Consider the following 72,089-nt stretch of genomic DNA (forward strand, 5'->3'; position numbering starts at 1 on the left):
TTTGTTTAGGTTTTTTGTCTTTAAGCTAAATTTACTTACTTTTTTTTCTTGAAATGAGACTAAAATAAAATAAAATAAAATAAAAAGAATTGGTCTTTGACTCTTTGTTTAGGTTTATTGTCTTTAAATAAAATGTACTTTAATTTCTTTCTTGAAATGAGACCATAATAAAATAAAATTAAATAAAAATAATTTGTCTTTAACTTTTTGTTTAGTTTTTTGTCTTCAAGCAAAATTTACCTAAATTTCTTTCTTGAAATGAGACCATAATAAAATAAAATAAAATAAAATAAAATAAAATAAAATAAAATAAAATAAAATAAAATAAAATAAAATAAAATAAAATAAAATAAAATAAAATAAAATAAAATAAAATAAAATAAAAAGAATTGGTCTTTGACTCTTTGTTTAGGTTTATTGTCTTTAAATAAAATGTACTTTAATTTCTTTCTTGAAATGAGACCATAATAAAATAAAATTAAATAAAAAGAATTTGTCTTTAACTTTTTGTTTAGTTTTTCTGTATTTAAGCAAAATTTACTTAAATTTCTTTCTTGAAAGAGACCATAATAAAAATAAATAAATAAATGAATAAATAAATAAATAAATAAATAAATAAATAAATAAATAAATAAATAAATAAATAAATAAATAAATAAATAAATAAATAAATAAATAAATAAATAAATAAATAAATAAAATAAAATAAAAAGAATATGTCTTTAACTTTTTGTTTAGGTTTTTTGTCTTTAAGCAAAATTTACTTCAATTTCTTTCTTGAAATGAGACCATTATAAAATAAAATTTAATTACATTTCTTTCTTGAAATGAGACCATAATAAAATAAAATTTAATTAAATTTCTTTCTTGAAATGAGACCATAATAAAATAAAATAAAATAAAATAAAATAAAATAAAATAAAATAAAATAAAATAAAATAAAATAAAATAAAATAAAATAAAATAAAATAAAATAAAAAGAATATGTCTTTAACTTTTTGTTTAGGTTTTTTGTCTTCAAGCTAAATTTACTTCAAATTCGTTCTTGAAATGAGACCATAATAAAATAAAATAAAATACATTTCTTTCTTGAAATGAGACCAAGACATATTCTTGACAGATTTTAGATAGATTCGCCCACAAAGGTGCCACGTTAATAATAAAAACGTTACTTGAAAGCATTGTGTGCTATCATTATAAAAGAGAAGATTCCTGAGCCCATCCAGAAGAAAGAAGCCAAGACTAAAGACAGGATTACTTAGTCTTTCCTCTGTTCTCACGTTCTCTCTTCTTCTGCGTTTCTCTCTTTCCTCCTTCCATTGTGTGGCAGACAATGAAACAGTAAAGAGAAAGCGGTCAGAGGTCACTTATTTAGGAAACTCGCATCTTCAAAGCATGCCTTCCTATTTAAAGGAAGAAACGGGGATTTGGAGAGCCCACCACAGACTTTGGCCTCTCCGAAGCAGACTGCCTGATGTCATAGGTCACATTCCTGTGAAGTAGGCCAGTCCTGTGTTTGATAGCAGGTTGCTGACTCATTATTGAAAGCAGGATTGGTTGGGGGGGGAGGGAAGTGAAGTGTTTAAATGGCCGGGAGGAGACACTATATAACATTACTTCATTATTTTCCTTGGTGCACTTTGTGTTTCTTTCCCTGAGCCAAAAGACTTTCAATCTATTATTGAATCTCTTCTTTTGATTTGGAGTGGCACAGAGCTGTCTTTGTTGGGCACAATATCCATTGGCATGCTTGGCAAGAGGTAAAACTGGCAAGGGTTGTGCAATAACGGCGTGAGTGTATTGTGACCTCTTAACAGGGTTAATGGAGCTCTAATTGTTGGGGGGTCGGGGGGCGAAATTACATTTTATTGAAAAATATTTGAAAGAACACTATGTGTTAGTTCACCCAAACTTTTCAATTCGCCTCCAAAAACAACTCGAGCCTTCATAAAATTCAACAAAGAGCTGAAAGTCCTCCCAAGCCATTTTACATCGTTTATGAGGAACAGGCTGAAATTTAAGTCATTAAGTTGATTCCTTTCCTGGAGTCGAATGTGACTTTAAGGAAATTAAGATTCGAGGAATCCACTCGCTAATGTACAATACAGTATAAATTGTATCACGTTGGTGAATCACGTCACATATTCACCAAGCATCTGAAAACACGTAATAAACCTTTATTTTATGCGTGCATTATAGAGTATGATGAATGAATAGTAAACACTTCTACAGCTAATAGAGATGTTTTGGAGTTCAGTGATGGCCCTAACATGTTTCTCTTGGCACCTGTTAGACCAAACAGCTTTACCAATCACTAAAAACACATTATTATTAATAACCAAGAGTACAAAATGCTCCTCATATTTTCTCTGATCCTCTGCGCTTCCCCCAATTGTTTTCCCAAAATTCCCTGTTCGCATTCTTAAACGGTTAAAATCCGCAAGGGATCACCGATGATGTTCCGGATTCCAGATTTCGAAACGGTGCCTGACGCAGAAGTTCAGGACGCACAGGAATGTTGAGCCGAGCGCTTCGAGAAAGTGATGCACAAGCCGCTCTTATCCACGAGCTCTTTGGAAAGGAAAACACGGAAAACTGATAGCACTCCTGAGAATGTGAGTGTATTCGCTGAGTAATATGTTTTTCTTCTTGGCTATCGCTGATTGTTTTCACAGAAGGGCCAACATTGTTTCAACGTGGCTGATATCATTTATTTACTTGGCTAGAGTTGAAATTAAAGGTATTATAAAAATAGTCACACATTGTGGATGGCTTCCATTTGTTCGGAACGTAAGTTCGTAAGTGGGTTCATAAGTTCATTTCGGGATCTAGTATCAACACTTCCCCCCTTAACAGGTTCAACTTTTCATCTGTAGCAGATATCTGCCATTTTCCAAATTCATTTGAAAGCAAACCTATAAAAATGGCCATTGTCTTTGCAGTTGTTCCACTCTTACCCTTTAAACTCTTTACTAATGCGTTTTAAAGGTACAGTACAATTTATAATGACTAAAACAGCATCACTAGCAAACCATGGTCTAGGATTTCACTTTTAAATGTTGACAGGCCCACAATGGAAATATATGACAGGTGCTATTTTATAGGTTATATGTCATTGTGATACCAGTAGAGACCTGTCGTATTACAATTTTTTCCATTGTCAATTATTCCTTACGTATAGTACGTTCTTTAAGCAAAATTTACTTAAATTTCTTTCTTGAAATAAACCAAGACATGTTCTTGACAGATAAATAAATAAAAATAAATAAATAAATAAATAAAATAAAATAAAATATCTTTAAATTTTTGTTTAGGTCTTTTGTCTTTAAGCAAAATTTACTTAAATTTCTTTCTTGATGTGCATTATTTTCAAATTATTCAAAGGACCGGAGTCAATTATTCCGCTTATACCACGGCTACCAAAATTGTTGCAATTATTGCTCTGGTGCCTATTTTTAAGACATTTTAAAGGTTAGGTGTGCGGTTATTGAAAAATAATCAACACCCATGGAAACATTTCTCAGCCAATCAGAATCAAGCATTCAACAGCCCTGTGGTATAACTGCTGATTACCTTGTTATAAAATATGCAAATCTGCCACACAAACATCTTTTTTAAATAAATTGGCACTGACATAACAATATTTATAGGTTTTTAAGATACAATCCAACACAATCTCATGACAATTTGTTATGAGGTGGCTAGTTGATAAGTACAATGATAAGTTGACATAAACAAGTTGAAATTGTTTAACTTAAAGGAACAGTATGTAGGATTGTGAAGCCTTCATGTTGAATGAGTGACTCTGGGCGGGGCTGCCGCAACAGCAGCAAGCAGGCTCCTGATTGGTTAACGCGGCGCAAAAATCTGCCAAAGTTCAAATTTTTTAACTCGGGCGTCTTGCGCAAATTCTTGTAAAACACAAAAAGCACCATTTGCGCGTACCGCGGCAGATGCTCAATTCGCGCCATTAGCGCAAACAAGACACGCGAATGAGGAAACACATCTACCTCATTGCGCTAAACACCTCATTCATGCCACGAGACCTCCAGACGAACTAGACGCGCAAATGAGGAAACGCGTCTACCGCATTGCGCTAAACACCTCATTCGTGCCGCGAGACCTCCAGACGAACTAGACGTGCAAATGAGGAAACGCGTCTACCGCATTGCGCTAAACACCTCATTCGTGCCGCGAGACCTCCAGACGAACTAGACGCGCAAATGAGGAAACGCGTCTACCGCATTGCGCTAAACACCTCATTCGTGCCGCGAGACCTCAAGACGAACTAGACGCGCAAATGAGGAAACGTGTCTACTGCATTGCGCTAAACACCTCATTCGTGCCGCGAGACCTCCAGACGAACTAGACGCGCAAATGAGGAAACGCGTCTACCGCATTGCGCTAAACACCTCATTCGTGCCGCGAGACCTCCAGACGAACTAGACGCGCAAATGAGGAAATGCGTCTACCGCATTGCGCTAAACACCTCATTCGTGCCGCGAGACCTCCAGACGAACTAGACGCGCAAATGAGGAAATGCGTCTACCGCATTGCGCTAAACACCTCATTCGTGCCGCGAGACCTCCAGACGAACTAGACGCGCAAATGAGGAAAGGCGTCTACCGCATTGCGCTAAACACCTCATTCGTGCCGCGAGACCCCCTAGACGAACTAGATGCGCAAATGAGGAAACGCGTCTACCGCATTGCGCTAAACACCTCATTCGTGCCGCGAGACCTCCAGATGAACTAGACGCGCAAATGAGGAAACGCGTCTACCGCATTGCGCTAAACACCTCATTCGTGCCGCGAGACCTCCAGATGAACTAGACGCGCAAATGAGGAAATGCGTCTACCGCATTGCGCTAAACACCTCATTCGTGCCGCGAGACCTCCAGACGAACTAGACGCGCAAATGAGGAAATGCGTCTACCGCATTGCGCTAAACACCTCATTTGTGCCGCGAGCCCTCCAGACGAACTAGACGCGCAAATGAGGAAATGCGTCTACCGCATTGCGCTAAACACCTCATTCGTGCCGCGAGACCTCCAGACGAACTAGACGCGCAAATGAGGAAATGCGTCTACCGCATTGCGCTAAACACCTCATTTGTGCCGCGAGCCCTCCAGACGAACTAGACGCGCAAATGAGGAAACGCGTCTACCGCATTGCGCTAAACACCTCATTTGTGCCGCGAGACCTCCAGACGAGCGTCACACATCTTCACATTGACTTAACATTGAAATTTACTCGCGCTTGACGCCTCTACCGCAGCTGATGTAAACGCAGCATACGAGAAATTTGCCACATATTTACAATACATTCAATACATTCTCGTCAGTTACAGTTACATTTCACTTTTGAGTCACGTGACGTTTATCGACCCGCGCCGTTTATTTTCACCCTGTTGTATTTTGACCAAATCTCGCAAATAGACAACCGCGCAACCCTCCCACAAGAAGCGGATTTTGCCTCTGACGCATGTCAAATGCTTGCTTTTTCCACGCGTCTACTTCGCTCTAGACGCGCGAATGCATTTAAACTGTTCAAGCGGCAAACTAGGCGCGCGGTAGACACGATTTTGATGCCTCAAACGCGGTGGGTGTAAACGCAGCATTAAAATGATTACATTAGGCCAACATAAAAGGAGTTCAGTTGCATCTGACAAACATGATTAATAAAAACTATACGAATGTAATAATTTTCCACATAATTAAAATACATTCAACTGATGAGGCTTTTTTTGAGTGCATTTAAATAACAAATTTAATACTATTTATTATAAATGCTCCATAGTGTTTCAATGTTACCTGTTTGTGCAGATGGCGTTTAAAACCAAGATCGACCTGGTGGTGAATATTAACACCAGATGTAAATATGTGCAGTATGAACAGATGTTATTGCTTCGAGGTTCCTCTTTCTGAATCTGTTTTGAGTCCATGGTCAAGGATTATTGAGAGATCAACTTTGTCTCAGTTATTTCCTAAACTTCATCAGGATATATACATCCACAAATGATCCACAAACTGTTTACACATTGTGTTTACTATAAAATTGTGTGCTACATGTTGCCACATGACCTTAAATGACATCCAGTTATTGTCTTATAGTGCATGGCTATTTAATATGTAAAAAGGTCTGATAAAATGATTTGACTACATGCACTACTTGGTCGAAATGTTTAAAAATAAAAGCAAAATAATAAAACTAAAGTAAGATAATCACATGCATTTTTGTTGTAATACCAAAGGTAGTGTGCAACTTCAATCTTTAACCCTTTGAGGAAAAAAATATGAAAACATCCAATAAAAAAAACATATTTTTTAAATAGAGATTAGATACCAAGAATAACCTAAAAGCTCACACTTGAACATGAAGCAATACAAAACAACGTGCTTTCCAAAAAGTAGGAAACGGTCACTGTGATTCATCCGTCCTTTGTTTCAGATTCGACACATTTCCACTGTCTGGGTTTCATTCACTACCATCTACGACAACACCGGCCGACCTGCTCCGGATAAATAACACAGCGTAGGTTTGGTGGAGACGACTAAACTTCACTTAAGGCTCAAAATTATACGCCACATAAACTGCACACACGTCTGTCTGCAATGCAGGAATAATACCTGTTTACCTGACCTGAAAAGTCAGTGAGGTTTTTTTATCGATTGACTTGCTAACAGCCTTTAGTTTATGCCCAGCCAGGTCTCAAGAAAAGTTTAACAATCAATGACATGAGAATAGTTACATTGCTATTTCTCCATGCGGAGGAGTAAGGGATGGGATAATGTTTAAATCGCATAATAAATCTTGACAGGGTGATCAGGATTTGCTATACTATTTACAGTAACAACCAACTACAGTAGCTGTACAGTATCCTGCTTATTACTCAGCTATTTGCCACATTAATAAATTTATGGACACGATCCTACACTGGTTTTCAACCCAGCATTGGGGCTGATGTAACCTGGTTGTAAAAATTTGATAAAGTCATCAAGACCTGCAGTGTAAATGCTGGCGAAAAATGCTCCCAACCAAAAAACAATGATGTTTTTGTCTGCCCATGGGTGTAACCATGAGAAGGTGGTGTTTTTTGTGTGTGCATGTGTGTATTGGTTGCATCCACATGTGTGTCGTGGAAACTGAATCATTTGACATTTGAGTTTGAACGATCGCAGTGGTCTCAACAAGGCAATTACTGTACTTCCAACGGAATTTAAAAATCCATTATTCCATATGGAATTTCCATTCCATACCATAATACCATAAATCTTGAAATAGTTCATAAAATTTGCTTTATATGTCCTGGAAAGAACCTGGAAGGAAGAAAGCACAGTCCCAGCATTGTTAAAGCAGCGTGTGGGGTCTTTTACAAGTTCATGGTCCCACATTTTAGTCTGACCATTATAAAATACTGTAATAACTGATGTGAAAGTAGAAAATTCAGCCATATTTATTTCCTTTCAGTTTTTTTTAAAGGAATATTCCATTTTCTTAAAAGAAAAATCCAAATAATTTACTCACCACCATGTCATCCAAAATGTTGATGTCTTTCTTTGTTCAGTCGAGAAGAAATTATGTTTTTTGAGGAAAACATTGCAGGATTTTTCTCATTTTAATGGACTTTAATAGACACCAACAATTAACACTTAACTCAACACTTAACAGAGTTTCAAAGGACTATAAACAATCCCAAACGAGGCATAAGGGTCTTATCTAGCAAAACGATTGTCATTTTTGACAATAAAAATAACAAATATACACTTTTAAAGCACAACTTCTCGTCTAGATCCGGTCGTGATGCGCTAGCGTGACCCGACGCAATACGTCATGACGTCAAGAGGTCACAGAGGACGAACGCGAAACTCCGCCCCAGTGTTTACAAGTGTTGAGAAAGAGGACCGTTCCGACGTTGTTGTATGTCAACTGATACTAATTAATGTCTTTGTGTCAGTTTATTGTTTAAAATGGTCTGCAAATGTGCGTTTTATATATGCAACACGTGACCTCCCTACGTCACTACGCATTTACGTTAGGTCGCGCTGGACCGGACCTAGACGAAAAGTTGTTCATTAATTTTTAATCTTTGACAAGCATAGTAAAGATATCAAGATTATATTTTTACAGAAAATTTTACATTATTTATGGTGATTTATGTACAAAAGTAGCTTTAAATTCAGTGTCATAAAAAGTTCACAACCTTTCATCAATAGCTCTCAGACTGCAGGGGTTAAAAAATGGGCGTGTTCTTGGCCATTGTAACAACTGGCCAATCACAGCGTTGCTGATCAGTGTTTCAACTATCGATATGTATTGACTTTTCTTGCAGTGATCTCAAATAATTCAATCCTGCCATACTAATCATCAACAGCAGTGGTGTTCAAAGAACCAAATAAGCTAGATCATAATTAGCCAGATCTAAACATCATTTGATCTCGGATGTATTAAGCGACGTACGAAGAACGGGCCCCTGTACTATGATAACAACAGTTGGACTACCTTGCATTGTTTTGTCAGTTTGTTGCCAACTGATTAAAAGGCATGCGATATTCAATCCATTTTAATCTAGACTCATTTTGCATTTGTGGAATCAAACCCGATGAATAATACTAGCTAGCTGGCAGCCACTTTTAATTTGTGTCGAAGCAAAACCATCTGATAGTTACTGCTAGAGTCTCAACAACAAACACTGCAATAAAACCTGTTGCGTGTTGTTTTCACATTTTTCTTTTCCCCCCAAACCATAAAATCATTCATCCGTGGCCAATATTTAGATTGCGGTCCGGGTTGTATTCCCATAGCATCTGAAATAACTTTCATCAGCGTGTGTTCGTGTTTACGGTCGGATCTTTAGTTACGGCCATGCACGTATCGATTTCTCATCTCTCGTATCAAAACACCTCATGCACATCGCCGCATCATCGCCGATCGTTATAATTGGTAGGCGGCACAGCGTGTTCACCTCAAGGCACATTGAGACTCAAGTGCTTATCACAGGTGCACATTAGTAGCTGTGAAAGTGACAAAGATATTGAAAACTTTTTTCATATATAGAGAGGTCGAACTTCATCCCCCGGCTGCTAATGAATATATGCAGGCGACCTAACCACCGTTGAAGCCAGGGCACCACCACTGATAAGACTTGGCCGAAGTGCACAAGCGTTACTTGTGGTTGGTCGGAGGCACGGGATGCATTGGAGTCCAAGCCAACTATTGAAAGTGAATTGGCAGCCATCGATAGGTTTTGGTCTGACCGGAGAGGCCAACAGCAATTTTCTTGTTTAGAGGCAAAAGGGCCTTGAGACTCTCCAAAACTGTGATGTTTTATTTCATTCCTTTTCGTTTGAAGATTAAAACGAGTTAAATTTCACTTCGCTTTTGTTTTTTATAATGATTTTATAATGAAATCACTTTCACTCCACATCTCAGCCAATGCTGTGTTTGTTATAGCAAAAGCGCCACATAGAGACAAGATTGTATTTCTTCACTGCTCCACAAGTGATCCGATTGTCGGTTCTTTATCAAGCGTTATTGTGAAAAAGGCTTTCTAATTATGTAACCATCGTTTCTGACTTGTGAACAATAGATGCACATTCTGTATTTTTGTTTCAGGGAAGAATTATGTTTGAGCGCTATAGGGGGTGACATATCTCCAGCTGTCCTTATGTTTAGTGGGTCATGGCCTTGTAAAGGATACAATAGATTCATGGTGGTTAATAAAAGCGCCCAGACACAAAACATCCACTTAGAATGCAATTATTTGTGGTGTTTAGGAATCCCTAAATATTAAACTTGCCCACTACAAACATAACTCAGATTGTAGGGCTTATTGAGGAGAAATGTGTAGTTCATAATAAAACATTATTAAAGGGATAGTTACATCATTTACTCACTCTCATGTTATAAACCTGTTTAAGTTTCTTTGTTTTGATGAACACAAAGGAAGATATGCTAGGAATGTTTGTAACCAAACCAATCAGAGGCCCCATTGACTTTCATAGTAGGAGAAAAAGAATAAATGAAAGTCAATGGGGCCTCAGATCTGTTTGTTTACAAACATTCCTCAAAATATCTTCCTTTGTGTTCTTCCAAAAAAGAGAAATTTATAGAGGTCTGTAACATTTTCGTTTAATAGGTGTATTGAGAGTACACTGCAAAAAACTGATTTTCAAGAAAAAAAATCTTAGTATTTTTGTCTTGTTTTCAGTAAAAATATCTAAAAATTCTTAAATTAAGATGCTTTTTCTTGATGAGCAAAACGACCCAAGAAAATAAGTCTAGTTTTAGACCAAAAAATCAAATTTAAGTGATTTTGTGCATAAAACAAGCACAAAAAAAAAATGTGCCAATGGGGTAAGCAACTTTTTCTTAATTTTTTTATTTATTTAATGTTTAAGAAAAATGTTCAAGATTTTTGCTTGTTTTATGCACAAAATCACTGAAATGTGATATTTTTGGTCTAAAAACTAGAACTATTTTCTTGGGTTGTTTTGCTCATCAAGAAAAAGCATCTTAATTTAAGAATTTTTAGATATTTTTACCGAAAACAAGACAAAAATACAAAAACATTTTTTCTTGAAAATCATTTTTTGCAGTGTAAGAAATGTTCAAGATTTTTTTGCTTACCCCATTGCCAGATTTTTTTGCTTGTTACTCGCAATGCATTTCAATGGACATGAAAGCAGAGAATGTCCGAGTGTATTGGGTTAGCTAGAGGACTGTGATTGGCTCATCGCGTTTGGGGGCGTGGCTTAGCGATAGGTCAATTGACTCCGGTCCTTTGAATAAAAAAAAACACTCGTGGTGGGCCGGGTTTCCCGAAAGCATCGTAAGGCTAAGTAGATCGTAAAAACGATCGTACGAATCATCTTAGAATTATGGTCCGTTTCCCAAAAGCTCCGTAACTTAAGAAGCACTTGAAAATCATCGTAGATCTACGAGCACTCCTGCAATGACGATAATGTAATGTTTTGAATGTATATTTATATATTGGGTTCTTCTTTGTTTATTTTATATAAAATATATAATATAATATATTTAAAATTCAAATGAGAAATCAAATTTAAATGACTAAACATAAATTAATAAAGAAGGAAAACGTATTTGGTACAAGTTGGTAAAACATTTCTTTGTATTTTGGTAAAAGTTGGTACTAGCAAATTGATAAATGGTTCCTACGGATTGATGCATCTAAAAAATTTTTGAATTTTTTTGGGAAATGGCATCTAATTAAAGAAACCAAATAATATTTACGGTACAATGCAATAATCCACAATAATAAATTAATAAAGATAATAAAAACAAATAATCTAAACTATAATATTAAATGCAGAGGGCATTTCGCAGTGGGACGACTCCTAACTAAATACAGAAAATAATATTTCATTATGCACAAATTATTAAAACATTTAAAAAGTCTTTGAACAATTATGAATAATAATATTTAAATTATTAGTGCACATCGGCTGAAAATAATTAGCCTAAACAAGCTTCTGCTAAAAATTTGAGTCCTTCTATTGGTGACATTTCAGCACTTAACAAACGGATAGCGACTCGTAAGTAGCACTTAAAACCAACTGCGAGCAATCGTTGTACGTGCATCTTTGGGAAACGCACGTAAATGAACAACGAATGTTCGTTAAGTAGCTCGTAGAAAGCGCTCCTAAGTGCTAAGTTCAATCGTTATCGGGAAACCCGTCCGTGTTAGGTGTGCGTTATTTTCTCATCAATTATTCCTTACATATTAATGTAGAATTGTGCATGCGTTACATAACCGGGAACAGAAACGGAGATGGCAGGCCAGAGCTTGACAATTTTGCGACGAAAATATGCAATTTCTGAATGCAGAACTTCTCTGTCATAAAAAACACCTGCAAAGCCTGAAAGAGATCAAGCCTCAGCCAAGAAAGAAAAACTAATGCAAAAGTAATGCAAAAGTAATGCAAAAGTAACGCAAAAGTAACGTAAGAATTACTTTCCATGAAAAGTAACTAAGTAACACAATTTGTTACTTTTTTAGGGAGTAACTTAATATTTTAATGCATTACTTTCAAAGTAACTTTCCCCAACACTGCTTAAAACGGTGCATATTTTTGTCGTTTTATGTATTGGTTTCTCTTTTTTTTCAATTTTTTTTTACCATTGTTGCTTGGGTTTAAAGGAACAGTATGTAGGATTGTGGCCAAAACTTGTATTGCAATCACAAAACTTGTGGCTAAAACTGGTACTGCAATCACACAGCTGGTGGCCAATACACAAAATGACAACATAAACATCAGTTGAGGGCTGCAACTCCACTTTTTAAATGACAATATCCTGGACCACTGTTGTCAGTGATATAAGTATTTGAAATGAAAATGATTTTTTAAAATCGTGTGTCAAATGTATTTTTGTTCAAATCTTTTAATATTGATTGAATAAGGTCACGTCAAAGATTTAAAATTATAATGAAATGAATGGTTAAAATCAGACTTTGATGCTCATTATCTCAGAATTTGATATTTGAAACTGTAGTATGGTTATTACAGACTGGGTTACATATAAATAAATGTTTTGTCATAATTGTGCTGTTTTTCTCACATATTTAGACATTTTTATCCATTTATAATTGAACTATTGTTAGAAAAGGGCTGGATGAATGAATACAGTGTGGACACCTGTTAGACACAGATATATAAACAATATCCACTTCAAGTATATAGACAAAAGAGTATTGAAATATTTGCCTGCAAACTTAATTTTTAGCAAGTGTTACAACTAACCCCCTGCCTGTTACAATTAACCCCACCTATGTTGTAACGTTTGCACTTCTGTCACGTTTGGTGTAATTGTCCAAGAATGGTCAGTACTAGAAACAAACTTGTGTGTGTTGCTTGTGTAAAAACATAATTAATCAAACTTAAATATTTTTTGAATGATTGAGCCAAAACCAAAAAGTGTTAGGTTGTGCCCCGCTCTCCCCTACTCTTTTACTATAATTAAACCACAGTTAATTTTCATTAAGAACTTGGCGTGAAGCTATGTCATTTATTTTCTCTTAGAAAAATGTCAGCTACGACAGGGCTACTGACAGTTTACGTTATAAAATATTCATCATCCACGTTGTAAAGGAACTGTTCTCCGATTGAAATCTGTTGCAGGGAAATGGAAGAAGTGCTTGTTAATATTTAAACCGTCACAAAGCAGGTCAGCATCTTTGAATATGTAATGCTATTCACATTGATTTTCCAGAGAAGGCATTATGGCATGCTACAGACACATGTGCTCGCTTACACACATAGGTCTGCATGGGGTTGATGGGTTCACGGGCTGATGTCATACGCCAGTGCTGTACTTGTACTGTACATGTGCAGCCTTGCGCTCTGACAGCTAAAAGGAGTTTAAAATGCTTCAGGGAAGGGCTCGTACTTCTTAGTCAGCTGTTCGAGACAGTAAAAGACAACCGCTGAGCAGCTCTTAAACAGACCGCTGAATTACAGGGATAAAAGCTGTTTCATCTGCTGCATAAATAAAATCATTTTACAGCACCTACAACTCTCTAATTTTATTTGATTTATTTTAGACTTTATAAATCAAAATGGTTTTATGCTTTTATTATTAGCCCTAGTGTGTCTATATTTATAGTATACATAAATAGTGTGCTCCAAAAATTAGCATTTTAAGCGTTCAAAGACTTGCAGTCTCTCAATATGGATCAGGGATTTTTATGACATCATATACTGCACTTCAGCTTCTCATCACCTTAAAGGCTGAAAAGTAAACTAATTGCTATTGGCTATTTTCAACATGTCACACCCTAACTTCCTGTTTCGGTGGAAATTACCTTAATGCATCAAATAATTTATATATATACACTGTAAAAAATTATTTTCTGCCTTACATTTTTTTGTTGAATCAACTCAGATTTATAAGTTATTTCAACTTACTATTATTGATCTTGACTATAAATAAGTTGTTATAACTATAGATGAGTTGTTATAACTTAGAAAATATAGGCTAGTTGAAAAAAGTCAACTTAATTTTATAAGTTGCAGCAACTCATCTCTCTGACATGACTTGTAAATCTGAGTTGATTCAACAAAAAAAATTAAGGCAGCAAAGTATTTTTACAGTGTATATATACAATGAAACACAATAAGAACATGATAATATAATAATAAACATGTTTTGAAAAAAAAATGTAAAGACATTTATTACGTTTTGGAACCAAACTCTTTATTTGGTCAGGATACTATTTAAAAAACTATAACCTCGGGGTGCAAAAAATCGAGAAAAATGCCTTTAAAGATGTCCAAATGAAGTCCTCAACAACACTAATGATAAATACATTTTTAATATATTTACGGTAGAAAATTCACAAAAAAATAAATGGAGCATGATCTTTACTTAATATCCTAATGATTTTTGGCATAAATAGTTTTTATAATTTTGACCCACACAATGTATTGTTACGGGCTGTCAAAAGATTAATCGCGATTAATCGCATACAAAATAAAAGTATGTTTGCGCTTAATATATTTGTGTGTGTATTGTGTGTAATTATCATCTAAATAAAAAATATATTTAAGAAAAAAAATGTATGTATTTTTATATATATATATATATATATATATATATATATATATATATATATATATATATATATATATATATATATATATATATATATATATATATATATATATATAATATAAAATATATTAAAATCTAAATAAATATTTATATACATGTAAATGTTTCTTAAATACATATATGCATGTGTGTGTATCTATATATACAAAATAGTTACACACTATATATTATGCAAAAAACCTTTTATTTTGTACACTGAAAAAAATGATTCATTCAATTTACTTAATTTTTTTAAGGTAAGTGGTTGCAATCAATTTATTTATGCTACATTTAAACAAAAAAGATTAGTAAAGTATAATAAAATAAAAAACTTTTGTTTAAATGTAGCTTAAATTAATTGATTGCAAACACTACAAAAAAATTGTAAATTGAATGAATCATTTTTTTCAGTGTATGCGATTAATCGCGATTAATCTTTTGACAGCCCTAATTGCTACAAATATACCCGTGCGTGCGACTTATGACTGGTTTTATGGTCCAGGGTCACATATGTCTTTTAGACATCTGACTAACCAACAAATCTTAATCCTAATCCCACCTTTAACCATAATGTGAATCATGTAAGAATTTCCCAGAATAAAAATGTATATTTAAAATCTAATGACAGAAAGTTAAGCTTAAACTCAAAATATTAAATTGTCAAAAGGCTATTTTAATAACCTACATCCCTTATCAGGAATATTGGATTGGAATTATTATTGTTTTTCATTTGTAAAGTTCAAGCCAGGTTTATCAAATATTAAATTCACTTAAACTGTTATACTAAATTTGTACGGGAAAGAATAAAGTGCACAATGGAAACGTTGGATATTGAATGTGGATGACAATATGAAGCTTGTTACGTCATATATATACTAAATGCATAAAAATCAAAAGACAACTAAAAATGCAATGCCTGACATAACATTTCTGAAGTACATGTCCAACGTAAGGTCCCATTTTTAATTCATCTACTGTAGTCAGAAAATATGCTAAAAGCATCAAGAAAACTCACCTACTAAATCATTTAAAGCGCACAAACCACTCACACGTACACATGACTGAAACGTTTGATAAAATGGTTTTATTGATATTAAAAATGAAGTACATGAATTGTGCATTTCGGACGTTCTAGCGTGCAGCGTTTAAATCAATTTGAACACACAGGCTGCGTGAGCTACTGATATTAAACCATGGTGGAGGAAATAAAACATATCCCTTCATTTTTTTTTTTTGCGCTGAAAGACTTCCTTTGCGCCATTCACACTGAAAGCCCTGCTGGAAAAAACAGCATGGACCAGCATAGGAATTAAGCTGGTTTTTCCAGCAGGGAGTGACCGGATCAAACAAAAGCAACAGACAATGCAGTCCTTACAGGTATACCTTAATAAAAATTGCAATGTTTCCAGAAATACGGGATTAATAAAAAATACTAATAGTGATAATTACAATAATTGCACTGTTTTGTCACAACTGATATGAATAAATATTCGATTATCAAGGCAGAGGGGTCGACCGCGGGCACTGCATTGCAATGCTATGAGTTCATTTTCATGACCTCGTAACGAGAAAAGATCCAGGAATGCTGTCCAAAAATGTTTTACTTGTATTCCCAAATCCACATACGTGAAGCCACTGTTGAACTGCGGTATTAGGGTAACTATTTGAAGTGTGGTTTACTACGCTAGCCCTTCAACAACTGAGATCGAGATGCATTGAGGACTCAAAAAGGAAATATAGGATTTAGGGCATATCGGTGAATGGATATGATAAATAGTCCTCATATTGGATTTGTTTCTCATCCTGCCCTATGGCAGGTAACATTTGACCTTTATCTTCCTCTCTTTACCCCCTGTGTTTCTTCTGTACTATACTTTAAAGAAGCGACAGTTATGATGAAACTGCATTAAAGTGGCTTAGAAAATGTAGTGGCTTATGTATATAAAGACCTGGTGTACTGTATGCAGATACATGATGAAATAAATGCCAATGAGATTCCCATTTGGCACATTATAAAGTAATGCAGGAATGAGGAAAAAGTCTATTTTTATGTGTTACGTCATGCCTAAGCGATCCCGGCTACAAATGCTTTTAAAATATTGATTTCGGTGGCGAACCAAAAAATAAAAAACAAAAAGGAAATATTATTTTTTGGTACAAAGCATCTACAAAAGCATGTACATGTAAAATGGGAATCCGTCAGTGCTATGTATATTTTGTATTTGGACCAATTTTAATATATCATTTTATAATAAAATAAATAATGCCTTTATACAGTGCCAATATTTTTACTTAAACAAACAAAGAGAAGCTTGGCGGCTCATTATGCAAGATACAGCTCAGACTAAAAGAATATTACATGATGTCCCTGGAAACTAATTATAATATATTTATATTTAATATATATATATATATTCAAGTATTTGTTTTCAGGCAAAAGCATGTGAATACTACTGATAAACGTTAAAAATATATGTTAATTAACATTATTGCGTTTTTTCCCTTTGAATCGATATTTGTGCCTTTTTGTAAATAACGTAACAAAAAGCCTATTTCGCAACAATGAGAATGTCACGGTACCAGACACTGAACACCGGCCTTTTTTCCTTATTTGTTTTTTTAAAGTGTGTTCAACAAAAGAAAACATAGAAAATACAAACATCCCACTTTTTCTAAAATCATAATGTCCCTTCTCCCGCAGTGCAACGCAGGGGTTCTGTGCAGCCACGCTTGAGATGCGTGAAGTTCACCACGTCCAGGCGTTTCGACATGTCCCTACACCGTTCCTTGCTTTAATCGCAACAGCAGCGCTAGGACCAAAGGCCAAGCCTCGTTTCAAGGCCAAACCTCATTTCATGTCTCTATAACAACTGACAGCTGCACGCAGTGATATCCCCGCAGCCGAAATGCTCTTGTTTTCTAGTTCAAGAGTCACTTTCCTTAAAACGGAAAGTTGAATACATTTTCAAAGGAAAACAACATGCTTTACAACCCTTTCTCCTTTGAGTCCGTTCCCAAAGCTAGCACCATGACATTTTTGAGCTACACGTTCATAGTCCATATAAAAATAGTGCCTTTTTTTATAGTTACTTTGACGTAATCCGTGGCGATGTGCAATTTGCAGACTCTCCTCTCTTCATCTGTGATTACAAGGTGCTGGAACAGGAATCTAATTTTACACAATTCCTTACAGTGTGGATGTCCCTTTATAGTTAGAGGTGCAAACTATTAGGTTAAAAAAGAGAGATAGTTTTGTCTCGGGAGAATGCAGTGGAATGGGTGCTGTCATGCTAGCTGTTCCTCGAGTCCCGATGTCCTCCGAACCGGCTAAACGTTCAGCGATGTCGCGTCTCATCTCATTTCTTTCATTTCTTCACTTGAATTGTGTGCGGCTTTTCCTTCTCGTTGGTGAATGAAACAGCGAGAATAGAAACTGGAAGAGCGTGTCTGTTTGGGAAGCAAGGTGGGTTGGAGGGTTGCCACAGTGTCTCTGACGTTAGAGACAGAAAGCTTTGATCCCCTAGTCTTTTTTTGATCAACTCTGTGCAAATGATCCTGGTTTCACTTGTGACCGACATAGTCTTCTGTGGGAAGCAGGATGGGCGGAAGCTTGCTGGGAAGGGTGATGAGATGCCTGTGGTGGTGGAGTTGCTCCTGGGCCTTGATCCTCTCCGCCTGCCGTCTGAACTTCTTGGCTCGCAGGATGGCCGGGACGCCCCTTCGTAGCCTCTGGGCGGCCTTTCGTTCCCACGTGTTGTATTTGGAATATTTGCTGGACACGTGCTTTCTTGGGATCTCCTGCGGCTATAACAAACAACAATAGTCATGTTAGAATATGAACGATTGGAAATTCGGAATTATGCATTCAGTCGCCCTCATCAAAGGAAACGGCGCTTGATCATCTCTATTGGCTTTGATGATCTCAAAATGGGGGCAACCCAATTTCAACAAGACTGAGCAACCAAGACTAACAATTTAAAGATTTTGTAGCATTGTTCATGCAGTTTGGATTGTGACATGGTCATGAACCAAGAGGAAAAATAATTTCCTTATTATGTTCCCTAGCATATTCAATAATTCCCTAGCATATTCAATAATTATGGCTACCAGTGTTTTAGTCAAGTCCAAGTCAGGACCAGAGATCGAGTGTCGAGTCCGAGTCAAGACCACAGATCGAGTGTCGAGTCCAAGTCAAGACCAGAGATCGAGTGTCGAGTCTGAGTCAAGACCAGAGATCGAGTGTCGAGTCCGAGTCAAGACCAGAGATCGAGTGTCGAGTGCGAGTCAAGACCACAGATCGAGTGTCGAGTCCAAGTCAAGACCAGAGATTGAGTGTCGAGTCTGAGTCAAGACCAGAGATCGAGTGTCGAGTCCGAGTCAAGACCAGAGATCGAGTGTCGAGTGCGTGTCAAGACCAGAGATCGAGTGTCGAGTGCGAGTCAAGACCACAGATCGAGTGTCGAGTCCAAGTCAAGACCAGAGATCGAATGTCGAGTCCGAGTCAAGACCACAGATCGATTGTCAAGTCCGAGTCAAGACCAGAGATCGAGTGTCGAGTCCGAGTCAAGACCAGAGATTAAGTCCGAGTCAAGACTGAGTCCACATCCAGCTTTATCTGGGCTCGGACTTGCCACCTTATCTCTGGTCTTGGTCTTGACTCGAATACAAGTTGGACTAAACTTCTAAACTGATGGCAACCTGAAGCAAAATACTTGGAAAAAGGGAACGACAGGAAAAATTCATGTGCGTGCCAAAATGTACTGTAAATTTGAAGCCGATAGGTGACCTGTCTCTTGAATTGTGAAATTTTCCACTTGATCAGCAGTTTCTGACTGATAGTTGCTTACTAGTCACCAACGTCCTCTCACTTGTTGCTATTTTGTTAAACCTGCATGCTAGGATGCATGTGTTCAGCAAAAACTGCACGAGATGTTCGGCTTGATAAACTGCCAGTCATTGTTTGTTTCCCACGATCAGCGTACCTGTTTTAATGCTGGCATGTCCTGCGGGGTCGAGGATGAAACATCTCTTTCTGACTTGGTGGGTTTGGCGCAGTACTGTTGTAGCAGAGCTAGGTTACAGCTCCTAAAACAACACTCTTCCACGATCCCACGACGTTGTCCATGCCGATTGTTCGACCTGCTTGGTTGACCTGCGGGCACAAAAGTAAACATCATGAGTCTATGGGCGATGTGAACGACTGTAATTGACTTCAAGATGAGTGGGAAGCTTTACTGGAGTACAAGAAACAAATATTGTTTATGTCACAAACATGCTTGTAATCTCTAAACTTGCCATCGTTCGTTGTTAGATTGCTTGGGGTGGTCTTCATTTGTAAGTCGTAAATAGAAAAGTCCTGTGGATGGTTTTTGGCGGTACAAGGTGGTTTGACCAATAATAACCTAGATGGTCACATAAATGACCAACCTGGATCAACTAATAACTATCTTGGACTAGCTCAAAACCATCAACAGGACCACAGGTACGCTCTGTTAAGCTGTTTATTCCAGCAGTGAGTTGCCAGCAAACAAGCAAACAAGTCAATGTAAATCAAGCTCCACTGTCTTGATTCCATTATGAATGTGGATTTGATTATCAATTCATTGTTTTTGGACTGGGACACATCTACGGTGTATAATAAAGCCAAAATCAGTGACACAAAATGGAGTCTGTTTATTTGCTTTCTCATCTGAACTCATCTTGTTATGCCGTCTAATTGAGCCGCTCGAAAATTAGTTTCCAAGTATTCACCGGGAACACGGGAACACATTCCCAGAAACAGAAGATCAGAGGAGAGCTGAAGGGCAACAGTCTTAGCTTTTGTTTGGATGCGTAAATGATAAAAACGGTGCATATCCATTGACCTTGTCCTTTGCAAGCTCAGCAAAGATAAAGAAAGCATGAATGAGGGAAATGGGGGAGGGTGGAGGAACAGACTTGGCATGAGGGATGGAAGATACAGGACGCATAATGGGGGGCGGAGCTTGAGAAAGGAAGTTTCGATTGATTTTCAGTCAGTTATTAAATGGATGACTTGAGCTTTTCACATTCGCAATAATCTAAAAAAGAGGTCCCTGATTGTAAAATAGGAAACATTGAACCAGAGTACATCTTGTGAATGCAGGGAAAATCTGTGCTGGCCCAAATTGGATAATGATCATTCTGGGCAGTCAGGCCTCAGCAGCCAAAAGAACACAAAGGACCTGTCTGTTTGTCAGTGCTGGCGTGAGGAAGATGACAAATATTGTAAAAGTTGTGATTTTTAAACCCCCTTTCCATGCAGGGGGTGCGCTACAAACATGGTATCCGAATGGGGTACTACAAAATCGAGATCATCAGTAACCTTTGCATATATTGGTTGGTATCTGTTACGCTAAACTGGTAATGAAGCTGTCTCAATCCATCCAGCCGTGTAAACAACTTTTTCTCCCAATTGAGTGTAGCCTGGGAACATTTCTGGGGAGGTGAATGGAATGCCACTTGGGTACTATTAATTTCACTGGAGGAATGTGCAAGTAAACAACCGGGCCATTGTGGTTCGTTTAGCATCCTTTTCAAACGCAATCACAGATATAGCGACAGAATGCGCCAAGTCAGCACAACTTGCCCAGATGCGCGTAACGCGCGTAATGCGCGCACACACACAAACACACGAACGGAGCCATCGCCAACGCAGTGCGCAGCTGGACAGGTGGTGACCCGTACGCAAAGAAAGCACACAGATGTTTAAATGTACGTACTGAAATAGAAGCCTTTATCTTCGCAGACAAACTGTAAGGCGTCCACCAGCTCTCCACCACATAATGTTTCGGCTGAAGCGCCCTCGAAGGTGCACAGGGTTAAAATCAGTATGCATATGGATATCCGTATGGACCAGCACATCTTTACGACCTGGGAAGAGAGAGCATGCGTTTTAGTGCATGATAAATAATTCAAAGTGATCATTTAATGCAAAGTATTATGTTTCAGTAATTCTTACTTTGCTAATATTTGTCATTTACTTAAATGCATTAAAATCACCAATGCAAAACGCAAATATTTTTAATGACAAAAACGTATGATTATACACTGTGGATGAATAGGCTACAGTAGATCTTTAAATATGACGTGCATTTGCGGTAATTATGTATGACATGCATGCACAATTGCGCATCGCCTAGTCATGCATTTTGTTTTTGAAACTACTATTTCAAAAGATCTGTTGATCAGCAATCCTATCTTTCTCATGTGACCATGCATTTCTTAAATGCAATGAATTTACTTGATCTTCCCATGCATCAACTTTTTAATTAATGCCCAAAGACTTGCTTATCCAAGACCAAACGAGCTTTTATCTCCTGCCTCGCAATCTTACACAACGTTCAACAAGTTGCAAGACTTCTCATAGACTCCGTTATCTCGTTTCTCACAACTCAGCATATAATCCTTAAAAACCGACGTCGCCCCCTTGCGCGCGCTCTCTCTTGCGCGCTTACAGTATATCAAGAATAAAGTGTCACAGAACATCTCGCATGATCCAACACTGCATGAAACTGTTATCTATAAATATTAATACTTGTATATTAAATATTTGTGTACATTTTTTTACTAGCTGTATGTATAGCTATTTTGCTAGTCATCAAATGCAGTTTTTAACGCATGCGTTAACAGTTTCACAAACGCTCGTGAAAAGATCCCAAGAAATGTTTTACCTTATTTGTGAAACTCTCCTTTTTCAAGCAGGTGTGGCAAAAAGATTGCTTTAGTTGCACCTCCATGACAGTTACTGTAATGTTAAAAAAAAACTGTGCTGTTGTATTTGGCTGAAAAATAAAGGATGGATTAGTTTCCCCAGTTGGTGTGAGGATGTTGTGTGGAGCTGTCCCAAAATCAGGCGACAGGCAAAAGTTCTCTGAGTAAAGTATTTTATACCAAACCCGCCCCTTAACACCCCCACCTCACCCCCGTCTGATGCCTCTCAAGTGCGCATGCCCGTAAGGGAAAAAAGTGAGGTAAAAGTGGTCAGTGAATCATCAACAGTGACTCGTGCAAGTGCCGGGTGTTTTTGTTAAAGAGCAACATTTATTTAAACAATCCAGATAACAACAGAAATTGTCTTTTTAGCATTCCACCTCAAATTTTGATTATTAAAATTGGTTATGATTTACATTATTCAATTCAAATTTATTCAAAATCGAATAGAAATGTCATTAGTATAAAAATAAAATATATATGCAATATATATGTCTTTAAATGAATATAATTATATAACGACGATGTATAATTCAATTACGCAAGCATAGCCTATATAGTTCAGCGTTCATAAAAGCTGACGTCATCACTATCAAAGTATGTCGCTACTGGGGTGTTTATAGGACAGGCAACGTGTAAAAGTTTACGATGTAAGTTGCCCGGATGAAGAGGAGCGAACATGAAACGCTTGCTGCCGGCATTTCCTCTTCTATCCACCTGCTTTATCGATCCTCGCGCGAATAGTGGCTGTAATGATGCTAATTCACTTTACAGACTGAGACATTCAGGCCACTGAGAGGATATTGAACAATTAGCTGCACTTGAATTGAACTTAAATTGGTTTGATTGAATTACTTGGAAATGTCATCCATCACCTGGCATGCAATAAGGGCCATTATTTGATGCAGATGTTGTTATTATGGGCACCAGTCTCCGCCATATCTGAAAAGCAGGGCCAAAAAGTCTGCTCATTCTAGCAACGCATTTTGCACCTTTGAAATGAATATGAATCATGTCATGTATCGTTATATAATTATACACAGATGCGTGATACTTAATATGAGGATTTTAAGGGTTATTCATAAAAAACGCACTTGTCAGTCAGGATAAAGAATATAAGCCATGAAAAATTATTAAGAATAAAACAAAATTCAAGTGGTGTTTTAAGTTTTAGGTTATTTTATTAGGTCGTTATTAAGATTAGAAAGTGGATAAATATAGATTTTGCTAATAATATATCAAATATAAAGTAGAGAACTGATAAAAGTACAGTATAGCGCCCCTTTTATTATTGCGAAACGGCGCCCCTGCTGGTCTGATAAAGAATTGCGCTAAATGAAGAAAAGGGCCTGCTGGCATGAATTATCAATGCACTCTGTTACTGGAAGCACCATTATAAAGACATTAAACCTCTCTTCCTCTGTCTCCTGTTATCCATCAGATGAGGCAAGCAGGAAACCCAAAAGATCAGTAGGGCCCTGCAATAAATCACTCATCCATGCAGTAAGGAGCATTTTCATCTCAGTCACATAGCCATGCACAATAATGGACAGGACTGCATGTGATATGGGACCGGCCGGGGCAGCACAAATCATTATCCACTTTAGGAGGCACCATGCAGATCAGTCTCTGTCTTTGGCATTGATGCAGGGGTCAGGTAAGTTTAATATGAGTGTAAAGTCGATATATTGTCCAAGTAAAACGGTGTCCGATGATCTACAAATGCAATAAGTGAATGCAAAGATTTTGGTGTTTTTTTTTTTTTAAAGACACCACCTGATTTGTTACGTGCAATTGTTTCTCCACCCGAGGTTTAGTATTTAGATTAAGCATTTCTTTAAATGGACATAAAATTGAATTCCTTATTTTAACCCATAACCTCATGACATCATCTTAGCAAAAGGCCAGCCATTATTCTGTCAATGGACTTTAAACCAGCACACTCAGCGTTTGTGCCTGACTTACATATATGATTATACTGCCATCTGGTGGCGGTCTAGTATTGCAGACTATTTTCAAACTAAAACCAGCTTCTGTTTCTTTTTATTAATTATGAGTCATATTATGGAAGCCCATTTCTGCCACATAAAAAATAAATCATAATTATGATATTAAAAAGTCATAATTATGAGATTCATTTTTTAATAATAATTAAAAAAGACTTATTTTTTTATGACTTTAAAGTCATAATTTCCACTTTTAGTCTCACAATTTTGACCACCTTATTTAAAAAAAATTACATTTTATCTACTTTTAAAGTCATAATTTCGACTTTTATCTAATAATTATGACTTTTTAAATTTTTATCTCATAATTTTTACTTTAGAAGTCATAATTTCAACTTTTAGTCTCATAATTTTGACTTTTATCTCATAATTATGACTTTTAATGTATGACGTTTTTTATCTCATAATTATGACTTTAAAAGTCATAATTTTGACTAATGATCTCATAATTTTGACTTTAAAAGTCATAATTTTGACTTTAAAAGTCATAATTTTGACTTTTTGTCTCATAATTTTGACTTTTAAAGTATGACATTTTTATCTCATAATTATGATTTTAAAAGTCATAATTCAACCTTTTGTCTCATAATTTTGACCAGGTTGTTTTTCAAAAATTACCTTTTATCTCATAATTTTGACTTTTAAAGTCATAATTTCGATTTTTATCTAATAATTATGACTTTTAAAGGCATAAATATGAAATTTTTATCTCATAATTTTGACTTTAAAAGTCATAATTTCCACTTTTAGTCTCATAATTTTGACCACCTTTTTAAAAAACAAACAAACATTTTATCTACTTTTAAAGTCATAATTTCAACTTTTATCTAATAATTATGAATTTTTAAATTTTTATCTCATAATTTTTACTTTAAAAGTCATAATTTCGACTTTTAGTCTCATAATTTTTACTTTAATCTCATAATTATGACTTTTAAAGTATGAAATTTGTATCTCATAATTATGATTTTAAAAGTCATAATTCGACCTTTTGTCTCATAATTTTGACCAGGTTCTTTTTCAAAAATTACCTTTTATCTCATAATTTTGACTTTTAAAGTCATAATTTCCACTTTTAGTCTCATAATTTGGACCACCTTTTTAAAAAAAAAAAAATACATTTTATCTACTTTTAAAGTCATAATTTCGACTTTTATCTAATAATTATGACTTTTTAAATTTTTATCTCATAATTTTTACTTTAAAAGTCATAATTTCGACTTTTAGTCTCATAATTTTGACTTTTAATGTATGACGTTTTTATCTCATAATTATGACTTTAAAAGTCATTATTTTGACTAATGATCTCATAATTTTGACTTTAAAAGTCATAATTTCCACTGTTAGTCTCATAATTTTGACCACCTTTTTAAAAAAAAATACATTTTATCTACTTTTAAAGTCATAATTTCGACTTTTATCTAATAATTATGACTTTTAAAATTTTTATCTCATAATTTTTACTTTAAAAGTCATAATTTCGACTTTTATCTAATAATTATGACTTTTAAAATTTTTATCTCATAATTTTTACTTTAAAAGTCATAATTGCGACTTTTAGTCTCATAATTTTGACTTTTATCTCATAATTATGACTTTTAAAGTATGACTTTTTATCTCATAATTATGACTTTAAAAGTCATAATTTTGACTAATGATCTCATAATTTTGACTTTAAAAGTCATAATTTCGACTTTAATCTCAAAATTATGACTTTTAAAGTATGAAACTTTTATCTCATAATTATGACTTTAAAAGTAATAATTTCGACTTTTTGTCTCATAATTTTGACTTCAAAGTCATAGTTTCGACTTTTTATTTCATAATTATGTCTTTAAAAGTCAAAATTTCGACTTTCACCAGAACAGGCTTTTTTCCACCTTGGCAGAAAAGGGCTTCCATAAATTAAACTAAACAAAATTACAACATTATTTTTCATCATGCATTACCGAATTAAACATGATGCACAGCTTTGATATTAAACAACAGATAATATTCAGTACCTATTCTTGCATTTGGCTTTTTATGGATTATCAAAATTATATTTCAATATTTATGTCCCTGCTTGCTGAAAATTGGTCTGACATTCAGTTTAATAGAAAAACATGAATATAAACAAACAGGCACCAATCAGTAAACCAGTATTATTTTATGAATGATGCAAAGATGTTTAGAAGCAATAAAATGTACCATCTGTAGGAGAATATTACTTATATTTTTATTATATCACTGCACCGACTCTTTGAGGAATACATTCAGAATGTGCATTTATTATACATATTTGTTGATTTTTTATACATATAATTTAAATACTACTTCCGGCATTATTTCATAAATAACTTTTGGCTTTACTATTTGAATTGATTTACACCGCATATGGTCTTAAAAAATAAAAAAGTCATAGATATTAACATAACAATGTCTCTCGACTCAGAGAATGATCTATTAAAGCATTTGCAGTCACAATCCATGAGGTTTTGAGGTTGGTGCTCTGCATTTTTTTTTAAAGCAACGACTTCTGTAGCAGCAGATGTAAACACAGACGCACAGCATTACGATGAGACATATACAGTATGTGGCACAGAGAAACAGGACACATGGCTTGTGAATTAAGCCAACACATTCAGAGCATCTGTGAGAGTCTTCAGGTCTTCTGTGATGGACTGCAGACCCAGCTTGACCTTCAGCGGGTTGTCCAGCACCTCTATGCTGTTTGTGTACGGGTCAAACCGAACATAAAATGGCCTCTTGATGCGGGTCACATACTCTCTGTGTTAAGAAACAAACAATTTTTGTTTAAATTGCAATTACAATCAAGATCTTATGATTTTCTTCATAATTTGGTCCTCCGAGTCATCAATTTAAAATATTTTAAGTTTGTAATGAAAGATAATATTTTTGTCTACAAAGTTCAACATTTAAGCATACACCTTTAAATTAAAATAACATTTCAGTGTTTCTGAACTTTTGAACTGTAATGCATATTGCATGCATAAAATAACAGCAACTAAAATTAAGTTTTTTTATATCTGTTTTTTTTTTTTTATTAGGTTTAATAATTGTTTTTCCTGTTTTTATTTAATCTTTTAGGGGCGGTTTCCTAGACAGGAACTTTCGCGTGCTCACGTGAAACTTTTGCTCGCACGTGAAACTATCACGCGCACAAGTGAAACTATCACGCGTGCACGTGAAAGCGTAAGCAAATTTTTAATTTTTGCTCCATGTCCCCTTAGGGGCTCCATACTGGTCACTGTAAAAAATACTTTGCTGCCTTAAAAAATTTTGCTGAATCAACTCGGATTTACAAGTCATTTCAACTTACTATTATTTATCTTGACTAGAGATGAGTTGTTATAACTACAGGTGAGTTGTTATAACTTATAAATTTAAGTTGACTTTTCTCAACTATATTTTATAAGTTGTGACTAATTTCTGTTGAAATGACTTGTAAATCTGAGTTGATTCAACAAAAATTTTTAAGGCAGCAACGTTTTTTTTACAGTGTGTGCATCTTGAGACTAAACAATGGCAATGTTAGTGAAAGCTGACATCAAGTTAGGACAACTTAAACAAGCATTTTAGTCTAAGACTAGACTTAAGCCTTGTCCAGGAAACTGACCCTTAAACATGAATGATACATGAATTTCTTTTGTTGCTTATACTATTAATTCATAACCAATTATAAGACCTCAAACCTTCTGACCTCAGTTTATCTGTGGCATCGGCGAAGCTCTCAGACACGAAATAGACGGGTTGGTAAGTTTGGTCTTGGTACGGCTGCACAGCTACAGCTTCCGGATCGAACTCTCTTCTCTCTGGCTCATCGGAGAGGGAATGCTAGGAAAGAGTTTAATTGACGGCATAAATGCGGATATCCTAAAATGGTCACTTAAAAAAACAATGGGCACCTACCACCAGCTCTCCGTAAGAAGAGAGCAACCCGGCACCGTACGCTTTGAGCGTTCCTCCCTGCTTACACAGTCCAAACTCCACCGTAAACCAGTATAGCTGGTTTAAGAAAGCAAGACGTTTAGTGTTTTTTGTTGGCTGGAGCGCAGAATTAGCTTGACAAGACGTGAGATGTGCTTTATACTTACTGTTGACAGTTTCTCAATGTCTTCATCAGAGGCTCCAAGTGATGCAAGACCGATACTCTGAGACACAACAGAACTTATGGTATATACAGGATGCATATAAATTAACATTTGGATATTTAAAGAAACATGATATATATGAAAAGCTCAGATGCACCCTCTATGGGGTGCTTTCCGGGACAGGGATTACCTTAAAACCAGGACTAGGCCTTAGTTTAATTAAGAACTTAACAAACATGCTAAAAACATTACTTGTGTGCATATGTCAGTGCAAACTGTTTTCATTTATTTGTTTATTATTTATTTTAGTCTAGGACTAGTCTAATCTCTGTCCGGGAAACCTCCCCTACGTGTGTCTGACATGTTTTCTTGTAAATTAGCTTTTTTATCAGGCTCTTATGTTTAGATTCAGTAATGTCACTTATATGGCAATGAAAAGGTTATTAATCAGTCATTGAAATGCCTTATTTTTATAAATGTCACTTCATTTCAATGGTATTTAACCAATTTGACTGCAAAATCCTCTAAGTAAAATCTCCACTTTTAAAAAAACCTTTCTGAATACAGATAAAAGGCTCAAAAATATCAGTCAATATCCTAATATATTTAGTAAACCTCCAAAAAAAATCTTTTGCATCTTGATGCACATGCACTTAGAAGACTTTGCAGAAAAATCTATCGCATGCTTGCGTGAAACTATCGCGTTTGCGCGTGAAAGCAAAAGTTTTACGTGCGAACGCGATAGATTCACGTGAGAACGCAAAACTAAAAAATTCTGCACAAGGTTTCGCGAGAGCACTTGAAAGTTTCACGCCCATTTTGGGTAGCTAAATTTTTAAAAATATATATTTTAAAGCATTTATATTTATGTCACATTAAAAGAAAAACTGTATGTTACAAACCTGTAAACATAAGGTTTGAAAAGGATAAAATTAAATATATTTTCAACTGCAAATATATATATATATATATATATATATATATATATATATATATATATATATATATATATATATATATATATATAAACTTATAATTTTATATTTTAAACATTCTTATAAATGTTATGCTTACAGTGTATACATTTTATACAAACTTTATATTTTTCCGGTTGTAAAATAAGACATGTATTTGTTGCCCCTGAAATAAAGGTTAAAATTTTTCATTTTCAAAATCAAAAATATATTTAATTAAGCTTTACTTTCTACCCAATTTATTATGGAGCCGCTAAGGGGACATGGACAAAAAATTAAATAAAGTTTAGTTTCGCGTGCGCTTGTGAAACTATCACGTGCGCTCGTGAAACTATCGCGGGCATGCGTGAAACTATCGCGGGCATGCGTGAAACTATCGCGGTTAGTTTCGTGTGCGATAGTTTCACATGTGCATGTGCTCACGCAAAAATGTAACGTGCGCACACGATAGTTTCACATGTGCACGCAAAACTAAACTTTAAAAAAAATTCTGCACATGAAGGTTTTGGCATGAGCACATGAAAGTTTCACGTGAGCACATAAAACTAAACTTTAGATTTTTTTACTCCAATGACACCTTAGGGGCTCGTTAATTTATGTAGCATATATTTAAAACATATTTTGGCCAGAGAATTTATTTTTTTTGCCGTGTGGGTTCTGCCAACAAACCAAATTTGATAAATGCACCGCAAGCAGTCTTTTAATGGCTTTTGCATGAGCTTTTCATATACATACAGACAGTATAGATCTATTACCTGGGAAAACTGTGCGAATGTTCTATCAGCCAATATCGGTACATGACCAAGTAGTTCATGGACACAGTCCCTGTTAAGAGAATACAACAAGTGTTATCATTTAACATTTTACAACTAAACTGTCCTATTTCAGTGTCTTTAAAGGGACATATCACTTTTTTAAAAAAAAATATGCTCATTGTCCAGCTCCCCTAGAGTTAAACATTTGATTCTTACCGTTTTAAAAGCACTTTTAGCATAGCTTAGCATAATCAGTTGAATCTGATTAGACCATTAGCATCGCGCTCAAAAATGACCAAAGAGATTTGAAATTTTTCCTATTTAAAACTTGACTCTTCTGTAGTTACATCGTGTACTTAGATCGATAGAAAATTAAAAGTTGCGATTTTCTAGGCAGATATGGCTAGGAACTATACGTAATAATCAAGGACTTTGCTGCTGTAACATGTCTGCAGCAGGCGTAGTGATATTACGCACTGCCTGAAAATAGTCCCCTTTGTAACTTTCAATGGCAGGCGAATATTTTCGGGCAGTGCGTAATATCACTAGACATGTTACATCAGCAAAGTCCTTGATTATTACGCCAGAATGAGAGTAGAGTTCCTATATCTGCCTCGAAAATCGCAACTTTTAATTTTCCGTCGGTCTTAGTACACGATGTAACTACAAAAGAGTCAAGTTTTAAATGGGAAAAATTTCGAAACTGTTTGGTCATTTTTAGCGCGAAGCTAATGGTCTAATCAGATTCAATGGATTGTGCTAAGCTATGCTAAAAGTGCTAGCGCCAGACCTGGAGATCAGCTGAATGGATTCCAAAACGATAAAAATCAAAAGGGAGCTGGAAAATTAGCATATTTTCAAAAAAAGTGGAATGTCCCTTTAAGGTTCTAAGTAACATTAAAAATATATCTAAGTGATAACTATGAGTAACTATGCTCACATAGTAGAAAAAAGTCAAGAGTTTGGATGTCTTACGGTTCAGGGGAGTGCATGGGCGAGGAGGCGTGTCGTATGTACTGTGTACACTGAAACACACGGAAGGCCAGACTGGCCAGAAAGTCTCGTGCAGACAGGAGACCGGCTACTGGTCTCAACTGAAATCCAGTACGCTCTTTATGAACGAGAGACAGAGAGGAGACATGCTAGAATAAGAACAACGACACACACTTTATTTTAATGATTGGTTATCATTTATGTCCATCCTTCATACTGAAGGTCTGGTAAAGGAACCCCTATAAGGCCATATGACTGACACGTAAAGCAACCAATTAGCTATGTGTGCCGCGCATGCTTAGGGGCGAGGAAATGTCTCCACAATAACAGACAAATCATTCATTCACAAACATTTCTGAACAATGCAATGCATTATACCGATGCAGAAGGTCATGGGTTTGAACCCAGCATGCAGAATGCAGAAAAAATGTAACATCAGTCCTGTCTTAACAGATTTCTAAGATAACTTCTGCATGTCATGTTGATTATATAATCCAGTTATTACCTTTCAGGAAGCGGGACACATCCTCAAGCTGAGGGATGTTATCGGGGCTGTAGCCACAGTGTTTCTCTAGTAAATGAAACGCCTCTAAATGTTCACTACAGGCGTGGGTCGTGTACAGATCTCTAAGGGTGGAGTAAACCTCACGCCTGTATGGACACACATCATGTTAAAGTGAGTGTGTATTTGAGTATTATTTCAGTATAAGAACGGTTCCAGAACTTAACTTACCACGTTCCAATTTCCTCTTCAGTATACTCGACTCTAGGAATGGGCTCTCCTCTGGAAAGAGACAGATGTCAATCAAATCTCCATAGCCTGAATGTTTAAAAAGCAGTGTTGTTGTTATAAACATACTGTTTGTATTTAAAGGCAATGTCTCCAATCATCCTCCGTCGTTTTCTGTAAACAGGGTCAGTAAAACCCTGCAAAAAAATAAAGATTTATATCATATCTATGCCACTTGAAGACAAGTTAAAAAATATACGCATGACTTTATGACTGTAAGCTTTTCTATAGCAAGAAAGTATTTTTGTATTATTAGGAGGAAGCATGTAATTGGCCACTTACCGGATGATCCTGATCCAAATCAGGGTCATATTTGGTGACAAGGTGATGGCATTTATCCAGTTCAGCTATTTTTCTTGGAAACCAATGAACTGCAGAAAGACAAAGATATAGTGCTAAGAAAACGAAATGAGAGATACGAAACATTTGAATGGCTCGGCAGACGTACATTTCACCTCTCTGGTGGTTTTGACGTCCTCTGCACTTCTCTTTAAGGAGCTGACCAGCGTATTGACATCTGACAGATGCACTTCACATTGAACGTAATATTCCAACTCTTCCAAACCGTCTTTAGGTTTTCGACTGGGTCTGGTCTCAAGATGGTGGATCTTGGCTTCAAAGGTCTGTGACATTTAGTTGTACGGCATACATCATTTTAAATGTTATATAAGTTTTATGTTTTTTATGCAATTAACTGTATTAATTCCATTAGACTGAAAAATGTCTTATATGGTAAACACGCAAACATAAAAAATGTATTTAATATTATCATACATAAATTATTTAAATACACTGTAAAGAAAATGCACCATGTAGTTAAAACAACTTGGTTTTGCAAGTTGATTCCGCCTACTGTTTTAAGTTTTGACTTTAAAAGATTGACAGAATTAATAAAAACAAGCTGAAATTTTTTAATTGTTAAGTTAAATTAAATTAACATAAACATATATGTTGATTTGACAAATATTCTACATTTTTTTATTCATTTAGATTAATAAAATATTTATAAATTCATAAATAAAAATAATTTTTAACTCAACCACTTATATTTCAGATTTCAAACTGATTTCAAGTATCATAAATAGTAAAGGTAAATGCTAAAAATTATTATTTGGGGGGGGGGGGATGTAACTATATTCATCCAAATATAATCCTTAATGAATTACTTTTATTTTTACTTTATTCATTTATTTATTTTTAGGTCGTTCATTTACCTTGAAGCTTTTGATCCCACACTGAAAAAAATTATTCATTCAATTTACTTAATTTTTTAATGTAGTGGTCGCAATTAATTTATCTAAAATACATTTAAACAAAACAAAAAAACTGAAAAACAAAACAAAACAAAAAACTTTTGTTTAAATGTAGCTTAAATAAACTGATTGCAACCACTTACCTTAAACAAATTGAGTAAACTAAATGTATCTTTTTTTTCAGTGCATCCTGGGTTTTGATACGATTTTTTCAAACTTTTGCCCAATTTTTAACACACCTGACCATGTTTTTATTTTCTGGTCCTTTGTGGCATTTCTAACAATATTAAGTGTCTGGTCCAATTGATAAGGCATTATTTTTAGTATCTGGTCCATAGATATTTTTTACTGTTTTTAGCACAACATTTTAGACATTCCTTTCCATAAAAATCCCTTTCCATAAAAGTCTTACCTCAAAAACCTTAAGAGTCCGTGAAAGCGCTGGACTGTTTGAACTCCTCAGAGTAAAGAAGAGACTGAGCAAAGCTTTGCCATCGCTCTCCTCAAACACGATCTGCTCGCTCAATCCCGCCGCCTCCGCAGCCGCCGCTGCAGCCTCGCGCTCCTTTCGCGCGTCCTCGATCAAACTCTGCCGCCTTCCCACAAACTTCTGGGACTGCTCAAATCACACAAGGACAAGCACAGTTTAATAATAATGTGCTGGTTTTGACTGTAAGATGCTACGGCTGCTGCAATAATAATAATAAGCATCATGCTAGGCGTAATCATTTATTCCTGCTTACCTTGGAATCGGATGGAGGTGATTTACATCTCCAAAAGCGCATAAGAACTTCAATGCAGTCTATGTAAACCTGTCGTATAGCTTAGACTTAATCATATGCATGTGTTATAGACGCTTTTACTGTAAGTGCTTTCTGTGGCGTTCCAGGTTATCAGTGCGTAATGCTGTGCGTAAAATACTTACGCGCCTCAATGGCACCAATATGCAATGCAATTCAGAATTAATTATATGTTATGATGATTAATACGTTGATGTCGTATCTGGTCATGGTTTTCTATATAATCGAGTGACATTAAAAGGACGATTTACTCTTACAAAAAACAACAAATAACAAATTTAGAATCTATTCAAAGAAAAAATATGCATATTAGTACCTCAAAAGTACATGTAAATGGTACATATTACGCCCTTTAAACGGTACTGTAGTATCTATATTTCTGACTTTGTACCTTAACTATAATAAACTAAAATGGTTCATTTTCATCAGGGTACCATTTGAAGTTGCGTAAAACAGTATTTGGACACGTAATTGCTTCATATGCTGTTATTTTGAATGTATGTTTTTATTTAATCAAGTTGCAGCTTTAAACAAATAATGATATTTTTACAACCATTTAGCAGTTAGTTTTAGTTGCTTCGTGACAATGTGAAACGTTAAAATTATCCTCAATATAGACTATATTAAAATAGTAATACTTTTAGCATCCTATAAATATGCATGCTTACTACCTTAGTTGGCTCGTGCTGTCTTCTTTAAAACAAAAACAGCTCAAATTTAATATAAAATATAGATGCTAGGTTTAAAAATATATAAAAATCCAAGCCACTGTATTTGCGCATATGTATAGACTATGTATGAATTGACGGTATCCAAACTTTCAAACAAAGTTTAATACGCAGACAATAATTCCTACTACCGTAACATATTCACAAACAGACAATGAGTCTGTATGACAATATTTTCTTTCTTGTGCAGTTATGGAAAAATAAATAATGTGTGTTATAAAAGTGAATAAAGTTTGTTACCGTGATGGAGTCGGAGCGCTCGAGTTCAGACGCGGCTCTTCTGATGCTCTTCGTGGATGATGTGGAGCTGCTTGACTTATGCATATTCAGATGGCAATGGCTGTCTTGTGGTCTCTTGGGATCGCGAGCCAAATTCTTCCATCTCTTGTCTTCTTTCTCTCTTATTTATAGAGGTGATTTCTCTTGTGCTGACGTCAGACTGATCCCCTCCTTTTCCTACACACCTTCAAGCCTCTCAAGCAACGCGTAATGTGATTCTCTGCGCGTAACTGTATTTCTAGAAGTGTATTACGCTTCAACCACACACATTTTGCAAGCATTTATCTTTATATTTATTTGTATTTATTTAATATTTAATAATATTTTTAACTTAAAAGTAAGACCTTCATTGTTTACTGCCTTCATCTTTTTTTGCAAGGTTCATATTCGTACATCAGAAGTACATATTGGTTCCAAAGAGTGCACATTAGTACCTCAAAACAGGTACGAAATATATACATATCTGTACCTAAATGGTACATACCACCCTAGTGACAGCTTGGGACTATTTTTGATCATTTGTGGTTCCAAAAAGAACCTTTAAGGAACAAGTAAGAAAGCCATTTTGTTTTTTAAACATTTATAATCTTTGTCCGAATGGAACCGATTCATCCTTTAAAGACCTTGAGTGTTTTGTTGGTCTAGATGTAGATGTACTTGACATCTAGTAGAAGCTTTTTAATACAAAGTGACTTGTAGTATAGTATTTAAAGCAAAAGTGTCTCTCTCTCTCCTACTCTTCGTTCATGAAGAAAGAGCAGGATTGTGAGTCATCCCCAAATGGGATTGAACCTTCACCTTTTGGTTTAGCAGCCCAGACCCTAAACATCACCTGGAGGGTCTTATATTTATTTTATGTGACAGTGACCAGAGGTGACTTAATTTCAACTGCAATCTGCCACCCTGCTGAATACAGTTTATACTGTATTTAAAAATGGACAAATTGAACCTTATCGTACATGAATTATTTAGATAAATATATATATGAATATAAGTATAAATAAATGAAAATAATTCACATATAAAAGGTGTTTTAATGACTTAAGATTTCAATGACTTTCAAACAGATTTCAAAACAGTAAAGTTATAAAAATAAATGGAAGAAATTGGAACTAAATTCATCCAAATAAAATCCTACAATTACTTGAATTTTTTACTTTATTTTGTTCATGTATTTATTTTTCGGATTATTAGTTTACCCTGTAGTATTTGATCCTATCCTGTCTTTTTATTATCCGGTCATTTGTGGCTTTTCTAACCATCTTAAGTGTCTGATCCAATTGCTAATGCCTTCTTTTTAGTATCTAGTCCAAAATTTTAGACATCTAGACAACTGCAATCTGCCACCCTGCTAAATGTAGTTTATTTTGCATTATGTAATAAGTAAATGTTAGCTGTATAATATCAAACTCAGTTCAAGCTTGGCTTTTATTACAGAGCTCATCATCCAAACAAATTCTACATTCACTGTCAGAAAAAAGGGTACGGTTGGGGTCCATTTGTGCCACTTAGGGTACAAATGGCGAAGCTGTACCCTCAGTGGGTCATAGTTGCACCTTAGGGTACTAAAATGTACCATTTAGGAATAAAAAAGGTACAAAAAGGTTTCCAACAGTCAGAGGGTCCATGTTTGGACCATTTAATCTCCAAACAAAGGTACAATCACTTGTGTAAGCCGTTTCTTAATATTATTGTCTCTGGGTCACAAAACTTAGTTTTAACAATATTTCAGGCGATAATTCATATGTATAATCTTTACATCTGCCCTTATTTAGTAAAGATAGCGCCTTTAAAAAAAAATGCTTAGACAAATTCGGAAATACCAGCGGGCGGCAGTGCTCGTTCACCTGTTGAGCACAGCCTGATCTTGGCCACTCCTATTGTTTGTTACTGGCCTTGATTTATCTGTGTCTGGCGGTCAAAAATTAAATTTTATTTGTTTTGGATATCTCTAACCAACAGTCTTGTCTCATGAATCTATTATTTGTTTCATTTATACATATTAAGTCTCGTATAATTGTTGTTATTATTATTTTTTGGGCAGACGTAAAATGTATTATTTATTTATTTATTTATTTTTACTGGAATTTAAAAATAAAAATACGTTACTCAACGTGTTGGGGTTTAAACCGGGTTTACTTTATATATTTTTTAATTTAAATTTGGACAAAAACTTACGTTTCTTTCATTCCAAAAGCAAAATGTGAAACATGGCTTATATTAAATTGGGTACTGTCAGTCAGTCTTCGAATTTGTGTTGTCCAATGGGGTTGAAGTTGAACACCGCGAGGCGCCGTGATTATACACGCAAACAAATTTGGGACGACGGTTACTCGACATAATGGCGGTCTCACTTCAGGCACTGTCCACGGAGGATATTCTTCAAAAATAAGAAGCTGGAAAACAAGTCACCGAAGATGAAGCACAGAAATTCAGAGGTAAGTTTAGTTTTAAGCACTGTGAAAATCCGTTGGTTGGTTCTCTTTCGAGTTCTGTTGATTTCGTGAGTCGACCAACCTGACGCAATAAGGGAAACATTTCTAAATACTGGCCTGACAAAACCAACTTATTGATTTTTATGTTTAGTTTGTTGTTTTTATTATTAAACCATAGCTTAAGATATAACTTTTAGTGTAACTTATATACGCAACGACGTCCGTCATGGAACGCTACAATGTTGTAAGTTACAGTTAAACCTAACATTAATTGACCCATAGACTTAGACATTTAGTTTCCAGCATGTTATTATTCCCGTGCCCTCGTTCACTTGGGACGCGAGTGAGCACCAGCACCTGGTATGTCACGCATGTATTCATGTGTTTGAACTTAAGTTACATAATAAAGCTCTTAACGTAAGTCAGGGGCGTGCCACTGGGCAAAGTGGGTCGGCTCGCTGTTAAACACATAACAAGAAACGTATAACAATACTGTGTTTTTTTATCACTCGCCTCGGCCAAGTTGTTCAAAAGTTTTTGTTAACAGAAGCCGAACACGAATTCACACAATAGGTGTATTCGCGCTGTGGAGACCGTCAAATGTATTAACTGTCTGTTACCTCAAAACTAAAATCGAGTGTAGACTGCTCTGTATGCTTTTTAATTACTCTTGCAGTATTTGATGTCATTCAGAAGCAGTTCAAATGCATTACTTTATAATACACATACTTAGGGGTGGGCAATAAACCGGTAGATATGATAAACCAGTAGAAATTTGTCAACCGGGAGAGATTTTGGACTATCGGAAAATTAAATAAATGTTTAAAGGCATTGATTTTATTGTTGCTGTTATAACATTGCTCATGCCGACCACTCTTTCCTTTTTACAGAGAATGAGGTTGATGGTGAAACAATAGATTGTGGCCTTACAGAGAACATGGTTTCATACTTATATGAAGGCTTCTTTAAAAAAAAGTTTCTACATGAGATGAAGGAGGTGGTGACAATAACTTTAGAACCAGTGCCGGCAGAGAACTATCAAGATACTTCATCTACTGAAATGTAAGTAGTACTGAGTATTGTGTATCTTATTTGCCCCCCGTTTAGTGCTTAACTGATGTATATTTATGTATTTTTAAAAAGTAACATGTCAAAATCTCTTTGTTGTATTCCCTGTGGCCATTTGCATAAACATAGCCGTAAAGTTAAGACTGTGTTTTAAGAACTAGTCTGATCAACTAGCAAGTAGTAAGGGCTAAGCAGTCTTACTATTTGGATTTAAATTAGACCAGTCTACCTTTTTATGTAACATTCTTAAAACAGTTATGTTCAGTCTTGAAGAAAAATACATGACTAACTTTTAAGACAAGTCTGTTATGCAGCTCACCACTGATCTATATAATTTCCCCCCTCATGTGTTAGCACACTTGGCACCAATCCCTCAAACGGAAATTTAAAGCTGAACGTGCACCTCTGGTCCATGATGAGGTGAGAAAAAGTAAGGACAAGTTTGGGTGCAAAAGACTGAGGCCCACTGAACAATCTTCACCAGCGTGTCACAGATCTACTTATGGCGTAAGTGAATTCATTTGTAGTTCAAGTTTATTAGTCAAGGGCCACAAATATTTGACATAGGGTATGGGTATATATTGTGGTATGAAAAACTAAAGAAATTTTCACCTAATGACTTAAAGCTAAATTAATCTTTCTAAATGTCATTGGAGATATAATTTTGTCTGTGAGTGCATTTTTTTAACCATTTTCTTTTTAATCATAAACATTTATAGGTTGGTGTGGTTTGAAGTAAAATGTGTATTTCTATTATTATAATTATGCACATTTTATTTGGTTTTAACAGGAGATTTTTGTCAATGGTGAGGATGCATCCTCTATTCAGGGTCATGTAAATGTTAATGATAATGGAAAATATGAAAATATTAAAATTTGAATTTATTTTGAAAATTTTATGTTCATATAAACTTTCTCTTTCTTTTAATTTTCAGTTGTGTGATGAAGTTGACGAATGCATTCATCAACTGTCAGCTTAAGCCAGCGCTTCAGGGAAGGCTTTACCAGTCTTGTGCCAAAGGTGCTTCACCTTGTGCAAAAAATGCTCCACTTCCCAAAATCTACAAAGCAAGAGTTGAGATGCTTGCAGAAGATCTACCAGGTACTGACCAATTTGTTCATCTGTAATGTCTTATGCTCATCAAGGCTAAATATTATTTTCAAATAGGGTTGGGAATTACAATTTTTTTTTTGCAATTTGATACTTTTGTTTGTGGTCTGATTTGCTTTCAATTCAGTCCAATATCGATTAGTAATAAAAAATTGTTTTGCGGACATGAAATGTATTTGGTGTGCTGTCACTTTAAGACCCAGATTTAATGCATGGATCAAATATACAGGTACACATGCATTTCCTGAATAGTTTACATTTACACAACAGACTACGTCTACAAGGATAATTGCATAATTTTGAATACATTTTTGTGCATTTGTCCGTTTTTATAAGAGCAAGAAAACATCAACCTAGTATTTGTGCGCTGTCGGAAGCCTTGAGATGCGAACTTCTCAAACGTGCGTTAGATATTTATTTGTCGTCCTTGCTTAAATATTAAAATTGTCAAGGCCTAAAACATGCAAATTATAAACTTTCGTGACAAGGCACAGGCCTCAAGAGGGCAGCTTCTTTAAAATTAACTAGCATTTTACTGGAAAATCTTACACCTCATTTTATTTTCACTGCAGATATTATTAACTTCTAACAAATTCCAAATATTTATTGTGAAGATATTTTCTCTTAATAAATAAACCATCTCTAGTATCATGCTGAACTGACTAATACGTTTAGTGATTATAAAATTAGCATTCTGTATTTGCATTTTGAAGAATAATTTAATAAATTTTTACAATAGATGCTGACTTTCGTGTGACTCTCACATCCTTAAAGAGAAAGCAGAGAGATTCGTCACATTGGGAGAGGTATGGTACAGTTTGTTAAACTTGTAATGCTCTGATTGATACATTCTGTTCTGATAAATGGTGCATTTTTTTACTAATAGATGTTTAACCTTTTTATCTTACAGTGTGATGCTGATACTCCATACCCAACTATACAGTTGGTTGAAACTGACTGGAAAACGGCTTTCTCCAAGAGGGTTTAAGTTCTTGTCAAAGTGGATCGGGTGGAGGTGTGTCAGGGAATGGGAGTTGAAGAAGCGATACAGTAATTGCAGCCTTCAGTGCTTACTATGTTTTCAACTTGGCTTATCCCCACCCTGCATGAAGAATACACTGACCTTCTCAAGATCATTAAGGTGGGTGGCATGCCCCTTCCAACAACTGTCACCCAAATGATCAGTATCCTGTGCTGAACATGCCACAACATTATTGATGCACAAGGTGCAGAAGAAAAATCTTCACCTTAATGAAACTAATTCAACATGTTAGTATGGTTCACAACCACGGACCAAATTTCAATATCATTTGTGGACTAAATAGCTGTAAGTCATCTTTTACTGTATACGAGTCTTTCAGAGGTCATGTCTATCATAAACACAGGAAACTTGAAAGTGAAGGGTTCAAGAATATTTAAAAAGTTCAAATTAATTGTGCGGTACATGTGTAGTTGTGTGAAATGTGTGGTGGTGATAAAATGTTTAAAAAAAAATGTAAGAGTATAAAGTTAATGAATTGTGTACTGTTGTGGAAAAAACAACTGCTTTGTGATTTTAAGAAAAGAACATTTGAGACTTAGTACTGTTTTGAAGTGTTGTTTACTTTAATGTTATGTTTTATATAAAAAAAGAAATGACATGTTGTACTTTTGAAAAAAAAGCTTTACATGTGATGCTTGCTGTTTAAAACTGTATATTTAAAGGCGGAGTCCACGATGTTTGAAAGCCAATGTTGATATTTGAAATCACCTAAACAAACACGCCCCTACACCAATAGAATCTGGACCTTCTGTTGATAGACCCGCCCCACACATACGCAACCCGGCATTTGATTTGATTTGATTGGCTATAAGTGTGTTTTGGTAGTCGGCCCGTCTCCTTTTCCAACGCGTTTTTCAAACATCGTGGACTCCGCCTTTAAAAGTGTATTAACTTTTCATCCTGCTATGAGACATTTGTAATACAGTGCTTAATGTTCATATGAAAAAATGTGAGTATTTTTTTTATATTTAATAAATGTAATGGAACAGCATTTTGGCCTTTTTAATGTGCTGTACAGTCTGGAGTACAAATTTGCCATTGTAAGGTACAAAAGGCTTGTCACTGGGGCAGTACCCTTAAAAGCTCAAATTTGCACCTTTTATGAAGGTACATTATGGTACCATTGGAGTACAGGGTACAATTTAGTCACCAAAGGTACATTTTTGTCATTGAAAGGTACAATCAGCAAGGGTACTTATATGTACCTATGGGAAAGGGTACAATAAGTGTACCTTTGAGGGTACTGCCCCAGTGACAAGCCATTGTACCCCGAAAGGTACAAATTTGACACCTTTTTTCTGACAGTGTTGTTAACAATGAATACCCATTTATTTTAGTTTGGAGAGAAATGTGTTGCACTGAATTCTCATCTTCATGTAATCTGACGATCATATAAAGACAGATCAGATTCCCAAATTTTCCTTTATTGATTTTGTATTGATTGCTTCATTGATTTAAAGGTAAAGGTTGACCCCGTGAGCCCGGATCAGTAATATATATGTATAATGTAAAAAAACGATTCAACTATTCAACAGGTGTTTTGTGTTATAGCTGTTACTGTATCATTTGTTTTAGCATACAGTAGCTTTCATCCTGTATGGACCAATCAGCAATTAGAACTGAAAACATAATTTTTTTTTTAAGTACAGTATGCTTTAAATAACCTCACTGAAGACCATTGCAACAACATTATCGTTTGTAATGTGTCGTTTTTCTTTACCATAAACATATAACTCTTGTCTTTTCTCTCTGTATTGAAAATATTCATCATTGAGACGTTAGTTGGAATGACAACAAAAGCGGTAGAAGAAACTAAAGACACCTTAAAATGTCACACATCTTTGTGACAGAAAATGATCCAGCATGCCCAAAGCTTAATAAATGTCTTTAATTCAAACAAAAGTCAACTGTGGGAAAATTTAATCACATTATCAGCTCAAAAGAAATCCTGCTATCAATCTGCTGAGAGAGATTTTACCTTTCCTACTGTTTCCCAAATGTTTCCTCCAGGGATGAACTGTTTAATGTTTAAAACGATTAGAGTCATAATGTACAGAAGGGTTGTGTCTCTGGTAGGTTTAGGTGGAAATGCTACAGAGTGCTTGCGTACCCTGAGGGCTGTGCACTGGATGATGCATGCAGGAAGGGGCAGACGACAGCAAAAGATAAAGCAAACTGACAATAAAACAACGCACACAGACTTTCTGTGTTTTTTATTTAGGATGCAGATGAAATCTGGCTGAATCGGTGATGCTGGGATCTCTCCACAGGATGACGGATCTGGATTGTGATTGGATAGCACTTAAAGCAGCATATCACAGCTTTTAATATTTTATAAGTAGATTGGAATCAAACCCATGACCTTGGTGTTGCTCATGTCATGCTCAACAAGTACAGTTACTTAATCGACATGAAATGATATTTGAAACCCATTTACCAAAGCAGTTTGCACATGCAATGCCTCGGGGTTAGCACACTGTTGCCTCACAGCAAGAAAGTCCCTGGGCTGGTTTAGATGGTTATTCTGTGTGGAGTTTGCATCTTCTCCCTGTGTCAGCATGCTTACTTCGTTTTTTCCAAAAGCATAAATGTTAGGTGAATTGGAGATGATAAATTGTCTTACCCAACTTTGGGGAGTGTGGTTTAATATAGACATAGATGCTGGAATGGTGTTAAGAAATAAATGAACAAATTTGATGCTATATTTATATACAGTAATGTACAGTAAATGTACAGTTTTATGTACAGTAAAATATTACCTTTTTTTACTTCAAGGCCCCCCCTATTGGCCACAACAATAATTAAAGCCCCCAATTACAATTTTTTATCATAAAATTATTTTTTAAAAATCCAAGTAACCTTTTTTACTTCAAGGACCCCCATTGGCTTCAACATTTATAGACCCCCAATCAGAATTTCCACCAAACAATAACAAAAGAAAAAAACGTTGAACTTCAAGGCCCCCCTATTGGCCACAACAATAATTGAAGCCCATAATTACAATTTTTACAAAAAAAAAAAAATATATATATATAACCAAATATCCCTTTTTACTTCAAGGCCCCCCTATTGGCCACAACAATAATTGAAGCCCATAATAAAAATGTTTACCAAAAAAATATAAAAATAACCAAATATCCCTTTATACTTCAAGGCCCCCCTATTGGCCACAACAATAATTGAAGCCCATAATTACAATTTTTACCAAAAAATATAAAAATAACCAAATATCCCTTTATACTTCAATGCCCCCCTATTGGCCACAACAATAATTGAAGCCCATAATACAAATGTTTACCAAAAAAATATAAAAATAACCAAATATCCCTTTATACTTCAAGGCCCCCCTATTGGCCACAACAATAATTGAAGCCCATAATTACAATTTTTACCAAAAAATATAAAAATAACCAAATATCCCTTTATACTTCAATGCCCCCCTATTGGCCACAACAATAATTGAAGCCCATAATTAAATTTTTTACCAAAAAATATAAAAATAACCAAATATCCCTTTATACTTCAAGGCCCCCCTATTGGCCACAACAATAATTGAAGCCCATAATTACAATTTTTTATCAAAAAATTATTTAAAAAAAATTAGGGATGCACAATATATCGGCCGGCATATCGTTATCGGCCGATAACTGCTTATGTTTAATATTATCGGTTATCGGTCTGATAGCAAAATTAGGCCGATAAATGAAAGCCGATAAATGATGGATTATTTTGGTTTGTTGAACCACTTCACTTGCTCATTGCTGGCCATGTGGATTTTTGATTGGTGCTTTTTGTGACATAGCAGGAAGATGACACGTGTTGCGGGCTTAAGAAGAGTATGCTAGTCTAGCGCAAAGACAAGATGTCCGCGGTCTGGGAGTTTTTCATTGTGAAAATAATATGAATATTTATCGGCCTATATATATGGGTTATCGGCCCCCAAATATAAAGAGTTATCGGTTATCGGTATCGGCCAAAATTTTCATATCGGTGCATCCCTAAAAAAAATCCAAGTAACCTTTTTTACTTCAAGGACCCCCATTGGCTTCAACATTTATAGCCCCCCAATCACAATTTCCACCAAACAATAACAAAAACAAAACGTTGAACTTCAATACGCCCTATTGGCCACAACAATAATTGAAGCCCATAATTACAATTTTTTATCAAAAAATTATTTTTAAAAAATCCAAGTAACCTTTTTTACTTCAAGGACCCCCATTGGCTTCAGCATTTATAGCCCCCCAATCACAATTTCCACCAAACAATAACAAAAAAAAAACTTGGAGCTTCTCAATCTAACTCTCAATCTAACCGGAAGTGAGTATGCAGCAGTAACATTTGTGAAAAACATCATAGTTAACCCGTTTCTACAGTTTTGATCAAACGGGTCGACAGGTTTCATTTTCTCTTAAAAATCGGAAGGTGACCCTTAGTTACCATATATACCGTCGCAGTGGGCCCCCAATTTGCAAAATCCTCAACTGTGGATAAAACAATTATGCCTCAATAGTTAGTCTGTCTGAAACTAAGCTGATTAAACCACATCACTGTGTGACACTTGCATTACATGTGAACGGCCCCTACGCTAATATGATTTTGTTTTTCTCTCCCTGTCTCGTCCCTGGGTCCCATTGACCCTGAGGACAATGGTACAAACAGACCCAGTTCCGGTAGATGTGAAAGTCGGCACACCTCTGATCTACTGGTCGTCCTTCAATGTGATGCCCAGCTGATGCCTGACCAACGACCACCGGCAGGACCCGCTTTATATCCGCTTAATCTCTGCTTAATCTCTGCTTAATCTCCGCTTAAGGTCCTTATCCGTTTATATGTGTGTATATATACATGTATATCTCCCAAGGGTTTTTCCCTCCTAGGACTTTTATTTTTATTTCCTCGGCTAAACAACCCGGGGTTTTTGTTTTTTTTCTCCTAGGGGGTTTTTTACCCCGGGGAGGTAGCCTGCTTTGGCTTAACTTAGCTTCTTCTTCTAGACGTTACATTAGTAATATGCTCGCTCATAATGTCGCGTCATAGCTGCAGCAAATTTGACTGCTTATGCTATTGTGTATTATGTTATGCTTTCTGTCGTTTTTCTGTGCTTTTACTGCTTCTATTAATGTAAAGCTGCTTTGAAACAATTGAGTATTGTGAAAAGCGCTATATAAATAAAATTGAATTGAATTGAATATTGGCCACAACAATAATTGAAGCCCATAATTAAAAATTTTTATCAAAAAATTATTTAAAAAAATCCAAGTAACCTTTTTTACTTCAAGGACCCCCATTGGCTTCAACATTTATAGGCCCCCAATCACAATTTCCACCAAACAATAACAAAAACATTGAACTTCAATACCCCCTATTGGCCACAACAATAATTGAAGCCCCCAATCAAAATTTCTACCAAAAAATATAAAAATAAACCAAGTAAACTTTTTTATTTTTGGGCCCCCATTTGCTACAACATTTAAAGCCCCCCAATCACAATTTCCACCAAACAATAACCAAAACTCTTTTAACTCCAATGCCCACCTATTGGCAACAACAAAAATTGAAGCCTCCAATCACAATTTCTACCAAAAATAAAATATAACCAAGTAACCTTTTTTACTTCAAGGCCCCCATTGGCTACAACATTATTTAAAGCCCCCCAATAACACTTTCTACCAAAAAATAACCAAATAACATTTTTACTTCAAGACCCCCCTATTGGCCACAACAATAATTGAAGCCCCCAATCACAATTTCTACCAAAAAATAAAAAATAACCAAGTAACCTTTTTTACTTCAAGGCCCCCATTGGCTACAACATTATTTAAAGCCCCCCAATAACACTTTCTACCAAAAAATAACCAAATAACATTTTTACTTCAAGACCCCCCTATTGGCCACAACAATAATTGAAGCCCCCAATCACAATTTCTACCAAAAAATAAAAAATAACCAAGTAACCTTTTTTACTTCAAGGCCCCCATTGGCTACAACATTTTTTAAAGCCCCCCAATAACACTTTCTACCAAAAATTTTTTTTAAATAACCAAATAACATTTTTTACTTCAAGGCCCCCATTGGCAACAACAATATTTAAAGCGCCCCAATAACACTTTCTACAAAAGAAAATAAAATAACCAAATAAAATTTTTACTTCAAGACCCCCCTATTGGCCACAACAATAATTGAAGCCCCCCAATCACAATTTCTACAAAACAAAGTAAAAATAACCAAAACTTTAAAAATAACTAAGTATCCCTTTATACTTTAAATCCACCTACTGGCCACAATAATAATTGAAACCCCCCAATCACAATTTCTACCAAAAAAAATCCAAATAACCTTTTTTACTTCAAGGCCCCCCTTTTGGCCATAACAACAATTGAAACCCCCCACAATCACAATTTCTTCCAAAAAATGTAAAAATAACCAAATAACCTTTTTACTTCAAGGCCCCCGTATTGGCCACAGCAAAATTTGAAGCCCCCCACTCACACAATTTTCACAAATATCCAAACTATAAGAAGTGTTTTGCTTTTTGGTTGCTTTGTCTTATTTTGAATAAATTTAAGTTATCTTGAGCCCACCTTGGAAATTTCTTGAGGCCCCTCTGTGGGCCCCTTGTTGAGAAACACTGATGAAGATGTCTTTTGTGATGAAAAGCTAATACACCCTAAATACTAAAATGTAGTTGACAATGTGCATAAATGATACAGTAACTGTATGTAAATATAGCAAACATGTAAAAATCAATTACCCATAAACCACCTGATGCGCTGACTCATCGTCCCTCACAGCGTGTTTCTCTACACCACAAATTGAGCGTCTTTGTTTTAAATGTCGTTCCCAACAAGTTGGCATCGTTTCGCCATTCACCGCTCGCTGTTTGTTCATTTTTAGTCTCGCTTTTCTGTAAGTTACAGAGGAACCCACAACGGAGGACAACAATTATCACAATTACGTATTGATTGGACGGTAGCCTCGGCCCGCGGCATAATTGTTAGACTTCAGACATAGTAATTGCTGCACGCTCACAGCTGGCCGATTATTCTTCGTCCCCCACAATTCTTTATTCTGTCCCGCTTTCGCTCATTTTCTTTATTGAACGTTACCTTTCATCTCGACGGGGGTCATTAGATGCACAACAAATAAATATTGCATTAAATGTAATCAACTACATTACCTAATAACCATAACAATAAATGTTTTTAATCAAGTGCTGTGACAATAACGTACCTTTAGGGTAGTATATCATGTCTGTGTGAGCTAGAGGCGACAGATCATTTGTGCTGATTTGTTTTCTTCACTTAGGGAGATTAATGGTACAAATGTTGAAACTATAACTAAACGTCTCCTGTAACCTCCTGCAGCCTGTGGTCTATTGCAAACTGGTCAGTCATACAGTATTATAAAGTGTTAGACGCAGTTAAAAGCATGGTTAGCTCAGTTGGTGAAATTATACAACCAAAAAAAACCTGTCAGTTTAAGGTTTCACAATAAGATAAACGTGTAAAAAGAGGATGCTAATTGAACAATGTCAAAAAAGCTGCCTAGTAAACCTAAAGAGTTCATATTAAAATCTCAGAGGTACAAAATCGTACCAATTGTATATATGTATCTAAATGGTACATTTTAGAACCTTTTTAAAGGGTACACTGTAAAAAAATTCCGTAGAAATTGCAGCTGGGTTGCCGGTTTTTTACCGTAGATTTACATTTATGTTATTTACTGGCAAGAGTTTGTTCAAAGTTAAATGAACATTAAACATTTACAAGTCTTTGTCTTTACAGAGTAAAACTAAAAAAAACAGCATCAAGCAAAACATTCTGGGAAACAAAATCTGAAGCAAAAAACAGAAAAAGGTTGATGATGATTTCTGATTCCCAGAATGCTTTGCATGAGGCTGTTATCGTATAGTTTTATTCTGTAAAGATAAAGACTTGTTAATATTTAAAATTTATTTAACTTTGAACAAACTCTTGCCAGTAAATTCCATAAATGTAAATCTACGGTAAATTACCAGCAACCCAGCTGCAATAACATTGAAATTTCTACGGATTTTTTTTACAGTGTACCGTCAGCTTGGGTCCATTGTTTGACCATTTATTTGTACGTAATTGTGTGGTTAGAAATGAAGGTTTGCAACTTAGTTTACATTATTTTATATTCATATTTGGAAATAGTAAAGAATAAATATATCCTTGCAATTCAAATGTAAATAAAATGATAAAAACTTGCTTTTATTAATTGATTCGATCTACATTCACAATATGTGGTGAATTATTAAGAATAAATAGATCTTTCTTTATCATATAATGTATTATATGAAATATATTTTCAAATCAAACATAAAATATATCAAAGATAATTGATTGTTTTATCCAGCAATATCTTTAAAGTGTAAGGTAAGGTAAAGTACACTGTAAAAAGTGAAAGTTGGATCTACGTAAAAAATACTTGCTGGTAACACTTTTATAAACTTATTTTTTTAAGAATCACTTACAAATCACTATATATATATACACACACTCACCTAAAGGATTATTAGGAACACCTGTTCCATTTCTCATTAATGCAATTATCAGAATAAGTCAGAATTTGGCGTAAACAGAATGAGAACATGGATCCATCATGCTTTGTTACCACTGTGCAGGCTGGTGGTGGTGTAATGGTGTGGGGGATGTTTTTTTGGCACACTTTAGGCCCCTTAGCGCCAATTAGGCATTGTTTAAATGCCACGGCCTACCTGAGCATTGTTTCTGACCATGTCCATCCCTTTATGACCACCATGTACGTGTGTGCATCCCACAAATCTCCATCAACTGCAAGATGCTATCCTATCAATATGGGCCAACATTTCTAAAGAATGCTTTCAACTATGTTTAATCAATGCCACGTAGAAATAAGGCAGTTCTGAAGGCGAAAGGGGGTCAACCACAGCATTAGTATGGTGTTCCTAATAATCCTTTTGGTGAGTGTGTATATATAAATCACTTCACTTGTTTGCACCTAAAAAATTTACGCTTTTTTAACTTAAATTTTTCACTTAGGGGCGTGCACACCAAAGCTTTTTTACGCGGCTGAAAATGGCAGGCGGATGCCGAAAGCCGGCTTTTTACAGCTGACTGCCAGTTTTTTTCAGCTGAGCGCTTTGGTTGCTGTAATACTTCTGCTTTGATTATCAGTCGTTGTACAATGCGCCGTTTGGTTGTTGTGATATTTGTCCCGCCCCTCCTCCACTGTGATTGGACGGCCGTGTGAGAAGTAGAACTGACATTGACGAGCTGAGCTTTTCACTCAAAGTTGAATATTTTTCAACTCTCGGTGCTCAGCGCTGAGCACGGAAAAAACGTTGGCCACGGAAAAAATGCCGCCGCTTTCATCGGAAACAATTGAAAATACGCCAGCCGCGGGCGTAAAAGCTTTGGCGTGCCCGCCCGCTTAAAGTGAGAAAATTTGGGTTGAAAAAAATATTTAAAAATTTGGCATTACTAATTGTAATCATTTTTAAAGTTAATCCAACTTTCACTTTTTCAAGACAAATTAAGAAAAATAGATATAGTAAGAAGAAGAGACATATAAGAAAAAAGTCAAATGGATACATATAAATATACTAGCATAAGAGCTAAAAAAACTATACAGTATACATACACTGTCTGTACTTTTCTGTCTGGGGTGGTTCTGTTTTGTACCTTTACAGGTATACTAAACATAATACAATCTTGTACCTATTTGGGTACATACTGTACCTTAAGGACTTACTGTGTACTTTTAAAGGTACAGTTAACTAACATACAAAATTATTCTTATAAGGTACAATATTTCAATGTGTTATATACTCATAAAGGTAGAAAAATAACTGTACCTCCCCAGCGACAGAAAAGGTACAGTTTTGTACTGTTTTCGGACAGTGTACTGTGATATTGTGTATTTTATTTTCCACAACTCTACAGGTGTGGACAATACGACAGGTTTGTCTGTAAAATTGTGTCATTCTGGGGGCATTTTGGATTTGATCAAGTCCACATTTAAAACAGTGACACTTCTTTGTTTCCCGAATCTGATCACAAAACCCATTTCTGTATACCTTGTGTTCTGCTCATAGTTTGTGCCGGGTATAGCGTGAATGTAATTACCCGTTGGCATAATTGCGCATCAGTGTGTCAAAATACAGCTGCCAAGCAAAATGGTTAATCATGTAAAGTGCACCTCCGTCAATGTTTGCCCATGTCATTTGTTTGTGGTGGGATGAGCCGTGAAGGTAAGCTTGTGTCGTGACCATCTAAATGTGAAGAAGGACCTTGAATACTCTGTTTAAACTGTGGTACTTGCGTGAATGGTTCAATTAAGATCATTGGGTTAAGACACAAAATTCAATTAAACTTTCGGTCTCATTCAGGTTTATACTTGGATGTCTTTATTGAGAACATTTTAATGGGTATTGTAGACCAAAATGACTGGTAGTAACACAAACAAAATCATTACCGTATAGTAACGTGCATTGGGCAATTTCTTACCAATTAGACTTAATGAGATGTTTCTATTTTTGTGTTTGAATTGCTGCCCATTTTGTGTACAGCCAATATGGAAGATTATATTTAAGGGGCCTTGGGGGGAGACAGAATAAAAATACATTGTCCACTAGCTTGGACTCATATGTGTTATCACTTTAAATAAAAAAAAATGCTTTCCTACAGTATGACAAACTTCTATCAAACTAATTCAATCGGTTACCTTTATGAGATCATGTTTATTTATTGTTCACTGCATGCTCATAGATAAAGTACCCAAGTAGATCATACATGATGTAAATGCATATAAATTATTTATAATGGTGAGGGTGATTGTCATGCGAAACATATGGCAATGCTGTGTTCGTGATCGGATATGATATGCAGCTTTCAGACACACAGCCACATATACACACCAGACAGATCAACAGTGACAAATGCAGAAAAACACTGCAGGCAAAAAGAAATCCCTTTAAATTTATTTCATGGACTAAAAGAAGATACTGAAACATTATGGGGTCATTTATTGCGCAAAATACACTATATATGTCAGTTTTCTTTTATAAAAACTATGCAGGGGTACCATAGTACGGAGCCCCTAAGGGGACATGGAGGAAAAATTAAATAAAGTTTAGTTTCGCATGCTCACATGAAACTATCGCGTGCTCACGTGAAACTTTCACGTGTGCACGTGAAACTACCGTGTTTAGTTTTGCGTGCTCACGTGAAACTTTTGCGTGCGCACATGAAACTTTCGCTTTTCAAAGTACCATGGTATTACTATCTGATAGAGTATCACCGAGCCCCTAAGGTGACATTGGAGTAAAAAAAAGAAAAGTTTAGTTTCGCATGCTCACGTGAAACTTTCGTGCGCACGTGAAACAATCGCGCACGCACGAAAGTTTCACGTGAGCATGCGGAACTAAACTTTTCATTTTTTTTACTCCAATGTCACCTTAGGGGCTCGGTGATACTGTATCAGATAGTAAAACTATGGTACTTTGATATTTAAGAAGCTTTTTAATAATTACCATATTTGTGATGTTTACATGGTACTAAAAGTTTACTTTAAAGAATGCAATGCAGTTCATCAGTCATCCAAAAAGAAATGTCCCAGTCATTTATTGCGCAAAATACACTGTATATGTCTGTTTTCTTTTATAAAAACTATGCAGGGGTACCATAGTACGGAGCCCCTAATAAGGGGACATGGAGCAAAAAATTTATAAAGTTTAGTTTCGCATGCTCACGTGAAACTATCGCGTGCTCACGTGAAACTTTCACGTGTGCACGTGAAACTTTCACGTGTGCACGTGAAACTACAGTGTTTAGTTTTGCGTGCTCACGTGAAACTTTTGCGTGCGCACGTGAAACTTTCGCTTTCACATGCACGCGCAATTGTTTCACGTGCGCACGAAAGTTTCACGTGAGCATGCGAAACTAAACTTTTCATTTTTTTTACTCCAATGTCACCTTAGGGGCTCGGTGATACTGTATTAGATAGTAAAACTATGGTACTTTGATATTTAAGAAGCTTTTTAATAATTACCATATTTGTGATGTTTACATGGTACTACAAAGTTTACTTTAAAGAATGCAATGCAGTTCATCAGTCATCCCAAAAAAATGTCCCAGTCAGCAAACAAATCTGGCCCAGACTTCGTTTGGAACAGCTGGCATTTATCTGGCACACAGCATGTGGGCCAAACATGGCCCAGGTTTGGCAGGGATGGCACTGGGTTAAAGATGGCATCCAAGACATGGGCCAGATGTCAAATTGAGTATTTAGCCTAGATGTCAAATATAGATATGTGGGCCATATTTGTATGGCCGAACTTGAGCCACATTTAAAATCCATTTAAAATATTTTTGAGTAAAATTCCAATGTTTCACCATACAGAAAGGTATAATATATCACATATTATGTAAAATATATTGAAATCCATTTTGAATTTTTTTTTTTGTGAAATATATACATATATAAAACTGACTTCAATGTTTCACTTAAATAATACATGATAAAGTATTAGGACATTTTATTTGACTTTATGTACTACTCGGCAAACAAATTTGGCCAAGTTTTTGCATGCATCTGGCACAGCTGGCATTCATAGGGCACTGGCTAATAGCCTGTGGGCCAAACATGGCCCGGGTTTGGCAGAAATGGCACTCAGTTATGGCCCATGTGTGGGACTTGTCTTGAATCCAGAATCCAATTCATTGCAGTATGTGGGCCGAGCAAAAACTGGTTGTGTGTAATAATTTTGTTTTCATTTTTCTTTGGACCACTAAGCAACCACCCAATACCAGAACATTACTGGAACCACCCAGTAACCACCCCAAACACCTTAGCAACTGCATAGCAACGCCAGAACACCTTGGTGAGTTTTGGAAGTTGTTTGAAGTTTGATTTACAAAACCATAAGCCATTGAAATCAGCGGACCAATGTGGATCAGTTTGGACCACAAAACATCATATCATGTTCATCAGTATACAGTGAATGGCACGTGTGATGTCTGTTAACCCATTTAGCGTAAAAACTCTGCTCTTGGTAGGCCAATAGTCTAGTATATTCATGTTGTAACAAAAGCTCTCACCTAAGGGCATATTTTGGTACAGCATCACTTGCTCCCCCTCCCATTAGTCCAGAACCTTCTCCGAGAGGCAGCGTGTTATTGAATTTACCTTTCGTAATGGCACCATGTGTAGCCCGCGCCGCAGGCTACGGCCAAACTGGATGTGATAATTACGAAAGCTCTAACCGCACAGACGCACCTCCTAATTAAACTCTGACATTTTCTTGTCGTCGAACACGTAGCGTTTTCCTGTGCCTTATCTGCTTTCTTTTGTTCTTTGTCCTCAAGACCGTCTTTTATGATAACAACAAAATTTAAAGCAATACAACAAAACACACAAACCCTTCTTAATTTTTATGAGCCGTATTACTCTTTGATCATTCACAAACACAAGACTGGTAATCGATTTACCTTTAAACTATACATTTCATTTTAATCCTTCAAACAATGTTTGTTTACCAGCTAAAGATTAAGGGATTGTGTATAGTATGTGGATATCAAACTGACTTGATATGTGGACGTTGTGTTGTCAGGTGTACGTGCCTTCGTGACAAGCAAAACTGAAAGTTTACATTTTGGACGTCATTTATGGTTAAACAAAAAATTGCGTTAAGGCCGAAGCATAGTCCGTTTTTATGCGTACAGTAGGCTACACAAGACTCGCCATTAGAAGTGTAACAGACTATAAAACAGACTATACCCAGGGCTTTAAACTAGAAAGATAGTTCCATTTGTATGTGTATGCAAGGGTGGGCGAACAGTGAGAGTGATGCAAATTTACGCACTGTACGCGCTGCCTGGTTTTTATAACCGTGCGTATTTTTTGAACGCGTAGGTCGCGCATGCGTGTACAGGGGAATGTAATACGTAGCCCAGGAGATTTTGTCGCAATGCGCATGCGCTGAACGTCTGTGTACATGTTGAGTCAAATAAACTCGCTATGCTTTGCAAGACTGCGCATTCGACTGTGCGCGTACACTTGCGTATGCGTAAAAAACAGACTATACCCAGGGCTTTAAACTAGAAAGATAGTTCTATTTTTACGGGTATGCAAGGGTCCGCATCAGTGCCCGTGATGTAAATTTACGCACGGTACGCACACTGCCGTTTTTTTGTAACCGTGCGTATTTTGTACGCGTAGGTCGCGCATACGTGTACAGGAGAATGTAATACGTAGCCCAGGAGATTTTGTCGCAATGCGCATGCGCTGAACGTCTGTGTACATGTTGAGTCAAATAAACTCGCTATGCTTTGCAAGACTGCGCATTCGACTGTGCGCGTACACTTGCGTATGCGTAAAAAACAGACTATACCCAGGGCTTTAAACTAGAAAGAGAGTTCAATTTTTACGGGTATGCAAGGGTCTGCGTATAGTGTGTGTAATTCTAATTTACGCACAGTACGCGCACTGCCTGGTTTTTGTAACCGTGCGTATTTTGTACGCGTAGGTCGCGCATACGTGTACAGGAGAACGTAATACGTAGCCCAGGAGATTTTGTCGCAATGCGCTGAACGTCTGTGTACACGTATAAGTCAAATAAACTCACTATGCTTTGCAAGGCTGTGCATTCGACTGTGCGCATATACATGCATATGCATAAAAAACAGACTATACCCAGGGCTTTAAACTAGAAAGATAGTTCCATTTGTATGTGTATGCAAGGGTGCGCGAACAGTGAGCGTGATGCAAATTTACGCACTGTACGTGCTGCCTGGTTTTTATAACCGTGCGTATTTTTTGAACGCGTAGGTCGCGCATACGTGTACAGGAGAATGTAATACGTAGCCCAGGAGATTTTGTCGCAATGCGCTTAACGTCTGTGTACACGTATAAGTCAAATAAACTCACTATGCTTTGCAAGACTGCGCATTCGACTGTGCGCGTACACTTGCGTATGCGTAAAAAACAGACTATACCCAGGGCTTTAAACTAGAAAGATAGTTCTATTTTTACGGGTATGCAAGGGTCCGCATCAGTGCCCGTGATGTAAATTTACGCACGGTACGCACACTGCCGGTTTTTTGTAACCGTGCGTATTTTGTACGCGTAGGTCGCGCATACGTGTACAGGAGAATGTAATGCGTAGCCCAGGAGATTTTGTCGCAATGCGCTGAATGTCTGTGTACACGTATAAGTCAAATAAACTCACTATGCTTTGCAAGGCTGTGCATTCAACTGTGCGCATATACATGCGTAAAAAACAGACTATTTAAACTAGAAAGATAGTTCCATTTTTATGGGTATGCAAGGGTCTGCGTATAGTGTGTGTAATTCTAATTTACGCACAGTACGCGCACTGCCTGGTTTTTGTAAACGTGCTTATTTTGTACGTGTAGGTCGCGCATGCGTGTACAGGAAAATGTAGTTTGTATATAGCCCAGGAGATGCATTGCATTTTGTTACAATCCGCATGCGTTGAGCGTCTGCATACACGTTTAAGTCAAATAAACTAACTATGCTTTGCAATGCCCGGGGGCTTCATCCATTCATCCACTAGGTTTTTTTTTCAAGTTTAGCACTGTACTATTTCATTTCAGTACAATTTTATTTTTTACTCTTACAAATTAACCACGATTTTACTACAAATAAAAACGAAAAACATGGTTACTATACAGTAGTTATCACAGTTACAGTTAGTTACCGCAGATTAACCGTGATTTTGCTACAGCAACCGTAGATTTTGCAACCATGATTTTGCAAATACACCAAAAACAACTGTTAAACTTTATTATCATGAAACCATGGTTTATTTTTGTAGAGTAGTTCACTGAAATATCTGTCTTGGATTATTGACTTCTGCATGTATAAGAATCAAAGCATCCACTCCTGTACATCCTTCACAAACTGCATGATTTGATGTATCAGTCATGAAGTAATTTAAGCATCAAGTAATAAGAAGATAAATAAGTTACTACATTATACATGTTTGGGGTAGGCGGAAATGATTTAAGACCTTCATCTAAGGCAAATACATTTTTTGCATGAATGTATCTAAAACTCCATAAGTCTGAATCAAACCTAGTAAAAAAACACTATAGGTCTTCTCTGCCCTTTTTTGCATTCATACAGTTTTGAGTGACTGGGAAATTGTGAGAAATGACAAGGTAGGAGAGATAATTTCTATAACAGAGGGCATAACGGTGTTTGCATGTGCTTATAAAAGGCTTTTCTGTCATGGAATGTGTGAAACAAAGCAACACAAATAAGACTTTATGTCTGAAATTGCTTATCGGAGCAGATGCGAGTAAATTGCCTTTGAAACGCAGCGTGACCGGAGAGCTGACGGCATCATAAGGCTCGATCGATGCCATTTCGGTAAACGTAGCAGGCTGTGCCTGTGACGTGTGTGCAATGCATGTCGTTGCGCTCATCGACGACGTCCGCTTCCTTTCGATAATGAGTGCAGCTGGGGCACAAGTCAACGACGGCCCCTTAAACTCGCACAAGTGCCTGAGTCGCTCATCAAGTCTCCTGGGGAAAAGAGAACCTAATGGAGACCAAGGGATGCGCAGACAGCTGGTCCGTATGCTACGGCCTGTTCGTATCAATAATACGGCCTCTCATGTTGGATCACTTCAATTCCACTATTAGATGTACAAACCAGGCAAGTAACGATTGCCAGACCGCTTCGATTTTCACATCCGGTTGAGTAAACATAAATTGGGCTGCCATTTATATATGCACTGAGGATTTGGAGGATTTGGAGGACAGTGGATATGTCAGGACACACACGTGCCTGGCGTAATCTTGGTCTCATCTCTGACCAATAAAGTCGAGGGTCACGCAGACATCAGCGCTGCAGGGTGTTTGCAGCCTTTATCACATCAGGGAGTCAATGGAGCCAAATGTATTTATGTGATCTGAGATGCGGTCTTACTGCGAACTGCCTGACCTGACCCTAGGAGACTGCCATTTCTTAGAAAGTCCTGCATATCGTACACTCTCAACCTAACCCAAATGAAATAGCAAAAAAATGAGTTGTGTTTTACATCCACAGTAAGATTTTTGAAAGATTTGTAAATTAAACACCACAACAGAGGCCATTGCAAGTGTACAGTATAATATCAGGAGACTGCTATGTCCAAACCTTAGGTAGTTGCTAATGTGGATTAGGAAGTTTTTAGTATGCTGGTTATGAAAATTTTATTTTACATGCCAAATTTTTAAACTTTTTATAGAAGCGTTTAAACACGTCTGTAAACGGCAAGCGGACACCGACTGTGTGCCTGCTCCTGTTTTTCAGTCGTTGTATGATGCGCCGGTTGGTTCTTATGGTATTTGTCTCACCCCTCCTCCACTGTGATTGGACAGCCGAGTTAAAAGTGACATTGACAAGCTGAACGGTTCACTCAAAGTTGAACGCTCGGCATGAAAAAAAACCCAGCTGCTGCCGTTTTTGAGAAGCGCGATGCCTACATTGGAAACCATGATGACGGGTTTTTACGGCAATCCATAGTTCCGCTATGGTCCACCAGGTGGCGCTCTTACCCAACTTATAAAACACTGAAGCATCCTCTTAGGCCAAAACAGTTAAAACTCTATGTAGGTTTTGATCATCACTCTGAATCTGGAAAAAAATCATTAAAAATGCTTGCAATGGCTGGCAACTTAAAAAAAAAAGAGGCTGGTGGGGAAAGAGTTAAAATTCACATCAATCAAAGTAAATTATTTTAAAATGTAAATTTAAAATACAACACCTCTCTATCGCCATCTCTGTTTGAAACATAAAATTGCAGATTAAATATGTACTTATAGGTTTATAAAATTATTTAAAATATCTAAAATATAACAAATTCAAAATTTTGTTCAAAATATATAATTTTGTTTTTCATATTATAGGTTGTTCAAAATTGTGTTATTTATAGTATAATTTATTCATAACTTTGTTTTTTAAAATATTAAAATGTTCATTCATAATATGACTTATTTTAAACTTTGTTATTCAAAATATAATTTTTATTTAAAAAAAAAATTTAAAATAAAATGAATACAACGTTTTATACAAAATATAACTAATTTAAAAATTGTATTGTTTGTAATATAACTTTTAAACATTTTGTTATTTAAAATATAACTTAAATAAAATGTTAGGGTTAGGTTTCAAAATTCTATTTAAAATATAACTTCAAAATTGTGTTGTTCATAATGTACAGAGCCCCTAAAGGGGACATGGAGCAAAAATTAAATAAAGTTTAGTTTCACATGCGCACGTGAAACTATCGCATGCTCATGTGAACTATCGCGTGCTCAAATGAAACTATCGCTTGCACACGTGAAACTATCGCGTGCGCACGTGAAACTATCGCGTTTAGTTTCATGTGCTCATGTGAAACTTTTGCTTGCTCACATGAAACTTTCGTGTGCGCACGTGAAACTATCGCCTGTGCACGTGAAACTTTCACTTTCACATGCACGCACGAAAGTTTCTTGTGAGCACGCGAAACTAAACTTAAAAAAAAAGATTTTCTTTCGTGTGCGCACGTGACACTGCTTATGTGAAACTTTCGCATGCTTACGTGAAACTTTCGCATGCTCACGTGAAACTAAACTTTTTTTTAAATTATTTTCTTTTGTGTGCTTACGTGAAACTATTGGGTGCTTACGTGAAACTATCGCGTGCTCACATGAAACTATCGCGTGCTCACGTGAAACTTTCGCTTGCTCACGTGAATCTTTAGCTTGCTCACATGAAACTAAACTTTAAAAAAAATATTTTCTTTCCTGTGCTTACGTGAAACTATCGGGTGCTTACGTGAAACTGTCGCGTGCTCACGTGAAACTTTCGCTTGCTCACGTGAAACTTTCGCTTGCTCACGTGAAACTTTCGCATGCTTACGTGAAACTTTCGCATGCTCACGTGAAACTTTCGCATGCTCACGTGAAACTAAACTTTTTTTAAAATTATTTTCTTTTGTGTGCTTACGTGAAACTATTGGGTGCTTACGTGAAACTATCGCGTGCTCACATGAAACTATCGCGTGCTCACGTGAAACTTTCGCTTGCTCACGTGAATCTTTAGCTTGCTCACGTGAAACTAAACTTTAAAAAAATTATTTTCTTTCCTGTGCTTACGTGAAACTATCGGGTGCTTACGTGAAACTATCGCGTGGTCACGTGAAACTTTCGCTTGCTCACGTGAAACTTTTGCATGCGCGTGCGATAGTTTCACGGAGCACGCAAAACTAAATTTAAAAAAAATTTATTTCGTGTGCGCACGTGAAACTATCGCGTGAGCACATGAAACTAAACTTTAGATTTTTTTTACTCCAATGTCACCTTAGGGGCTCGGTAATAATTTAACTTCTTTAAAATTCTGTTATTTATAATATAACTTATTTAAAACGTAGCTTTTCAAAATATAACTTATTTAAAATCTTATCCAAATTATAGGTGGTTTCCTGTACAGGGATTATCTTAAACCAGGACTAGGCCTTAGTTAAATAAGGAAATATACCTGGTTTTAACAAAAATGTCTTTAAAAACTTTACTGGCATGCATTTTGAGGCAAAACAAAGGGCATTGATGTATTTTAAGATATGTCAGTGCAAGTTGTTTTCAGTTTGGACAGCTCTTACATTTATTCCCTGTCTAATCCCTGTCCGGGAAACCGGCCATAATGTTTAAAAATTTTGTATTAAAAATATAATAACTGGCATGGATATTTGCATACTGAATTGTGATTGGTCTTCTCTCCTGCATTTATTTGCTCTGCAGCCAGTCAGTGACTAAATTAGTAAAGGCTGAAACCAGATGTTCAATGTCCTGCTGGGGGACAAATTAAGATGTTAGGGGCTGTTATCATCCATCACCACATGTTTAGGGCAAACAACAAACACAAACACTCGCTACCACAAATGTGTCTTAATAAAGTGTCTTTATACACAAATAATGTGGTTTTCTATCCGGTCATGCAGATGTTTGCACCATGGCATGCTCGACCATGGGCGCAGGAAAGGACACAAAATGACGCGGGCTACATCACTGTCTAGCTTGTTAAAGGGCCCATTGCCTGTCGCAGGTGTCTTCTATTGTATGACTGCCAAAAACCATCTTGCGTGGAAATTACAGCCTTCATTGCAAACAGGCCGAGGGGAATGGATATGCTGTCAGGGATGAGTTGCATTGAGCACATGTACCATTGGCAGTTTTATAGATCGTTGTGTCAAATAAAGACAGAAATGTGGCATTATCATCTGAATCATCTGCGTTTTAATACAATAGCTCTTGATGTAAATTGTACCTATTTCATTGTGATGTTGATGAGACAATAATAAGCACACCGATGGCTCAATGTGCGCCTTTGTGTGTATCTTTCTTGCAGTTTATCACTTCAGACACTTACACAAGACGCAAATGCAGTAATCTTGTAAAATATGCCTCAACTGGGTTTTACTCAACCTTTCTTTTGAAAATATGTTTTATAAGTTTAATAGTCCTATATATTGTGCAGTAACATGATCCAATACATGCTTATATATATATATATATATATATATATATATATATATATATATATATATATATATATATATATATATATATATATATATATATATATATATATATATATACACACACATCAAAAGCAAAATTTACTCATAAAATAATTTAAGATGACGAAGAGCAACTTATAGAAATAAGATTTCCTGCTTTTTAGATTTTTCTTGTGGGATAACAGATGTGTCAGCCTTATATCTCGACAATGTCTGAAACTGTGCTTAAATTTGCCAAGATTTAAAAATTGACAAAAACAATTCATATATACAATTAACACAATTATTCAAGATCACGTTTTAGCAATGTTGTTATTTGATATTTAATTAAAACGTAACTCCATTATCTTGAAAGGAAAATCTCTGACTGGGTTGAATACCCTCAAACAGTCATGTTTGATTTAGTGTGTAAATGCAGAACAACCATGTAAATGTCACTACAGCATGAGCTTGATACCAACCAGAGATTCAACCCCTCGGGCTACAGACCCCTGTCACTTCCTGTCCAGGGAAGGGGGCGGAGCCTCCGTCTGACAAGCACGAGAAAGACCACAGCTTACATCTTACGCATTTTATCATCATCATCATTACCTTTACATTGCATTTATGCATTTGGCAGACACGTTTATCCAAAACAACTTACAGTGCATTACAATGTATCAGACAGTGTGGTCCCTGGGTTCGAACCCATGACTTTTTGCTGTGCTAATGAAATGCTCTACCACTAAGCTCTGTATTTTATTGTTAGGTTGTGATTGGTAGGAACACACCTATAGGTTGTCTATGCATGTTAATTTGTACTTTCGTTGTAAAAGTTAAATTTAAGCAAAAGAATGGACAAAGTTCAAAATGTGTTTAGCTTTTATTTCTCAGTTAAAGGTGCAGTGTGTAATTTTTAGGATCTCTTGACAGAAATGCAAAATATTATACAAAACTATATTATCAGGGGTGTATATTTCTGTGTTCATGTCAAATCAGTGCATGCAGGTATCTAATATATCCACACTTCTTTCAGATAATCATTAATATTTTTAGATTACATTTCTTTAGGCAGTGATTTATTCAATATATCTATACCAGAGGTGCCCAAACTAGGGCATGTGGGCCAAAATAAAACTGCATTAGTTATGCATAAACAGAGTAATGTTTGCTTATTTATTTTTTACATTTTAGAAAATTATAAATGAGGATTATCCACTGATCTATATAAATGACTGGATTGCGCATGACGTCACACTTGTGAAGCCACCGCGCCGCCATGTTGGTATACCCAAACGTTCTATTAAATCAATGGACGTTGTCAGATTTTAATGATAAAACATCACTTTACTCGTCTTCGTTTTTATATGTGAAGTTACCCTGTACATTATTACAACACAAACGTCCAAATCATGTAAATAGTTATTTACTGAAAGTTGTACATTTTGCGTTTTAAACAGTTATTATACATTCATCTTCATTACAGTATCAGATCAGCGGACAGACCGCAGCATATTAAGTATTAATGACAGTAAACGTGCTCATTCTGAAATCTAAATAAATAATCATGCTTTGTACCGTATGTGCATGCAATCATTTGCTAGTTTTGTAATTATGTTATCTAAACTTACAAGTTACCTCAACTTATTTAGAGAAATAACACTGACCGTCACCGTGTAGCTGAATTTCAAAAAAAACTTTATTTATACCCGTGTCATTAACAGTATGCAGCAGACACACTCACCTTAACGGTTTTTTGTAAATCCATTATCCTGCCCGATTAAAACATAAACATTGCAAATAACACCAGAATTAACAAATAATTAACGTACACATATCCTAAAAATTAACATTGTGTAACTGATACGCTGTAAAGGGGGTAAATTTTGATCATGATTTTGAATGGAAGTCAATGACGCTCTCTGCCGGTTGGGTATACCAAGATGGCGGCTCGAACTCTGCGCTGGCTTCACCTCACGCAGTTACGTCAAGCGTTCTATGCGCAATCCAGTCATTTATATAGATCAGTGGGATTATCAGGGCAACTTTACTTTACTAACACTCCTTTTTGGCCCACGGCCCTAAGCCAGGTTTGATTTTTGGCCCTTGGTAGGAAAAAGTTTGGGAACCCTTGGTCTATACATGCAAAATGTTTTAATCACATCCCAGCATGTGTACAAAGGACGTCTTAGCTGGAATCATTCTGTGTACAGGTGGCATTTACAAAGCATTAAATAAATGGATTTTCACAGACATTACAGAAAGAAAAATCTGGAAAAAAACTTTTATAATTAAACAATTTATTGAGAGTATGAATAAATGCTTTAAGATAAATAGATAGCACAAAATAGATATTTGATGAGATTATTTTTCACAATTGTTTCTAATCCTTTGATCTCGGTATGGTAGTTGATGTTGCCTCGTGCAACATAAAACAACAATGCATGCCTTGACTTTTTATTTTTATCAAGAAATTCTCACAATTTGCTAGTTGTTAGTAATGTTATTTTTTATATCGTAAAATTAAATCGACATCAGATATTAATGTGCTTCTATTTTATTGAACGAAAAAGTCACAAACACCTACTGACCGCTAGAGGGCGCAATACAACCATTCACTCTTTGCCTTTCATAAAGTGAATTTTACATCGGAAATTATTGTAATTATTATAATACAAATGGTTAAATATGAACCCAAGTGATTAAATTGAGCAATTCATCATAGTGTTACAGTTTTTCTCAATTGCTTTGGCACATTTTTCGCAACAGTCTTATTATTCTCTAAACTGTGAGTGCAAATGTCACAACTGTTTGCTGGAACTTCAGAACTTAATTGCATGTCTGCAAAATGAAGTTACACACCCAAAACATTTTATTCATGCTTCAAAACGTAGTTATCTTGTCAGTAATTTGGCCAAGGGCACCAAAATATAAAGTATTTTTGTCATCGTGTGAGCAACACTGGTCAAATTGTTCAGTTGTTTTTTCACCATGAAAGTCACCATAGAAAAAAAATTTAATAATTGAGAAGGGTCAAAAGAACATAGAAAAAGAGTAAATGAACATTTCTATTTATTCACTTCATTTATTTTTGTAGGTGTATTACATTTACATAAACTGAAATCTTGCTTGTCCAATTGCTGTACATTTCATATTTCTTATGTTACAACAAAAATACAATAGAAAATAACTACAAAATAACCTCAATGAAAAACAAATTATTCTTGTTGGACATCCTGTCGCTCTTGTTGGACATCCTGTCGCTCTTGTTGGACATCCTGTCGCTCTTGTTGGTCAGGCCAAAGATTTTCATCCACATCACATCTTATATTTTCCATTGCCATGCACCGGGGAAAAAATCTCCAATGAAGCAGACATTACAAACAATATCAATGTCAGATATTTATGGAATGTACATGCATGTTTACTAGTTTTTGATAAGTGAATGGATCGTTTTGAATGTGATGGCGTACACAATGACAAATGATTGAGAAGTTGTGAAGAGTTTGACAGTTTAAGTGAGAATTGACTCATCAGTTTTGATCAACAAGCCATATGCAATTAGTTGTTGGGCAAACTGCAGACGATTGTACTTATTGTTTGCACACATGTGTCAAAGCATTTGCAATTTGCTCAAATCAATAAGAAATTCCAATCTGATGTGAACAATAAGCTAATTGTTTAGAGATCTGATCTTATTGTTTTGGAAAATAAAATTTTCATTTGAGAATTGAGCCAAAGCAATTGAGAAAAACTGTAATACATTATAAAACTTTAACTTTTACTATTTACCTTTTTTTCCGTTTTCACATTATTTCCAGAAAGATTTAGAAATTTGTCGACATCTCTGTAAAAGATTTAAAGTCACTTTTACACTTCTTCACACACAGGCCTATCTGCGTATCTATATATAAAAATATTATAGATTCATACATAAATAAATGCGTACATCTAAGTATAAGTTATTGACATTTACAGCCTACTACAAATACGTGTTTTACTTAATTATATATATATTCTTAAAAAACGAAGTAATTTTATTTCATTTATGTAATGTATTCAAAATTTGTATATAAATAAAAACATGTAAATGATCTGTTTTAATGATCTTTGCAGGTCCTGTGCAATGACTTTCTAAACCGCAGCTGCCTGTCAATCAAACACATAAACGCTCGCGCACGCAGGCACGCACATGCGCGCGTCCCCTGCTCTGATCAGTGAGCGCGAGGTTGAATTGGAGTCTTGTTGTAGTCTGTGAGCGGCTAAACGATGAACAGAGAGATTATATAACGTTACTAACAGGGTCTGTTTGGACAGGTAAGAAATGTATTTGTGTTTAACTCGGTTGTTATTGTGCTTCAGTTTATCAGTCGTGTGGTGTTTTGTCGCGCGTTTTTGTTGTTGTCGCAACTTTCAGGGGAAGTCCGATAAAGTCACGATTTAAGAAACGACGAATTTGATTTAACGTAAACAGCATACATGACTGTCTTATTTTTTTTAAACGTTCCCACATAGTAGCATAACGTTACTTTAGTATTTACTATGGTAAAATGCATAAGTACTATGGTATTGTATTAAGCATACTACAATGTTTACTACAGTTTATCAAGTCATTCTAATTAATACTACAGAATAATATAGTACACATTATCAAAGTGTAATATGCAGTAGTCTAATACAGTATACTATGCAGTTTACTATAGTAGTTTTGTATGTTGACAGCACCAGCAAATAAACGTGTGAATTTAAACACGTGATTGTCACTTAAACCATTCGTTTTAATCAGATAACAGTTCATCTTTTATTTTGTAAAATTGTGTATGTGACTTTTATAGTTGGGACTTTTATTTTGGGAAATAACAATACATTGTATCACTTTGAGGGCTCACTGCAAACCTTTTCACTTTCCAGTTATTGATCTACAGTAATTCTGTCTAGTCTGGTTAACACTAACCTACTAGTCCTTTTAGTACAATATATCATTTTAACCAATGGGACCTGGTGGCTGCATTGAAATGTGCACAGTATGGAAATGCTTTTTTAGCAGCGTTAACTTTATAACTGGTCCTTCTCATGAGACAGGCTGTCATGTTAAAACCTTGAACTTTAAACGTACAGGATGCATTGTGGTGACCAATCTACTTCCTCACCTTGTTTCAGAGCCTGGGGTGTGGCCCACGTTCCTTTCCACTTCGGTTATTTGGCCCCAAGTGTTTTGTAATATAAAACACTACGCCTCTCAAATGCTCATATCTGATGTGAGGGTTGCCAGACGTTTGTGGATTAGATATGACTTCAGAGAATTGTTGTCAAATGCGTTTTAATGGGGAAGTTGGCCAATGGAAAGCCATGTGTTCTGTGAATCCCGTCAGATGAACCACAATCGCACCAGCTGCTACACATGTGTGTTACAGTCAGAAAATGTCATGTGGTGTACTGTGTGTCAGAGACGCGGATAGACTCCAAGCCTCGAGTTTTATCGGAGGTGGAAGCTGTATTACATTTGAACGCTTATGTTTTGGAGATTGCGTGCAATACTCAGTTTGATGATGTGTCGCAGCAGTCGGATGTCGTCTAATAATAGATGGACCATTTTTGAGGTGCTTTTTTGTTGTTGCATCTAGAGCAGTGTGGTTTGAATGTGGTCTCTTTTTGTTTTGCTTTTATTAGGCCTTTGAAAATGATTATAATGAAGTATCATCGCTGATTGAAGTTAACATCTTAATCCTTCTGAATGTGCTAAGAAAAATTTTCATATCTGATATCTGAAAATGTTAAAATTAATTATTCATCTGTACGTCATGCTTGATTTGTACGACGCTGTTATTTTAGTGCACCACAAAAGAAGTTTTGGCATTTTCTCATTTTTGTTTGACCAATTCTGTGATGTTTCACGTAGGTGGGTGATTCTCACGAAAACCTGGTTTTAAAAATGTCAAGCATGAAAATGTAAAAATTGCTTAAATTTACTTTTTTTCCCACCAGACATTGAAAAACAAAGTCTGGAGTAAATGGGAACATTAATTTAAAAACTTTTACTTATCATTTAACACTTTTTGTAACATAATTTAAAAAATTAGTCCTAAAAAATCTCATTACCGCAACAGTCAGAAAACATCAACACTGACATATTTTCAAAATGACATAACAAACCTGAAAGAACATAATTTGGAGATTCTGCACATGCATTTAAAATCAAAGTATTATGCTTCTATTAATTAAATTAACATTTAATAAGCATCTGTTGCGGTAATGATAATCAAAATGTCGTGTAAGCATTCTGACAAGACAATATTTCAAATTAACTGTAAAAAAATGATCTTACCTGGTAGCCATCTTGAAGTAACTGGTCCATGTGCTTGGTCACTCAAAATCAAACTTTATTAAAATTCTGTGTGTGCTTAAACTGTTCTCAAAAAGTGTTGCGGAGGATGAGAACATCAGGCATGGACACATCATTTTCCTAATTTTTCTTCATTATTATTATACATGAATATTCAGTAAATATTTTTCTGTCATCTAAAGTAGTCTAGCAAAACATTCATTTATTTTTTTTCTTAATATTTTTGTGTTAATTTGATTAAATTACAACATAACGCATGTTCAAAAACAGCCAGACACATTGCGGTAATGAGAATTTCAGCAGAAAATGAGATAAAATTTACAATTATAAATTCTTATGTTGAAATCACACATTGTGCAAGGTAGAACACAGTATTGTGTTAATTCTGATGCTTTTTAATGTTACTATATTACACATTTTAAAGCTAAAATCATTAGTGCCGTGGTGTTTCAATGGTTTCGTGAGAATCACCCAGGTATTGTGCGGTGGTACGTTAAAATTTCTCTGAAGCTATTCTGCGATTAGTTTTAGGTGAGGAAGAGACAGCATGATCTCACGAAAACCGTACATATTTTACGAGTTGGCTAATTTGTATCAATTCATACGAAGTTAATTGTGCAAAATCATACGATCCTCATGAAAAAAACAACAATGAAACCGAACCCATAACCCCACAAGGGTCAAGGCAAATCGTACCAGAACTTACGAATATGGGCGTATGAATTAAAGGATTAGTCCATTTTCTTAAAAAAATCCAGATTTACTCACCACCATGTCATCCAAAATGTTGACGTCTTTCTTTGTTCGGTCGAGAATAAATAATTTGAGGTAAACATTCCAGGATTTTTCTCATTTTAATGGACCCCAACACTTAACAGTTTTAATGCAGTTTAAAATTGCAATTTTAACGCAGCTTCAAAGGACTCTAAACAATCCCAAACGGGACATAAGGGTCTTATCTAGCGAAACGATTGTAATTTTTGGCGTGAAAAATAAAACTATGCACTTTTAATCCAAGACTTCTCTTTTTCCTCCGGCTGTGTGACGAGCCATTGCAACCTCACGTAATGACTTCGAAAGGTCACGTGTTACATATGTGAAACGCACATTTGCGGACCATTTTAAACAATAAACTGACACAAAGACATTAATTAGTATCATTCGACATACAACAACGTCGGAAAGGTCCTCTTTCTCCACATTTGTAAACACTGGGGCGTAGTGTCGATACGTAATCTGTGGCCTCTTGACGTGATGACGTATTACGTGAGGTCGCGCTGGCGCATCACACGGCCGATGGAAGACGAGAAGTTGTGGTTTAAAAGTGCATATTTTTATTTCAATTGTTTCGCTAGATAAGACCCTTATGCCTCGTTTGGGATCATTTAGAGTTCTTTAAAACTGCAATTTAAACTGCATTAAAACTGTTACGTGTTGGTGTCCTTTAAAGTCCATTAAAATGAGACAAATCCTGGAATGTTTTCCTTAAAAAACATAATTTCTTCTCGACTGAACAAAGAAAGACATCAACATTTCGGATGACATGGTAGTAAGTAAATTATCTGGATTTTTTTAAGAAAATTGACTAATTCTTTAATACGAATTAGCCAACTCGTAAAATATACGAATTCTCGTGAGATAACGCTTGGAACGGACCAAAAACCGAGTGGTTATTTCCGATCACTTCTTATCCAGTATGTTTGCTTCGCAGACTTGCCCTGCATCTGAAATCGCATACTGTGACAGTACATTTACGTACTAAATTAGATTAATTACCGACCGTTAAAACAGTACGTTAAATATAGCACGAATATGAGTAGTGTGAATAAAGTTCGGACATTCTACATCCGCCATGTTGGTAAATCATGTGATATAAATCAAGTTAACTTGTTGACTTCTCTCCCGGGGACTCACGGGATAGTAAAGTGTCCATCGAATGCACACTTCAAAAACATGCCGGAAGTAGTACGTCATCCGGCTTCTTTTCGCCTACTTTTTATTCCGAAAACGATGTATTCGGACATACTATTCGCCTCGCCTACTGTATAGTATGTAGTGCGGTCGTTAATTTTTTAAAACCGGTTCATCTGGTTAACTGAAAAGAACCGACTCAAAGATTCGTTCACAGCGGCGCTCAGGAGAACAGTTTGGGAAGAAGAATATAAGAAGAATATATTAATAATGATGAGTGCTTGACGATTCTTTAAAATATTTCTAGAATAGCAGCATGTTGGTTGTCAACAACACAAGTGAGCAAATAATAGCCGCAATTTCATACTTTGTGTGAACTTTTCCTTAACCTTTCGAAAACTTTTGCTTGTCAGAAAAGTCAACTTTTGGAAAGCATCCAGCCGGTGTACTGCCAGTTTTAATCTACAGTAAGTGAAGATGACGATAACACTGTAAAGGTTGTGACATTTAAGAGCTTTTATATCCTTGAAAACACCTCTCTTTAAGTATTCAGAATAAAGAAGTCCAGTTGAGTTTTCCCTGGGGAGAAGTCCGAGTACACTGGGTTCATGGGAAATGAGCTGTGCTAATTTAAGAGAGCATCAGTATTGTGGCTGATTTGCTGGATTTAGCCGAGAAACAATGAGCAAGTTTTTCGTTGTCTTTGCCGTCCATTTAATATATAGTCTAGTCCAGTGGTCTTGGGCATCAGATAGCCTCAATTTTAATATTTATTTATTACATATTATTTATATTAGCTTAGCTTCTTTAGGCATGTTAACATTTTTAAACAATTATAAAACATATCAACAAGTAAAACAATAAAGTTTTGAGTAGACTACCGTCCAGATTGTTTTATCCATTGTGGTTGCCCGTGCTTACAAAAAGGTTGGAGACCCCTGGTCTAGTCAGTAGTCATAATTAAAAACTAATATATTTAATAAACATAATAAAAAATGCTATTGTTTTGGGGTAAGTTTCTCTCATTCACATAGGTTGTTGTATGAGAAGCTACTTTCAGGACTGCATGTCAAAACTTCTGACACTGCCAGAATTTTGTCGGAGGTAAAATTTTATCGCTATTGTCATGATCACATTTTCACCCATTCCCTAAACCTGACAGAAACCAGTGATGCTAATCACACGTTATGGGGTTATAGCAAGCACATAGGTTACTGATACCAGAGATATGTATAAAGTAGGGATGTAACGATTCAATCGCGGTTCTCATTAAAAATGCCTGTCTGAAATCGATTCTCAATCGCAAGGCTGCGATTCTTTGTTTTATGCACAGCTTGTGCCTGTATTATGGCATTTGGTCAGTAGGAAGTCCTTATCAATCTAAAATCATTATGAGTCGGAGTCGTTTATAACGTGCATTTAAAAAAGCAACACTCGTTAAACAAAATCATTCAAAATATTCTTTATTACCATGAAAATACCTGAAACAATTTGAAGAACAGCGTATAAATATTCATGTGTAGACATTTCCTGGAATAGCGTTTGTAATGCTACTTCTTGTAGGAGTTTCTGCACGGGAGCGCCCTCTGGCGTTCGGATGTGCCGGGATTTCACCGTAATTCATTCAAATTCATTCATTGAGAAAACGCGCATTTGCACGATGAATCGTTACACCCCTAGTATAAAGGCTTGATGTCTCGCCCGCGCTGCTGGCCAATTGAGTGGAACGTCCACATTTGGCGGCCATCTTACCACAAGCAGTTCGTTCACTTGTAGCATTGAGTTTTAATGGTGCAGGTACTTTTAAATTACCATAACTTGCTTCATTTTTTACCGATTTTCAAACGGTTTGGTTTGTTATAAATGTCAAATATGTACCTATGACACTGCATACTTATACTAAAAAAACATGAAACATGTTAAATTATAGCTACGTTAATAAAGTTTGTAAGACACCACCAAACCATTTGAAAATTGGTAGAAAATTGAGCAAGTTATGGTCATTTAAAAGTACCTGCACCATTAAACTCAATGCTACGAGTGAGCGAGCTGCCTGTGGTAAGATGGCCGCCAGGTGATGATGTTAGAGATGCCGTAACACATCTAGCCTTTATACTATGACTGATACAATCTAGCTAGGATTATTTAGTGAATGTGTTATGAAAACATAAAGATTTTGCTTTTAAATAATGATAATGGTGTTTTTTCCAGAAATAATTACTTAAAAATAATAAGTGTGATGGCTTCGGTTGATGTCGGCATAAAAAAAGGGGCGGGTCTTTGTTAAATATCAATTGATGCTTTTATTCTCATATACTGTATTAGTAATTAAAAATGTCAGAACTTTGCAATGAAAAATGAAGATTCACTCGCAGTGTTTAATTTGTATCTCATATACTGTTTGAATGTATATTAAAAGTACACATGTAAATTTAGAGATTTGTTTTAAATCCCCCAACCCCTTATTAAACTTTGCTGCGTTTGTGCAACAGACATGAATGATAGCTTATGTGATGATACTCTTGAATGATTAAGTTATTGATAAGTTCTTTAAGTTTTTTAACCAGTTTAGTTTAGTAAAACCAGAGTCACTTCAAAGTCATGGA

The 72,089-nt window shown here is 35.8% G+C and overlaps 4 protein-coding genes across 6 annotated transcripts in view; 2 read left to right on the top strand and 2 right to left on the bottom strand.

The window, feature by feature from the left end:
• Positions 1-15,674: 15,674 nt before the first annotated feature.
• On the bottom strand, positions 15,675-22,495 carry LOC141362456 (insulin-like growth factor 2). The gene is made up of 4 exons (XM_073864549.1): positions 22,304-22,495; positions 21,353-21,503; positions 19,595-19,764; positions 15,675-18,416 (listed from the first exon to the last, which is right to left on the bottom strand). The coding sequence occupies exons 1-4, from the start codon at positions 22,367-22,369 to the stop codon at positions 18,174-18,176; spliced, it is 630 nt and encodes a 209-aa protein (XP_073720650.1). The 5' UTR covers positions 22,370-22,495; the 3' UTR covers positions 15,675-18,173.
• Positions 22,496-26,553: 4,058 nt separating this feature from the next.
• LOC141362472 (tyrosine 3-monooxygenase-like) lies at positions 26,554-35,088 on the bottom strand. Its single transcript, XM_073864576.1, has 13 exons — positions 34,977-35,088; positions 33,621-33,824; positions 32,404-32,578; positions 32,238-32,326; positions 32,025-32,092; positions 31,899-31,949; positions 31,671-31,816; positions 31,148-31,283; positions 30,173-30,242; positions 28,447-28,503; positions 28,262-28,357; positions 28,053-28,186; positions 26,554-27,118 (listed from the first exon to the last, which is right to left on the bottom strand). Exons 1-13 carry the CDS (start codon positions 35,058-35,060, stop codon positions 26,959-26,961), a joined length of 1,470 nt encoding a protein of 489 aa, XP_073720677.1. The 5' UTR covers positions 35,061-35,088; the 3' UTR covers positions 26,554-26,958.
• Positions 35,089-36,486: 1,398 nt separating this feature from the next.
• LOC141362481 (uncharacterized) lies at positions 36,487-41,553 on the top strand. 3 transcript variants are annotated; one of them, XR_012368268.1, is made up of 7 exons: positions 36,487-37,453; positions 38,341-38,512; positions 38,873-39,025; positions 39,309-39,324; positions 39,454-39,620; positions 40,369-40,435; positions 40,540-41,553. XR_012368268.1 is itself a non-coding variant. In XM_073864588.1 (6 exons), exons 3-6 carry the CDS (start codon positions 39,021-39,023, stop codon positions 40,808-40,810), a joined length of 510 nt encoding a protein of 169 aa, XP_073720689.1. In that variant the 5' UTR covers positions 36,487-37,453; positions 38,341-38,512; positions 38,873-39,020; the 3' UTR covers positions 40,811-41,553. The 3 variants fall into 3 exon arrangements, 2 of the variants coding, with proteins under 2 accessions (XP_073720689.1, XP_073720688.1); XM_073864588.1 differs by lacking the exon at positions 39,309-39,324; XM_073864587.1 differs by lacking the exons at positions 38,873-39,025; positions 39,309-39,324.
• Positions 41,554-65,390: 23,837 nt separating this feature from the next.
• LOC141362460 (USP6 N-terminal-like protein) overlaps positions 65,391-72,089 on the top strand; it is a 38,827-nt gene continuing 32,128 nt past the window's right edge. The window contains exon 1 of the mRNA XM_073864556.1: positions 65,391-65,546. The gene's annotated coding sequence lies outside the window, so the exon portion shown is untranslated. The remainder of the gene's footprint in view (positions 65,547-72,089) is intronic.

This window comes from Misgurnus anguillicaudatus, unplaced genomic scaffold, assembly GCF_027580225.2.
Source record: "Misgurnus anguillicaudatus unplaced genomic scaffold, ASM2758022v2 HiC_scaffold_27, whole genome shotgun sequence".
Classification (NCBI taxonomy): Eukaryota; Metazoa; Chordata; class Actinopteri; order Cypriniformes; family Cobitidae; genus Misgurnus; species Misgurnus anguillicaudatus.

What these genes read in the sequence shown, in the direction of transcription:
- LOC141362456 (XM_073864549.1), bottom strand. Translation starts at nt 22,369, where the DNA reads ATGGAGGTGCAACTAAAGCAATCTTTTTGCCACACCTGCTTGAAAAAG. An exon ending in AGGAGAGTTTCACAAATAAG is followed by an intron (nt 21,504 to 22,303) that starts GTAAAACATTTC and finishes CTCTCTTCCCAG; the next exon opens with GTCGTAAAGATGTGCTGGTC. An exon ending in ACATGCCAGCATTAAAACAG is followed by an intron (nt 18,417 to 19,594) that starts GTACGCTGATCG and finishes TGTTTGTTATAG; the next exon opens with CCGCAGGAGATCCCAAGAAA.
- LOC141362472 (XM_073864576.1), bottom strand. Translation starts at nt 35,060, where the DNA reads ATGCATAAGTCAAGCAGCTCCACATCATCCACGAAGAGCATCAGAAGA. An exon ending in GGACTCTTAAGGTTTTTGAG is followed by an intron (nt 32,579 to 33,620) that starts GTAAGACTTTTA and finishes TAAATGTCACAG; the next exon opens with ACCTTTGAAGCCAAGATCCA. An exon ending in CATTCGCACAGTTTTCCCAG is followed by an intron (nt 28,504 to 30,172) that starts GTAATAGATCTA and finishes GTTGTGTCTCAG; the next exon opens with AGTATCGGTCTTGCATCACT.
- LOC141362481 (XM_073864587.1), top strand. Translation starts at nt 38,388, where the DNA reads ATGGTTTCATACTTATATGAAGGCTTCTTTAAAAAAAAGTTTCTACAT. An exon ending in GATACTTCATCTACTGAAAT is followed by an intron (nt 38,513 to 39,453) that starts GTAAGTAGTACT and finishes TTTAATTTTCAG; the next exon opens with TTGTGTGATGAAGTTGACGA. An exon ending in GATTCGTCACATTGGGAGAG is followed by an intron (nt 40,436 to 40,539) that starts GTATGGTACAGT and finishes TTTATCTTACAG; the next exon opens with TGTGATGCTGATACTCCATA.